Here is a 68,947-nt window from a genome sequence, read left to right as displayed (position 1 = left end):
GGTCTGGTTTACCACTGAGACTGCAGCTTTAGATCTAAAGAGCCTTCAAATTAAAACTCTTGCTGAAAGGGAGCGCACCTCTGCCAACTCCTGTCACCACTCAGAGCACATGTAAGTCATTACAATACAGATTTGTTTGTTACAATTAAAGCTATATATTTTGCTTGTTTCAAATTATGTATGTATGTACAGGAATTATAGACAGCACCAGTGATGCAATATTTCATGCTCTGGATCCATGAGAGGGAGATGTATATCTGCATCACCCAAATTTTGATTTACTGCTTGGGAATGTACAAAACATACTTGTGTAACCACAGAAAACCAGAAGCTATTTTGAAAGTTGATTGAAAATGTAATCTTGTATGTAAGTATTAAAATGCATTGTTTCTTTATTACAGTGATATTCTGCATAATATTTCCTGAACTGGACTACAATGCCCCTTGAGGGACAAGAAGATGGAGCAGTAGATGTGCGCCGTCACTGAAGTTTAAAAGAGGGGCATAATCTCGTGATACAATCAGCCAACTTCTGCCAACCTGCTTCCTCTACAGCCACTCTGTCTCACCTCCCCGCCAGGAAGCAGTACTGCAGTAACGAAAACCAGCAGGTCACAAGTGAGGGGTCAGAAGATCCCTGAGCTGAGGAACGACGCACAGATCTCTATCTTGTATTTCAGTATGTTGTTCACTGATCCCCACTGCATTGTATTATAATGCGCAAATGGATGCTGACATGGAACCTTCAAAATCTGTTCCCGGGACTGTACCTGCATGCAATCTTTCTGTTTGGCAGTGTGTGTGTAGTCTACAGTGACTGCACCCCAGAACAACTTGCCGCCATCATGAACTGCTCCAAACATGAGCGCCACACCAGGAATTATGACTATATGGAGGGAGGAGATGTGCGCATACGACAACTGTTCAGTGGCACGCAGTGGTTCCTAACTATTGATGACTCCGGCAATATCAATGGTACTCAAGACTCTACCAACTGCTACAGTAAGCATCGCTCTTTTTGTGTAGACCAAACGTTTATTATAGGTCCCACTATATATCTATAGGCATTTGCCAAAATGTATGTGAATCTGACTGCTATTACTCTGTTAATAAGTCTTGTGTCTCTGTTAGAGCAGCCAAAGTGACAGGTAAAATGGAGCAGGTGGGAGATTTGATGGGTTAAATTACAGCACAGGCTGTAATGAAGTAAACTGAAGGGTCTTGGAGACTTATGACCTGAGACTCACACAGATTCACATTTGTTCTGCCTGATTTACTCTCAGTACTCAGAGCGCCAGAATGAGTTATCAGGGAAAAGAGTGGGAGAGAATATTAGCAATGGAAAAATCAAATTTTGTAATGGATCTGTGGTTGGCTGCTGAGATCAAACACAGAGACAGCAACCACACTGTGTCCAGCCCAAACTTATTCTTTTCTAAAATTAGAAGCCAAATATTTTAAAATAATGATTACCATCTAACTACTTAATGACACATTTTATTTGCTAACCGTGATAAGTGCTTTTTGACACACCTACTTGTTTGAATTGTTGCTCAGGGGCCAACATTTTCTCAAAGGTTGTGAGATAGTACGAGGAGTCTCTGTGTCATGGTGAGGATGTTTTAAGTAGTTATCATTTCCTCCTATCTGACAGTGCCTCCGTGGCTGGAATGTTGGCTTGAAAGAGAGATGCCTCATGGAAAAGATGCTTGTGCAACAACTGGCAATGAAAGACTGAAAAACTGATACGCCCATATGCGGCTGACAGTCGCACGCTAAAAGCACACAAAGTTCTTTGATGAAAGCAGCATGGTGCAGATGTACATGGAATAAATCTGCGATTTATGTTTTTGATTGCAGCGAACAAGAAATCCTTAAAAGCTGATTGCAAAAAGTCTTTTATTACAAAGACAGAAAAGAAAAATAGGAGACCAAAATGAGAAACGTTTGCTTTGTACCTCTAGCACAAATATCAGGTCACTTTTAGTAAATTCATCTTTGTTTTTATGATTTATTATATTACATTGTAGTGTTTTGTTTTTTGTTTTCAGTAAAAGATAAAAATCATATTTTTTTTTGTGGTTCAAGCAAAATGAGGCCATACTGATAAAAGGTATGTCAACCCTCACAGAAAGTCAGACAAACAACAAGCTGGAAATAAATAATTTCTAAACAGCAGGTGGAAAACAGGGACTTCTAGGAAAATAACCTAATAAAAGTAAAGACATGTTTTGGCACAGTTCTCTGCTGAGTCAGAGCAATCGTAGCATAGTAGACTGGCTGCACCATACTCTACGGCCACCCAACTAAATTCATTGCAATTTAGAATTAGAATTAGAAATGCTTTCTTCCCAAAAGATGGAAAATCACTGTGTTACCGCAGCCAAAACATGACAAATACCTTAGGTCAGTAAACTCACGAGAAGTAAAGGCTCAATTTTGGGGATAAATAAAGCATTTCTAAATCGAATTTGATGAATGTCGAAGTAAAATACATATTACCTGATTAAATCCTGCAGTATTTTGCAGCAAAAATGAAAGCTAAATGGAATCAATTTGCTAAACTTGCACCTCTGTGAAACTACAAGGTGTTTAGTCTGAAGCTAACTCCACATTTAACAATATTCCGTGAAAGTTATGTCTGGAGCACATTTCGCAATGAATGTAAACACTGAGGTCCAACAGTGCTCAGAAAGTAGACTTAGGGATTATCCACAAAGTAGTTTACTTAGCCAGTGGCAGCGAGTGATGGCAAATCTGTTTCAACTGAGGACAGCTTGTGAGGCTTTTGCATCAGAGCCAAAATGTTTACAATATGCGTGTAAAAAATGTGATCCATCTTTCCACAGTACACCAAACGACTGGAGCTGTTGCACGTTACATTACGGGGATGATGCTCTCAGACGACAAGCATGCAGTTACATCGATAAATCCCACCAATATATGTGGATTAAACAAACGTTTGGCTGACTCTGAGTCTGTAAACAGGTTTACAAATGAGGTTGTAGCTTTTATAGTGTTAAACTGAACTTTCGAGATTGCCTCTGAAATAAGTAGAAGCCGGGGGGGACCTAAAAGCGGGGTTAAATAAATATGAGTAAACAGTTAAAGGTCAGTAGTATTAAGTCAGATATCAAGAGCAAGAAAAGCACAAACAACATTCCAAGATTGGGAGATCCCATCTGTTTGTGATCTAGCAAACACTCAAATGTGGCATGCTCAGTGTCAGCCTAAAGAGCTTTAATAGACCTCTTCCCCCTACTTTCCCCTCTGCCTATCAAATGAAAGAATTTCTAGAGTATGTAAAAAATCAACAAGGTTTTGAATTGCCTAAAAACACGAGCTCTGAACCAGATTGCCAGTCTGTAAAAAGCACATTTCTCTATTTATTTTAATTTTGCTGCCACTGCCACATCTCACCATTCGCTATTTTTAAACAGAAACATCATATGTTTACAGCATGCAAAGGATTTTTCATATATATGATGGCAATGTTTTTACCAAAGGTTAATGTTATGGATATTTGATTTATGAACTGATAATTGGTGCAGCCTGTTGACATGACATGATTTTTTTTTTTTTTTTTAAGTTACATTTTCGGCTAAAGTCCTACAAGATAACTAAACATCTACTTCACTTTACCCAATAATGTAATCATTTCAAATATTCACGAAAGATCTCCTGTTTTGGAACTCTGGGCAAAGAAATTTGCTGTTTACATCATTTGATTTTCTGTGTTTAAATACTTTAAAAATTCCATCCTTTCAACATGGCACATTGGGAAGAATAAATGTGTTTACCCTCCCACAGATTTGAAAAGCAGGCTTTAAATGCCAGGTCTAAAGCACACGCAAGAAGGTAGTTTTCTCAGTCCCTGGGGAAGAGAGCCCTAATCTGTTTCCCATATGTGCTATGGCATAGGTTGTGGTTTGTGTAAAAGCCACCCAGGCCACTTAACAAAGCTTGGATAAAGTCAGAGAGACCACAGACTGATTAATCACAGGAACCTCCACCTCGTTTGCTAATGAAGATGTATGTGGAGCTGGAGCCAGAGTAAAAGCTGGATGATGACAGCGCCTTATCTCTCCTGTAACATGCCTCCTTTTTCTGACTGTCCGGCAGGTATCCTAGAAATCAGGACAGTGTCCGAGGGAGGCATACTGGCTATAAAAGGCGTAAAAAGCCAGTATTATATTTCTATGAACAAAGCTGGACAGCTGCAAGGAAAGGTAATATTTTTCCACAGGGAGGAAAGTCATATGCTGTTGTCAGCTAATTTAAATCATGCAGAAATAAAACAAACAGTTCAGAGCGTTTACTTAATCATATTAATGGCTTGATGTGTTTCCATTACAGAGGATCTACAATGACAACTGCAACTTTAAGGAGGTTTTCCTAGAAAACTACTTCAATGCTTACTCCTCGGCCAAGTGGACAAAAAAAGAAATGTTCATAGCCCTGTCACAAAAGGGAAAGCCCATGAGAGGGAAGAAGACCAGGAGGGAGCACACTGCATCTCATTTCATCCCTATGAAATGCAAGGCAGAGGAGAGGAGAGTAGACTGAAAAATCAAAGAACTTATCTGCAAAATATCTGTGGATTCAGTCATGCTATACGTGCTAACAGACACTTGAATACACTCCACTTTCACTCCAGTTGCAGATGAGCCAGGACCTGTTTTACAAAATGTTCTCATTTTTAAAACAGAAAACAGAAAGTTCAATTTGAGCACCAAAACAGTTTTTTTTACAGTTTTACTAAGTTGAAACAGGAATTCTGGAAATATCATGAAAGCTATTCTATATTATTGGTGTTTTGAATTGAATAACAATACTTCTTTATAAAAGTGTTTCTATATAATACAGTAAAACTATACAATACAATACAAATATAAATTATACGATGCAGTACAGTCCTGTGTTGTATCTTGTTCAGCGATGAGCTACATTCAGCCAGGTGAGGACAATCGTATGATCACCAGAATAGTCCACAATAAGCTTGACCATGATGTGCTGAAGCAAGCAGGACTTGTTTTTCTTTCTTTCTTTCTTTCTTTCTTTTCCCCTCATGGTGCTCAGACCACACAGGGCATCCATTTATCAACCATCCTGTGAAGCGAGCTGGAGGCATACATATTCATACTCACACCTAAAGCCAATTTAGAGTCACCTATTAACCTTACACTTGTTCCTGTTTGGTTCGTTTTTTTGTTTTTTTCTTGGGAATGTCAGACGAAAACCAATCCAACACATGCAAAGTCCACACAAAAAGGCTGCTACTGACTGGCAGGTTCCAACCATATGCACTGTAGATGCTCGCCAACTCCCTCTGCCTTAGGGTGTGACTTTGAAATGCTCAAATATTCTGCTGCTGATGCTGCATGTGTTATGTAATCTTTTTCTATCAGAGTGAACAATCCTGTACACTAAAAGATTATGATATTTATTTTTACAGATGTTATCTTTAGGTTACGGATCATTCCCATTTTACTAAGCATGAAAAAGACAGAAATACACCAGGAGATGTATTTATTTTCACCACACTCGTCAAATAGTTGTAACTTTTAACTTCTAGGCCAGCTCTCTCTTCATGATATCACTGCAATATCTCAGTACTAACTATATCACTACAGTACCTTGTTATTTATGGGTGTAAGTTATTTGTTTTATTTACGTAAAATATATGTTGTATGTTAAGGTGTCCCGTTTTCTTTCAATGTAACCCACTTGGATCTTTTACTGTGCAACAGTGGAAATAAAGTATTGCACACTGTATTCAGGTTTTGTTTGTTTTGTTTTGTTTTTGTCCACCAGGGGGTATAAATGGTCAAATAAATTCAGGAAGTAAACTTTGGAGAGAGAAAAAAAGCAATGACCTACTTACATATTCAGAATAGAAACAGAGATACTTTACAGAAAGTTATCTTGCCTAATATTCTGTCTTTTGTCAGCACACCTTCATTACATGTCATATCTATCTATTTATACTCCTGTGCAAAAGTCCCGACCCACCCTCATTTCTTTATATCCTGCTAGGAAAATTGGAAACAGGTTCAGGTATTTTTCGAAGCGCATGCAAACATATATATAAATACAGTATATAAGATGAAAAAGGTTTGTACAATTCTACGGAGCATGAATGTCAATATTTGGTATGACCACCTGTATTCTTCAAACACACCCTGAACTCTCTTGGGCCTACTTTTCTGTCCTTTCTTTAAGTAGTCTTCAGTAATAGTTAGTTAGGAATAGGAAGCTCTTCTTTGATGTTGGCTGCCTTTTGTTCTGTTCTCTGTCAAGATGATCCCACATTGCTTCAATAATGTTGAGGTTCGGGCTCTGGGGAGGTCAATTCATGACTGATAGTGCTCCATTGTGTCTTTTTCTATCCAGGTGCTTTTACTGCAAGGGCAATGTGTTATTGATCACTGTCATGATGAAAAATAATGACAATCAAGCACTGTCCAGGTGGTTTTACATGGTGGGTCAAAATTTGACAGCATTTTTCTGCATTTGTAGTTTCATTAGTTGTGACAAGACCCCCAACACCATGACAGAGCCTCCACTGTGTTTTACAGATGGCTGTAGACATATTAATGATCACTCTATCAGACCTGATGCCACTGATTTTGTGTCCAGTTCTTGTGTAATTTGGCAAAACTCAGCCTTTTCTCCCTGTTTCCCTTGCTTCTATTTTGTCCAACACCTTTTTTCTTAAATTTATTTGAGTTAACCCTAACTTTGCCATTTTATTTTACTGGACTAACCCACACTCTTTTATTCACTTTACTGTGATACATTTTGAAAATTAACCATCTAAGGCACACCATACCAAGATACGGCATGTTCTCAACTAATAGCTCTTTGGGAACCACATTGTTACTACAAAAAATTATGTTTCATGTATGACAGACTGCTCATAACAAAGAACCTAAAGATATAAAAGATAAAGATTAAAACAGGTTCTTTACTAAGTTTTCTAATAAATGTTGACATAATACTGGTTTTACCTTTGGGTTACAAGTATTACATGCATTTTTAAGCTTGAATGATTCTCAGGGAAACATTAAGTGACTTAAAAGAAAGAAATGAGGACTGAGTCAGAAAGCACATATATATGCTTTCAGGCACAACTCTTAAATATGTGTTACTCAGGCCTTGTTTTAATTACTGATAAAACTGTAGAAAATGCATTTTGCTGTGAGTTTGAGCTTAAATGTCTTTGGGGATTGTTCTAGTCTGTTCTTACTGAAAACAGCACAATCCTGAAAGGACACATTGCACAAGAAGCACTCAGTTTCAGACTCTAATATTTCTATAGTACCCTGGGGATATTAAGTAGCATAATAAAATATGTTGATATCTTTAAGTAGATTAAAGACAAACACACTGCAAGGGAACATTTTGAATGTCCTTGGACAATCCTTGATACACAATATAACATCAGTTAACCTGATAAGGGAGGTTAAGATATAACAGAACTATTAATATACAATAGCAGATTTTTTAAAAGTACATTAATGTTGTCAGATTGTTTAGGCAATTGCCTCTGGTTTTCTGCTGTATTATGAAAAGGTGAATTCTTCCCAGTTGAGAAAAATATTGCGGACATGTTGGCAAGGTGCCTACACCACACGTTCATGCATACACTCATATGAGCACATGTGTGCAGGCCCACAGACAGACATCAGCATAGTGAGTTTTAACTTTTTCCTGGGTTCACATCTGGCTTGGAAAACCCTTGTCAGATAAAGACAGTCAAAATGAGAGTGCAACCCTGTAAAAAAACGTTTGACCCAAACAACATCTGAGCAAGGTGAAGGCTTCTGCCAAGTCACGCAAAGTTAGTCTTAGCAGATAATTTGTAACATACTCAAAATGTAAACACATTTCAGACTCAAGGCTGCGTATTCCCAGCAGGATGAGGAGAAGCCAAAGCCAACGAGAAAGAGAGAAGATTGTCACAGACGTGAAGCTGCAGACGTCCAAGAAAAAAGATGCAACACAGGCACATCGGACATAAATTCTTACAGCTTACACAGTGTTCCAAGACTCTTTATTTCTGAAATCAAAAATCACTGAAATCCTTACTTGCAAAACTCTTGCAAGTAAGGAACATAAGGACAAAGTCACTTCCCATTAAAAAAAAACAGTGCCCTGTAATATTATTACCATCACTATTAATACAAATATAAATATCATGTGTGCAAATAAATTGACATTCAGCCGAATATGTTGTCCATCAATATTGTTCAATCATCCCCAGTCGTGATAATTTACAGTCAAATTAAAAACTTAAATCTGAAATCAAAGTTCTATATTACCAGATAATAACAGTAGTTCTGAAACAGAGAACGGGTAACTAACTAGCTGTAATTACTGTTGTTCAAGTCAGCAGCATCATTGTGAAAGTGAATGCACAGAAAGCAACATGTGCACCACATTACAAGCATCATATGCAGACAATTGCAGTGTCTGACACTCGCTTTGAACAGTGCAATAGGGAAAAGAAGAATAGGGGGAAAGTTACTAATTTGAGTGAAGAGTAACAGGGAGAGACATTAGAGAGTCTCGTACAAAGTGAAGCAGTGGACTTGGGGCTGCGGGAGAAAGGGGAGGCCCTGAAGGAGGGGGAGAGGGAACACTCAGTTGAACTTGATACATCTCAGGGCTGTAAAACTTTGTTTCCCTGGAGGAAATCTGTTGTTATGCAACCTGGGGAATTCTGTATTTGCAGCTCTTTGCACGGAATCCCCAGACCACCAGATTATTATGAAACAAGATCAGGACCTCCAGCAACTCGCTGCAGCATCACACTTTTACTGAGAAGTAAATTAAATCGGTGCCAAATGAGACCACACAGTGATTACAATATAAATTAGTATTTGACATACCAAGGAGTAATTCACTGGGTTAGTACCATGTAACTGAAGTAAAAAGCGCCACTGGTTTTCAAACTATTGTGCCCTACAACAACACCACCAAACAAAACAAACTACTAAAATGCAAAAATCATCACTGTGCTGGGAAATATTTCTAATTAATCCCCTAAATAAATGTGCAGTCCTAAGTTTACATCCACTCATCATAAGCATGAAGGTAATTCTGTCTATCAATCTTTCAGTCGATCTATCTAGGAAAGACAGATGATGTGGTATGCTTTGGATCATGAGCTATTTCCCTCCCTCTCCATTCTTTTTTTATCCCATCATCACGATAACTAATAAAAGTTCATCTTGGTTTCATCTGTCCAAAGATTTTTCCCAGAACTGCGCCGGCTCTTTTAGATGTTGCGGTCATGGTAGAGGGAGCGAGACAGAGCGAAAGACAAAGAGAGAGCGAGGGACAGAGATCGAACTTGACATTCATAAACAGACTTCATCGACTACACACTGGGGACACTGGGAAGGACACACAGAGGTGAGACTAAGACAGACACGAAAGAGAATGAAATTAAACAAGAACCAAAAACTAGACATACAAGTAACAAAACTCAGAGACTATCAAAACTGAATATTAAAATCTCAATATTCCCAGAGAAAGAACAGCAAGCCTAAACAAACTCAAAAACCTGGGTCAAAGACTCAGGACCATGACAGTCTTCTTGCAAAATCGAATCTGGCCTTCATGTCCTTGAGGTTAATTAGTGGTTTGCACCTAGTTGTAAATCATCTGTATTTACATTAATGAAAACCTGTCTTATCTGTAGGCCTATACACCTAGAAACACCTAGCTCCCCAAGTAGTCTTCATTCAGTTAGATGTTGTGACAGAGTTTTTCTTAACCAAGGAAAGAATTCTGCATTCTTTGGTGCATTTCTTCTTTTTAAGAATGCACCAGATTGTTGATTTGGCCACTCCTAAACTTTGCTTTTTTAGATATTTATCTAAACATTAATTTGACGTCATATTGAGAGTTCCAGTTAAAAACTACTAAAAGCAACTTCAATCCCAAACTGCCATGAAAGGGCAGTTTGGGCAGTCTGTGTAAACTGCCATGAAAGGAGGAGGGATGCGGCTTCTAAACAGCTTATAATTCTGCTGTCCAAACTTTTGAGACTGTGAAAATGGAGAGTAGGTGGTGTATAAAAAGTCTGTAATTTTTACAGTTAATACAAAGGTTTTAGTCAAACCCCTTGAACTGAAGCTGGCAGCCTGCACAATCACAGCTTGATTATTTGGTTTTAAAGGGTGGTGTACAGGGGCAAAACTTGTGCAATTCCTTATATCATAATTCATCAGTTATTTATTAAGCTTCTGTGTTAACATCAACAACTATAATAAATTATTGTTGTTACTATTTTTGTTACACAGAATATGTACACTATGCAAGGGTCAGGCGGCTGTAGTTGTAGTTCAGGATGTCAGGCAGGTCATCTAATTATCAGAAGGTTGGTGGTTCAATTCCTGCCTTCTCCAGTTTGCATGCCAAATACCCTTGGGTGTGATACTAACTCCAAGTTCATCTCTGATGAAATAATCTCAGTATGAGCATGTGTAAATATTAGATAGAAACCGCATATGTATACAAATAGTACTTGTATGAAAGGGTGAATGAGGCAAGCTGGATAAAGTCCTTTGAGTGCTCAGATAGAGCTGAAAAGTGCTACAAAGATCCAATCCATTTACCAAAATATTACCATATTATTGTGTGTTTACAAATAGAGATATACAGATATATACTAAAAGCCAAATATCTTTTTCTATATCAGGAAAATCTCTACCTTTATTTCTGTTTTTGAATTGCTTCCACACTCAACCTGTTCCAGATTTTGACTCGTAAACACTAAAACATTTTCTGGTAGTACACACATTAATATAGTTTTGAAGTTGCTAAAACCCCTTAAATTACAGCTATGTTCTCTACAGAAAACATACTTTGAACATTTCCTGGTAGCAAATTATTTTTTGCTCCAAGCAAAATGTGTGCTTTCTGGAATTTGTAATTATTGCCACGGACCAGATTCATATGAATAAGCAGAGTCTCTAAGGATTTTTCTTTAAGGTTATTTTTAATATATTATTTTAAATATTTTTGAGAACTATGCACAACTCTTTTTAAATTGCCTAAAATGTTGTATTTTTAAATGCAACAAAAAGCATCACAATACACTGTGTGTCTAATATTAAACTTGTAATTTAACTTGTACATTTAAAATCTAGAGGTTTACATGATCATAAACTGTGTTTTATTTTAAGAAAAAAATTTTTTTTTCTTTCTAACGTTTACCGAAATACATAAGAGCGAGAGTTGACGTTCATTGGCTGCTAGTATGAGTAACTTAAATCTAACTTCGTAATTTTATTTTACTGGATTAAAGCACACTCATTTATTCACTTTACTTTGATACATTTTGAAAATTAACCATCTATAAATATATATTTAGAAATCGCCTGCCATAACACCCCCAAAGGGCACCGAGTAGCACATTCGTTGCTTAGCGACAGGTAACTACCCAGCATTTCCTTCACACGGAGCTGTGCTTCCGGCGTAGAAGAAGACGCTCATGCCGTTGTGCACTTCATTGGTAGGCACTTTTATAATGGGACTTCTTTTTGTAGCTAAGCTAGTGAACCCAGTTGAGCTAACAGTGCACAACAGTGCATCCGTCTTCATTTGATCTTCGCTCCTCTTAACTAGACTTTTTGACTTGTGTCTGTTAACGCTAGCAGCGGGGGCTGAGGAAACGTGACGCTTGCTAACAGAAGCTAGCTCCACTATGTTGAAGCATGGGCAGTGTAAAATACTGACTCTTTTATACTGTCTGTGGTTTCAAAGAAAAGTAACTGCAAGCTGCAGGTGTACGGTTTCTGCTCTATCACATCTCACTGCGCTAGAGAGAGGTTAAAGAGAGCAACGTTTCATGTTGTTTATCCATGTGCTAATTACTAATCTGTATTTAGCAAACGCGCTACACTCGGACACCAGCGTTTCCCCATTAGCTGATGCTTACGATCCCCCATGTTTATCAGAAATTCAACAGTATGTACATACAATCACTGGCCCCTTGATTAGGCACACCCTGCTAGTTTAATCTTCAGAGGTGCGTTAATTCTACGTGTCATCGATTCATCAAGGTGATGTAAACTTTTGATTCACAGTCGCTACAGATTGGCCAGTTTGCCAAGAATATCTTCCCCACACCATTACACCAATACCAGTACTGTTAATACAATGCATGATGGATCCATGCTCTCATGCTGTTTTTGCCAAATTGTGATCCTACCATTTGAAAATTGAGACTCAGACCATGCAACATTTTTCCAGTCTTCAATTTTACCAGTTGTTGCCTCAGTCTCCTGTTCTTAGCAGACAGGAGCAGCACCTGATGTGGTCCTTTGCTACTGTAGTCATCAACATGTTTCTTCAGAGATGCTCTCTGCATTCCTTGGTTGTAACGAGTGGTTAATGAATTACTCTTGCCTTGCGATCAGATTGATGCAATCTGGCCATTCTCCTCTCACCTCTGGCAGCAACAAGACATTTTCACCTACAGAACTGACACTTTTCTTCCTATTGTCTTTAAACCCCAGTAGCTCAGATTAGCCCATCTGGCATCAACAGCCATGGGTTTCTCCTTCTTTCTGATGCTTGCTTTGAACTTCATCTCATCTTCTCTTCATGTCCTCTGGAACCATGTCTACTATCCTAAATGGATTATGTTACTGCTATGTGATTGACTAATTAGATATTTCCATTAACAAGATTTATGGTTTTCTGTTTTCTAAGAACTTCTATCTCAGTGACTGTGCTCACAATGTGACGTTTGGGAATTTGACGTGTTCATATTTGAACCAGAAATGGGTAATGTCATATAATGTGATCTTATTCAGTTACCAGAACTGCAGAACTAACATGATGATCTTGCCACTCGTATTAATTTATACTAGCTTCTAATCTGGCCAATGTAAAATCATAAGACGCTACAATAAAATAGTTAAATGAAACATTATTTTTAAAAGATTTACTCATTCCAAGAGTTACAATGCTCTGTTTTATGAAATTTTTTAGATGAAAAGCATTCAAGCTGCACCGTACTATCACAGCAACAAATTTTCCAATCTAATCATTACCAGTCACGCACAATTTTAATGAACTCTTAGCTCTATAACTAGCTTTTTCCATGTTATTGTGTCCTTTGAGTTTAAGTCTTTGTAAATGTTAGATTATTTATGTCTGCTAATATTGGCATTATTTGCTCTGTTATTCTTCATCAGCTATGAGTGTACTTGTGCTCCAAGACAAGTCTGTCAACAGAGCAAAAATGAGCGGCCTGGATCAGGACCAGCGTCATCATCCCAGTTGCCGGGAAAAAACACTGGCCTCTGATTCATCCGACTCCCGTGAGCTTCCCAGTCAGCAGCTCCAGGGGCTCAAATTGGCATCACATGCAGTGCTAGAGGAAGCACAGCAAAGGGGCAGGTTAAAGTGCTCTAAATGTGGAGGCTCGAGGATGTTCTTCTGCTACACATGCTGCTCCTTAGTGGGCATGAGCCTGCAAGATGTCCCCACAGTGAAGGTTTGTAGGAGGTTAGGACTCACCTGCTTTGTCTTTTAACAGAGGCCTTCACCATTGTCTTAATTGGTTGCAAAATGCCTTTTTTTAAAATTATTTAACGTTAAATATTTTGGCATGATGTTGCTGAAATCCAACTCTCCCCTCGACCTGACTTTACACACTGTGTGTTACACTCAGCTTCCTGTGAAGATAGACATCATCAAGCATCCCAACGAGACAGATGGCAAGAGCACTGCCATCCACGCCAAGATTCTCGCACCCAGTGACATCACAATATATACTTACCCCTGCATACCTGAATACCAAAAAGACAAGGTTAGTTCTTTTTTATCCTTGTAGTTGTGTTTTTTATCCTAAAAGAAAGAATGGAGTTTATTTAACTGTAAAACATGCTGTCTGCCTTGTACCTTATGTGGCTTCAGCTAACAATTACGTTTATGATTGATTCATCTGGAAATTACTTCCCAGAAAACTTTTTTGTATCTTCACTTGTCTTGTTTTCACTACTCAGTCAAATAGCATATTCAGTTTTCTATGACACAACACAGAAAAGCATGTGGCATGTTTTGTTTGGAAACAGAGGTTAAATTGATCATCAAAAGTGATTTTCTCTCATCTACTAATCCATGAGTGTCAAACATATGGCCTACAGGCCAGAACAGCGCTTCAAAAGATCCCATCAGGCCTGCTGGATGGCTTGTTGGAGTGTATAATATAAAGAGCGGGGCGGCATATGTAGTTTTTGGACTTTTCTGTGTATTTAGTACCAAAAAGACTTAAAAGCTTCGAGAACTAAAAGGGATCGTGCGAACTGTTATTTTCATCCGATCCAGTGGTCGGAATCATTGTAAGTTTAAAAACTTTCTCAGTGACAAAAACATTACACAAGCACACCATAGCAAACTGAGGAAAGGTGATTGCGCAAAGGAGCTGCGCCCGTGTGTTTCACTGAGCTCACTATACAACAGTCTTGAGTCACTCACCATTTTTTCTTCCAAGACGAAAGCAATTTTTTTGTTATTGAGCAATAGTTCTTCAGGCTTTCTGAAGGTCTATCAAAGTTTGTCTTTGGATTTTGGCTGCTTTTTCACTCATTGTTTTTAGTCCAGTCTTTATACCTGACCATTTTATTAAGAGGAATGTTTGTTTTGTTTTTTTGGTTTGTTAAGCCACTCCCCTTTTGTAAACTGATGGTTCCCTTTCAGAATTTACTTTACACTAAAACCAATGGAAGTAGTTGAGTATTTATTATGCAGCGGCTTTTGCTAGTTTTGAACCAATGTCTGATATCACTGACTTAGCATTTTCTTTGGCATCTATTAGTCTTTTTCTTTATATTGTTGCTTACAATAATTCTCGATACTATGTTGAATTAACTGTATTCATTTCTATTTTAGTGCAGAAATCTAATTTAAGCGTATGTTCTGAAACTGTTGCTCTCCACTAAAGTCAAATTGTAAATGCTTATCTTTTGCATTTTGTACCGTTGTTTATTTTCAGCATAAAAATCTTAGATTTTTACCCAGTCTGCAAACAACCAGTGAAACATTTCTAAAAGATTTAGATTTATTTGCTGCAGCTCCATTCTTCAGTTCAAAGCTCACAGCACTTATGCAATCAGATTGTTATTTCAGCTGAATGAGTTTAGTCCACAAGCCATACATTTGTATTGTTTTTCTTGTCTTATTTATTTAAATCAATTGATTTAGTGTTTTCACTTCTTCAACTTTATCCCTCACCTGTCAAACAGTTTACATCCTGTTCTCTGCTTCCTAAATTTAGCCTTTTATAAATCACCCCACTGTAAAAACACGTGTTCGAGACACATTTTATGCCCCAGCACAGTTTGCATGATGGCGTTCCTCTCCGTCTTCGCTCGCTCCAGGTGGTGTTGGTATTCCCTGGTCCGAGGGCTGTCTCAGTTCAAGACATGATGAAGTGTTTACATGACAGGTCACACGACTCCGCTGATGAACCGTGCAGAAAGAGGTTAAAAACTGAGCAAGTTCAAGGTTCCACACGCACGTCTGAGAGCTCAGAGTCGGGGACGCCAGATGAAGCAAAAAGCTCAGTGTCAAAGGTGGATCCCCTACACAGGGTGGTCTTCATTGACAGCACATGGAACCAGACCAATAAGATCAGCACAGACGAGAGACTGCAAGGTAATCATGAAAGATTGCATTTGAGTGGGTTTCCAAAGAACTCGAGACTGCTGGTGATTATTCACTCACAATTGAATTTACCATGATCTCACGATGTTGTGACTGACGTGTTTCTCCCCCAGATTTGCTCCAGGTAGAGTTGAAGATGAGAAAAACGTGTTTCTGGCGTCATCAAAAGGGCAAGCCGGACACTTATCTAGCTACTATCGAAGCCATATATTATTTTCTCATGGACTTCCACGAGCATTGCCTCGACGAGGAGTACAGCGGAGAATACGACAACCTTCTCTTCTTCTACTCCTACCTGCACTCAATTGTTAACAAAGCCAAAACCTCTGCTGGAAAATGCTGAAGAGGACAGACTAAAAGACATCAAACACTGTAGCTGAAGCGTTTTATGTTAATAGATTCTGATTATGCAGAAAAATAATTTTTAGTTTTTGAACTCGAATGACATTTTCTTATGCATGAATGGACAGTGTGACCGTAGTAGTACAAAGAAAGGAATTTCTGATACATTTAAACATTTTAATTTACAAATTAGTGCACAATGATGTTTGTGTTCTGCTGTAATCACATTTGTTGCAGACCCAATAAACTTGTTTTTGTAAAATAGGTATCTCACATGCCAAAAATTTTAATAACTTTTAAGTTCTTAACAATTGTACACGGCAGTAATGAGTTGTAATTAGTAGAAGGTCTCTCGGATCTTTGCTTGCAGACTGTCACAAGTTTTCTTGGCATCTCCCAGCAACATAGATGTGTTGGGCTTGTAGAAAATGGGGTTATCTACTGCAGCGTAGCCCACACCCAAAGTACGCTTCATCACTATCACCTGGTGGTAATAGTAAGAAAAGAAGGTGGTATATGATTAGATTTTTCTTATTTTGGTACTATATCCTCAAACACATTTCATCTAATAAAGGCAGACCAACCTGTTTGGACTTCCACACCTCCAGGACCGGCATGCCAGCAATTATAGAGTTGGGATCTTCTTGCGCCGCCGAATTCACCGTGTCATTGGCACCGATGACCAGCGTCAAGTCTGTCTCTGTGGGTCATAAACATTTACACGTTTACGCACAAGGCGGATGAACTCAAACTCCGGCGCTGCACTAATCTCCCTCCACCATAAACAGAACCATGTGTGTCAGCCTGCGTGCCTGGTTGCTAAGAAAACAATGAGTGTTGTCCTAATAACTTGGCACATCCAAGTATCCAGACATAACATGTGGCCACTTCAAGCGCAGATGAAAAGGAACGGATGCGTTTATTACAAATCAATTGAGTAATTTAATCCAACACCTCCCTGCCAAAGTGACGTGTAACGGTAAATATAACAGATCTTTCTAGAATTTATTTTTAAAAACGGAGCTTGCCTGGGAAGTCGTCATTGATCTCATCCATCTCCAGGACCACGTCATAGGGAACGCCAGCCTCGGCCAAGAGTACGTTCAGCTGGCCGGGCATACGACCGGCCACTGGGTGGATGCCAAACCTGTTGGAGATGTTACAGCACATCACTGATTTTTCACTGAAAACTTGTCACTCACTCACACACACACACACACACACACACACACACACACACACACACACACACACACACACACACTGATAAAAGAATGTCCTGCCTTGTGTGTGTATATACACACGTGTGTACAAACTAACCTCACAGTCTTGCCTTGTTCCTTCAGCATCTTCACCATATCTGCAATAGGATACTGGGCTTTGGCCGCACACAGACCCCAACCTAACAACATAAATATAGAAACTTGCAATAGCTGAGCAAATTGGCCTCTTGAACTTAGTAGGAATATAATGGTTATATCTTATCTACATACTCCATAATCCCTTTAGGTTGCTTGAGTCTCCTGTCAAACAGCTTTTCTTTTATTGGATGGGTGCCTGGTCATAGATAAGCATTTCACAGCTATTGTTCATTTCTAAATGACAGGCACAGCAGTCCTGCAGGACAACAGTAAAGCCACATATTCATCACCCTTCATTCCTTCTTTTGTCCTCCACCACCACAAGACTCCTCTCTGTGTTAAATCATAGCAGCCAAAAGTCTGAGAGACATTTTTCTAAGGAAAACTTTTGCATGTGTGGTGTGCATTGGGGTCCCCTGCGTGCAAAGAGCTAGTTACCCTCTGTCTGCATAACCCCTGCTTAACCCTGGTGGTCAGGTACCTTCTAGAGTTCAGCATTACCCCTAATCGAGTTTTTCCAAGCCAGTGACTTGTATCCTGTATCTTCTATAATTCCCCAAACAGCCGGAGCCTTCTGTTTCCTCACTGCCGTGCTTTGTTGTTGACAGCACATGGAGAGTCTGGACCGAATAGCCCTTATGATTTTTCACTGTTTCTCTAATCAAACCAGCATGTTCGACCACACAGCTGTCTCTGCACCAATTCGGAGCCATTGGAAAAAAAACAGCAATCCTGGTATCCAAGCTACACGGAGTGGTTCCTCTCGCACAGGCCGTTCAACAGCTACTCATTTGTCAGACAAGTCTGGCTTTTCTGCTTAATAAATCATGATGTGGGCATTATCTCACACTCTGAAATCCAAACCACCATTATTTAGGCCCCGTGGACAGTTTGTGAACAAACTACTCCCTCTTGTGGTCACTACAGTTCAGCATTCTGAGTTTAATGAAAACGCTACCATCAGATGCCTGACCATTTCCAAGTACTCTGCAAAACATTTGGGCTTTCCCAGAGCTGTTTTTGATCTCACAGAGCAACTTTTTTTGCTTGGTTTTTTTGGTCAGGTGAAAGCAGTTATGTGGGAGATAGATGATGGTACTGATCTAAACTAATGATCTGAAAAATGACATTTGGACTCCACGCCATCTACTGACAGGAGCACCAATATAAATCTCTTATGTTAGTCCAAGTTTCTTTCTACACCTGTCTACACCCGTCTCTAAAGGGCTCCATCTGTTTCCAGCACCGTCTCCACCCACAACTGGGGGAAAAAAGTTTTTCTACTTATGTAGAAGATTTAAAGCTTCCACCAAAATTTGCTTACAGACAAAGTGGCAAATGACAAAAGTAGCTGACCTTTGAAGAAAAATATAAATCATGGTGGAGCATTCTTCCAATGCACTGATTGCAAGCTGGCTTTAGCCCAAATTCTAACAGTTTATATCAGTTTACATAATTTTTTGTGCAGCACTAAAAAAAAAAAAAAAAATTCCCCAGATGAAACAACTTATAGCTAAGGACTTCAAAAATGAGGAAACTTTGGATGAAGCACAGTGTTATCTAACTTGCTACCTGCTCTTCATGTCTGCTTAAGACTTAATTAAGACTTAAGGAAACACTTGACCCCTGTTTCAATTCAGGGGGTCAGTGTTGACATTGTGGAGGACTATAAATACCTTGGAGTACACATTGACAATAAACTGGACTGGGCTAAAAACACCACAGCACTTTACAGGAAGGGCCAGAGTCGTCTCTATTTTTTGAGGCGACTGAGGTCCTTCAACATCTGCCAGAAAATGCTGAGGATTTTCTATGAGTCTGTTGTGGCCAGTGCGATCCTCTATGCTGTTGCATGCTGGGGGAGCAGGCTGAGGGTCGCAGATGCCAACAGACTTAATAAACTAATCCGTAAGGCCAGCAATGTTGTGGGGATGGAGCTGGACTCCCTCAAGGTGGTGTCGGAGAGGCGGATGCTGTCCAAGATAAAGACAATGTTGGATAACACCTCCCACCCACTCCATGACATGTTGGTCAGTCACAGGAGCTCGTTCAGTGAGAGACTGAGATTACCGAAAAGCACCACTGAACGACACAGGAAATCATTCCTGCCTGTGGCCATCTCCCTGTACAACGCATCCACTTAACACACTGTTTGCTGCTACAACTACACATGTTTCTTTTCCAACTATTTATTTATGAGTGACTTATGTATGTATGTATGTATATATATGTATATATTGTACTATTCTTAGTTAGTGTATTGTCTGTCTTGTCTTAATGTTGGTTTAAAATGGAGCACTGTAACAAAAAATAATTTCCCCCAGGGATCAATAAAGTATTCTGATTCTGATTCTGATTGAATTAACAACTGATAACACAACACACCTGAAACCAATGTTGGAGTGCCAAAAACAGTTTCTTAAATGGCCATTTGAAGCTAACACAAAGAAATAGACATACCAAAACACTTTGTCTCCATTTTAACTCATCTGTTTAAATTCAATCTTTGAGCTTAAAGACATGGCTTCATTAACACATAGATGCCATTACAGGTGGCTATATATCTGTCTGCTGGCCTTCACCTCAGCTAATTCATTTTGCTGGAAACCCTTCAAACGTGAGACCCAGGGAGCCAGAACTGGCCAGCCAAAGAATCCAAGCTAGCCCACCGAATCAGCTATGGAAAAGACTTACAGCTTTTCCTACTAATAAAGACCTTCCACATCGATTATACCAAAGTAAATTAATAGATAAGCAGATCACAGAAACTTCCCGTTTTTATGCTTTACAATCTTTTTTTTAAAAGGACATTATCAGTCTCTTAAATAAACAAAGGGGATTTCGACCAGTCCAGCCCACTTAAGGTCAAAGTAGGCTGTACGTGGCACAATGTAAAATGAGTTTGACATCCTTCCTTTAGCCCTGCATTTGTAATGCTTATCTGATAAATAATATGGCACGCTCTGAGACAGCCAATTAAAAAAAATTAAATAAAATCCAAGATCCAGTTCAGTGAGTAAGATTGCATTATTTTACCTGCATGTTACATAGTATACACAGTAGACGTTTATTATGCATTTTCTTAGTGCATTATGCTCAAGTTGTTCTCCATATTGGACATGGCCCAATGACTCGTCATTTTAAAAAAAAATTAAAAGAAATGATGTATCTTCATTCGCTGCAACCTGGAATCCCTCCCCAATCAAACAGGGTGTTACACCAAAAACCTCCTTAGAATAGCTTTGGTCACTAGATTGCTGTGGTCAACCATATTTTGCCACCATTAAATATAAGAGCAGCGCAAGGTTATCACCAGCAGGTTGGGGGGAAACAAACAAAAATAAAACAGCACATTTTCCCTATCAGCCTGTAGATGCCAGAAAGTCTAACCTCTAGGCTTTTATGAATAGGGTCTTCATTCACTTGATCCAACATGACGACACAGGATTCTTCTTCTCTCGCTCTCCCTCTCTCTTCTCCTTTCGGCGTCTCCCTTTAGTGGTCGCCACAGCAATTCATCTGCCTCTATCTCACCCCTCCCCAGCATCCTCGTCTGTCACACCCACCCTCTGCATGTCTTTCACTACATCCATGAATCTTCTCTGTGGTCTTTCTCTTTTCCTCTTGCCCGGTAGCTCCATCTTCAACATCCTTTGTCCAATATATCCACCATTCCTCTTTTGCCCATCTCTGAACTATATCAGCTTTGCGTCTCCAACTTTGTTTCCAAGCTGATCAGCCTGCTCTGTTCCTCTGATGTACCCAAATGAAAATCTTAGCATCTTCAGCTCTGCCAACTCCATTTACGCTTCCTATTTCCTAGTCTCCAAACCATACATTACAGCAGGTCCCTCTACCATCTTGTAAACCTTTCCTTTCACTCCTGCTGCTATCTTTCTGTCAAAAATCATCTCAGTCTTTCCACTATCCTAAATCTCCACCTGCTCCACCCTGCCTGAACCCTTTTCTTCACCTCTCTTGTGCACTGTCCATTGCTTTTGGATGGTCGGATACACTGCTAATCAAACTAGATAGTGCAACCTAATAACTAAATACAGTCACTTACAAGTGGGGTACTATTGTGGTAATATAGGTACCTACATTAAACGAAACAAACTGATAAAAGATCAGTTTCACAGATTGGTTGGTTAGAAAAAGTTACCAATGACAAAGCTGAAAATTACATTCGAGACATCTGTAAAACAGTGTGTACCTGGAGTAATGATGATGTTGTTGGCTTCTTTGATTATGTCAATGGTTTGGTCCACATTGACCTCGGTGTGAGTGCCAACAATCTCCATGGGCTTACCACCCAATGTTGAGGTGGTGCCGTACCCGCCCAGGATCACGTTTGGCAGGGAGCGGTTCATAGCCTTGAGGAAGAAGCAGCCCAGTGACACGTTTGTATCCTTTTACTTCATGCATAATGCTGGAAATGTGCATCTACTCACCACACACATGATGTAGGAGAGGATTGCACCAGAGGAGCCAATCAGCGCTCCAACAATTGTCATGAGATTGTTGTCAAGCAAGAAGCCTTCGGCACATAGTGCCCATCCTGAGTAGCTGTTCAGCACAGTAATGACCACGGGCATGTCAGCACCTCCGATGGCTGCTGTTAGCGTTACACCCTATGACAGGTTGAATCAGAAAAACAAACAAGTATTTTAACATATTCCAAGTTAGCTAAAACAATTCTTACATTAAAAATCAACTGCTGAAATGTAAATTCACTGAAAGAGATGTTGCCAATCCCCCCCACCCCCTGCCTGTTGGCAGCTTTAATAATGGTCACAAACTCACCATGACAGTGGAAAGCCCAGACACTCCCAGCAGGCACCCCATGCCAGTACCATAACTGGAACTAAGCATAAAGGGCACCATGCCTCCAACAGATGCTGCCATCAGACTGGCATTCAGCATGTGCCGTCCAGGTAGCAGCAGGGGGGCAGAGCTCAAAAGACCTACAACCAAAAAACACATTTTTCAGAGAGGGAAGAGAAACTGTTCTCACACTTTTGTAGGGTTTAAAAGGAACAAGACAAAACAAGTGAGCGTGCTTTTCTTTAACCAGTGTCAGGTGTCTTTGAACCCTCAGACTTATCTGCGAAAGCCTCTAATCAGCTGTCTGAGCATCTGTCTCATCCACAAATCAGCCAGCAACCCTCTACCAACCACAGCCATCCAGTCACTGGCCTGCCCTTCCCATGGCAAATTACCAGAGAGCTTCTCATGTGTTCCTCTTGATTGGTCGGCCTAAAGCGCAAATTAGAGAGTGCTGACACTTACACAGAAACTCCTGGATTTAAGAGGGGATCTTTGGCTTTCAGTAGATGAAAGGAACAATCAGCAGCCGGCCAGACAACCTGATGTGTTTTCATAGAGATTTGTGTGTAATAAGAAGAGCTATGGTCAGATCTGACAGGGACTGACCTCGTCAGATATGGACTGACAATGTGCAAATGAGAGATTAGTGTCAGATCGATTACCTTGAAGCTTGCCATAGGCCACCAGTGATCCACTGAATGTGACGCCTCCGATGTAAGTGCCCAGGTAAGCCACAGTCTTGAGCACACCTGCAGCTGGGTGAGTATCCAGGTGAGGGTACTCAATCATATACTCGGCAATGCATGTGAGAACAGCCGCCAGGCCCACAAGGCTGTGGAAAGCTGCCACAAGCTGGGGCAAGTCTGAGATTTCAATACGCTTGGCAATGGTCAGACCTGTAGTTGAGATATGAAGAAAGTTTAAAAAAAAAAAAAAATTTAAAAAAGCAGCCAAAAAAAAGTTAAACACCAGAACTACACTTCGCATGCACATTGGCAGAGTCTGACTGCTAGAAACATTTAGGGCATTGAAAAAAAAAACATGAAATTAAAAAAAGAAGAAAGAAAAAAGGGGAAAAAATGGTTAAAAGGCAGACACCTGCTTCTAGTTATGGGGCCTGTTCTTCAAAAGGTAATCCCAGGAGTTCAAAGTTGAGGATTTAATTGCGTTTTCTTGAAAACTAAGCGGCTCTTAATGCTGTGTGTATGCGCTCATTCTTAGGATGATTACACTGCCATTCATCTTCCTGCTTCTTAAATTACGATTAACATGTACAACAGAGTGATTGATGCATGTTATGAATTAGCTAGGAGGAGCTAATAACGAAACAAACCGCTAGACTTCAGAGGAGTCATGCCGAAACTTGATCAATTTGTTTTTTATTGAAAACTGAAACCTTGAGGTGCTACGTTATTTGCAAGTCTCCTTCACATGACCCAATGAAACAGCAGGGCATACCGCTTGAGTTGTTATAAGATGAAATTAGAAGCGCTGTGAAGCTACAGTGGGCATTTTGCAGCACAAGAGGTTTTTTTGGGGGGCAGTTTAAGTAAAGAAATATCAGTGAACACAATATTATATCCATTTTAGTTGAATGCATGGAGCCACCTACCCAGGGTTCCCCCACCGGCCATAGCCAGAGACATCTGAGACAGCAGCTCCGGTGAGGGTTTGAGGGCACCGAGGGTGGCAGCAAGGCCCCCTGCCACTCCCATCATGCCGAGGGCGTTCCCCAAGCGACTGCTGCTCTGGGCAGACAGGCCGGCCAGCGCCCCGACACAGCACAAACCTGAGCCCAAGTACATCATCTGAGGAGAAAAAGTGAGAATCAGCATTTTATCATAGCTACATGTTGAGAATGGATCAATAAGTCATCAAAGAATCGAGAAGCAGGATGAAAATTAGTTTAAAGATGAGAGGTAATCCCAATTAAATGAAAGCTTCTGATCTAGACCTGACATCAAAGTGGACCCAGTCTGTTAATCTACAGGGTTTGTTTGTTTTTTTTTTGTTTTTTTTTTTTTAAAATAGTCTTACATTCTACTTATCATCTTTGTATGGCTCACACTTAAAGAAAATCCCTATATAGCCTCTACCAGGCCTTGATACAGCCCCACAGTGAACTCCCTCAAAGAAAAGATTTGAATAGCAGGTGGGTTGGTTTCTGTGCTCAAGCCAGAACTGTGTACCTGACATGACCATAATGAGAGTTTCCCCATCTCACTGACTCATGCAGAGCCAAGAGTAGAAAGGGAAAAAAACATGTTTAAAACGCATCCACTACTGCAGTAACAGAATCTATGTGAGAGAAAAAAATATATATAAAAAGCTTAATAGGTTCTCTAGGGCGCATCGTTCCAAAACCAGCTGAGAGATCCTCCCAGTACAGCATGCCCAAACACTTCACCTTGGCGGTCTCTAACCAGATGCATCTCAGAAAATTCAAATATTTAAAAGAAGTTCAGTATTTCCCATCAGTTAGTTACAACAAGTGAAAATTTTATATATTGTAGACTCAAAAAAATATGTCATTAGAAGAACAGTATAAATACCTGTAAATGATTCAGCCTACTTAATACACACAACCACAATCATGGAGAAGACTGCTGACTGGACACTTGTATAGATGATTATCACTGAGTCTCTTCTCAAGCAGGATCATTGACTCTTTTCATAGAAGGTCATTAATATAGCACATCAAAACACGTTAATGGAAAGTTGACTGAAATGGAAAAGTGTGGTAGTAACAAGAAAAGTGTCCACAGGTAATAGGGACGCCTGCAGCCTTGAGAGGTTTGTTAAAAAAGAAGTTGATTCAAGAGCTTTGGAGAACGAGTGGACTGAGGCTGGGGTTTGATCTTCCTAAGATCAAACAAAGATCAGAGACAAAGTCAAAAGCATCTTACCTGGGTCAATCTAAAAAATGACTGGACTATTGTGCAGTGGTCCGAAGCCTTTCTTTGCAGATGAAAGTAAATTTCACTTTTTATTTCTAAATCAAGGTCCAAGAGTCTGGAGGGAGCGCAAAGAGGCACACAAGCCGAGGTGTTTGAAATCCAGAGTGAATTTCCTGCAGTCTGATGGTTTGAGATGCCACATCATCTGCCAGTGTTGCTGATGTTTGGCCCACTGTGTTTTATCAACTCCAGAGTCAGTGCAGCTGTCTGCAAGGAGGCTTTAGAGAGCTTCAAGTTTCCATCTGCTGACAAGCTTTATGAAGATGTTGATTTTCTTTTCCCAGCAGGACACGTCACTTTCACACCGTGCCAAAACTAGTACCAAATGGCCTGCTGACCATGTTATTACTGTGCAAGACGGGCCAGACAACTTGACCTGATGAGAAACACCTGATCCAATACAGACAAGCTATCAAAGTAGCATGGGCTTCAGAAACAACTCAACAGATCCACAAGCGGATTGCCTCCATGGCAACCTGATGCAGTAATTCATGCAACAATCCAGTACTGAGAGCAAGAACAAACACACTCTTCAGAAGTTGGACATTTCTGTATTTGAAATCCTTTTTTGATCGCGCTTAACTTTTCTATTAAACTGACATAACTGCATTTATGTTCATATATGGTAAGCCATATTTAAAGTTAACATAATATTTCAGTTTCAGTCTAATAAATATAAAAATTAAATTATGCATTTATTTCATGGTATCTTCATTTTGTAAGATACAAATTTATACATGAAATTAGATGCACTTTCTAGCAAGCAGAGGTCACCACACTAAAGTACCAGACAGAGTACCATCTACTCTACAACAGCGGTCCCCAATCCCCGGGCCACGGACTGGTACCGGTCTATGAGTCGTTGGGTACAGGTCCGCGAGAGTTATGGCTCGGGTGTGAAATTTATGGTTTTCAGGGTTTTTATCATTAAGTCGGTTTCCCTCAGTCTTTTCCAGTGTCTTATGAATAAAACTTTTTTGCTACCAGTACAGGTTTTATTTTGTTGATTAGTACAACAAATCCAAGACATCTTAAAGGCCGGTCGGTGAAAATATTGTCAGACATAAACTGGTCTGTGGCACAAAAAAGGTTGGGGACCGCTGCTCTACAAACAATTAATTTCACTGTCACGCTACTTAATGCACATTACATTAAGTAGGGGATTGTCAGTGGAAACAAATCTGAGTGAGATGACATGATGTGCATCGTCTCACCTGCTCGATGCTGTACCCAGCAGCCACAGAGGCTCCATATCCTCCAACAAATGTAGCCCCAGGCAGCAAATACAGGTAATTGTACTCAGGAGGGTCGGTGGGCCGTTTAAACATGTCCAGCATCCTCTGGGTGATCAGAAAACCACCTGCACAGGTGCAGAAATAAATGAATGAATTAGCCGTTTTCATTTGTTTGGGTGGGAAATTTTTTATGTTCACTGAAGCCATTTTTGTGTCCAGTGTTGAATGTCACACCAGCAATGTTGATGGAGGAAACGAAGGCAGCAGCCAGAGCAAGACTCTCGGGCAGGGAAGAAGGTGTGAGACCTCCACCCATCAGCACCAGGCCTCCCACCGCAGTCAGACCTGACAGAAAAGAATTTGTTAACAAATAAAAAGGAATCACTCAAATATCACCACATCTATACAGATTTTCATGACTTTAATGAGTTCTGACCTGAGATGGCATTGGTGACGGACATGAGAGGTGAGTGCAGAGCGGGGGTCACACCCCACACAGTGTGGTATCCCACTATCCCACCCAAACCAAAGGTGGTGACCATCTGAGTGAAAGCAGCATTGGGCGAGATGATGCCTAGAGCCAGACAGGTAGACAGGCCTAGAGAGAGACAGAGCAAGGCAGTGTTGCTGTTGCCATGTTTGTGCTTTCCCTGCTGCTGTAGTTTCAAGTTTGGTTTCCAGTCCCTTCTTAACCATTGAAGGAATGGAATAACTGAATAAGACAAATAAACATGTCGTTTTATTACCAGCTATTATGATTCATAGTTTCTCTGAAAGAAGTGAAGCGAAATGTTTGGATTTACTGAAAAATATATTCATCGCCGTGCTCAGTTACAGGGGGGCTTCCAAAGGTCACAGTAAGATCTGTTACAATGACTTGTTTTAAAAATGGAAAAATTACAAAGTCAGACTGGAAAGTAAAGGATTTTTCCCCTCATGAATCTTACAATGAAATCCCAAAGAGACATGCTTAAATTGCAAATTGCTTTTCTTGTCCACATACAAAGGTTTCCAGCACATATCCATTATGTAGAAAAGCAGTCCCACTTTACATTTCTTAGTTTTTGGCATACTTGCCATACCCAAATGTTTCAGATCAAACAGATTTTAATATTGGATAACCTGAGTAAACAGGTTTTTAAGGGGGAAAAAGCCACCCCAACCTACCTGAAACTTCTATGTGAAAAACCACCTCCCCCCTAAATGTAATAACTGGTTGAGCCACCCTTGGCAGCAAGAACTGGAAATGGGTCTCTCGTGACTGTGGAGGAATTTTGGCCCACTCTTCTTTGCAGAATTGTAATTCAGCCACATTGGAGGATTTGAGCACGAATAACCTGTTTAACCTCCTAAGACCCAAACTTCATGGTATGCATTTGTAATTTCGCTTTGCCATTTGGGCTGATTGGGAGCTGATGAATGTAACAACAAAGAGTTACGCAATTTATTTTTTTTAACTGATTTTTGTTTCTGAGAAAAATGAGAGCCACATATGAGGACATTCACATTAAATTTCGATTGAACAGTGGCAGCATGATGTCCTCGTAAGTGGATATCAGGCCCTTGTAGAGCAAAGTTTAGTATTTTGGTCTAGACAACCCAAAATGTGATGTCCACATATGTGGATGCCAGGTCCTAGGAGGTTAAGGTCAAGCATCTAAATCTGATTCAAGTCCACAATTTGATTAGACAACTCCAAAACCTTCATTTTGTTTTTTTAAGACATCAACAGATGGACTTTCTGGTGTGTTTTCAGATCACTGTCCTTCTGCATAACCCAAGTGTGCTTGAGCTTTGGGCTATAAACTCATGGCCAGACATTCTCCTTCAGGATTTTCTGGTAGAGACCAGAATTCATTGTTCCATCAGTTATGGCGAGTTGTACAGGTCTTGAAACAGCAAAGCAACCCCTGACCATTACATTACCACCACCATGTTTGATTGCTGGTATGATGTTCTTTTCATTAAAGGCTGTGTATGCCAGATGTAACTGGACTCAGATCTTCCAAAGATTGTTTTAACTTTTACCTGAAAGGCCAGGTAGGTTTGGGTAGCTTTTTGTATATCTCAGATTTCTGTAAAGTTATTTATTTCATATTCTGTATAGTTTTTCATATTTATATCCTGTTCATAGCCTGTACATAGCTTGTACTCACTACAGCCTTTACATACTTAGTTATAGAATATTCACAACATACTTCATACCGTGTACATTATAACATACCATAATAGACCCATTTCTGTAGTATACTTACATATCTATACTATTGCTAATATATATTGTAATATATCTATATCACTAAAGCACTTCTGGATGGATGCAAACTGCATTTCGTTGCCCTGTACCTGTGCATGTGCAATGACAATAAAGTTGAATTCTATTCTATTCTATTCTATTCTTTTTTCCTTAATAAATGAAATAATCATTTAAAAACTTCTGCATTTACTTAAGTTATCTTTGTCTAATATTAATGTCACACTAACACAAGCCATTTAAACTAGGGGTGTCCAACTTGAGTCCTCAAGAGCTACTGTCCTGCAGCTTTTAGATCAGGGGTAGGCAACTTCAGGCCTCGAGTGCCAGTGTCCTGCAGGTTTTAGATGTGTCCTTGATCCAACGCAGCTGATTCAAATGGCTAAATTTTCTCCTAACAAACGGCGGATGAGGGCTGCCCGAAGAGTAAACTTCAAGTACTGAATATCATGTCACTTATTTATGTGCAAATGTTTAATAACGAAGAACATTAAAACATTACTGCTGGCCACATGTCGGCAAAGTTATGTGACATTAGTGACGTTTGTACTAACTTGGTTTTAAAGCCTTTACTTTAAAATATACGCCGTTCAATAGCTGACCTTAATCTTACAGAGAATGATCAAAGCTCATGTAGAAACAAACAAAGAAATGAACAAAAGATTTTCTCCTTCATTTCTGTCAAACAAAGCTGTATGATTTAGTATCATGGTTGCTAGGCAACCTGGGCAGCGCAACGGAGGCTAGACCGTCCCATTTCACAAGCCTCGCACTTCCGGCCTTAGCGGTCTTTAAGTACGCGGCCCTTGAGGATCGTTGAGGCTGCGTACTTTAAGGCTGCAGACCCTGAATTGGGATACAGCCCATGTTCTCCAGAGGTCTGGGAATGAACTAATCATTTGATTCAGATGTGCTGACCCAGGGTGATATCTAAAACCTGCAGGACACTGGCACTCGAGGCCTGGAGTTGTCTACCCCTGTTTTAGATGCGTCCCTACTCTAACACAGCTGAATCAGATTGTTGGATTACCTCTTTTCAGCATGCCATCCATTTTGGCAAAGGTCTGATAACAAGCCAGTATTTGATTCAGGTGTGTTGGAACAAGGATGCGCTTAAAAGCTGCAGGACGGTAGCTCTCGAGGACTGGAGTTGGACACCCCTGATTTAAACCAAAAGATAGTGAAAATTGATATTTTACTTTAATTGGATTATTTGCATGCTTTAATTTCAGTACAAATTAATGTTTTACACAGAACAAATCCTCTCAGTGAAGCCAAATGTCCCAGAAGTCTGAATACTTCTGTGTTTGTGTTTAACCTGCAGTGTAGACACCAGCAGAGGTCATGGTGCGGTTGAAGGGCGAAACGGACGCCACTTTCTCGGCCTCCAACTCTGCAACCGTTTTCTGTTTCACCGGCGATGGCGGGACTGTTTTTGGAAGGGGTGATGGGAACATGTTCTTGCCTTCCTGAATGCACCAGAAAACACACAAGAAGACCAGAGTGAGGAGAGAGGAGTCCACAAAAGATTTGCGTGAGAAACAGACAGCAAGACTTTCACACAGTGGGTGAGCTCTCGAACACGAACTCGTGGACGGCACAGGGGATTACGCTAAACAAAAAAGCAATCACAAACCAGTTAGCAGTGGTTTTGAAAGAAATTCTCTTTTAAGGGGCTGAATAATGCTTAGTGTAACAAGAGGTAAGCTGATATGTCCTATTGAGGTTGCGTGCTTATTCTGCCATAAACAATGTGTCAAAGCTAAATTCCTGGAAAAGTGTATTTTGAAACGTTCATAACATTCTTGCTGGGATCCAACTTGAGCTATTCCCAGCTGGGACTCTGTTTTGGTACTCAATTGGCGCTCTAGCCAAGCATGACAGGATCTGACAGCGCATGCTGAGAGGGAAGGAGGGATGCCAGTGGGGATGGAAGCTGACAGGAGACAGTCACACGAAAAAAAACAAAACTCCACCTTCATAACAAGAGTCCCACGGATGACGTGGTCAATTGTTCCATAATCAAATTCTTCTTTGGGCTCATAGTGGAAGTATTCCTTGTCTGGACTAATGGCCTTCAGAAGCTTCAGTATGTTGTTTGAATATAGACTGCTGGCTTGGGTGGCCATGCGGCTGGGCAGGTCTGAGTAGCCGATGTGTGTTACTCCCTAGTTAACAAAAAAGTACATTATTCATACATAAATAAATCATATATATCCCAAATCAGAAATACATCTTTTGCATTCCTTAAAATTATCCAGTTTATCCAAATGTGCAAGCTAGGCCAAAACATACCCTGTAAACATGCAGCTGTCCGGGCTTTGTGGTCTCGATGTTGCCCCCTGCCTCTGCAGCTAGATCCACCACTACAGAGCCATCCTTCATAGACTCTACAAACTCCTTTTTGATCAGTATGGGTGCACGCTTCCCTGAGTGAGCATAGGACCACAGGTAGAAAGGAATGAGATGCATCAAACAGCATCATGCTGTCTAACAAAGAGGATAGTCAATCCGTATTAAAGATGTAGTGACCCTCATGAAAGCGACATTATGGGGTTGATGGGGCTTAAGCCATAGACAGTATAGAAAAATTGGACGAGGCCACTGTGCCATCATACGTTGGTTAGTTAGATCTAGTTGCAAAGTCCAAAGCGGAGGCTTTTCGCCATCGCCACCTCTTTTGAAAGTGATGAGTGAGGGGCAGACTAGCAGACAATTTACTCAAGTGTCAACAGATAAAATTATACGTTGCTTATGTTTAGGACCAACTCCCACGAAGCCTACTGAGTCCTTAGCTGCTAGATTAAATAAAATAAGCCAACAGCGAGTGAAATTCTCAGCACACTTGCAGAGCAATATTTCATATGTTTATCTCTAATTGACGTTCAGTGTTGCTGTGGAAAAGATGAAATAAAAGCAAATAGTGATGAAACTTTTGATGCCAAACGATAAAGGCAAAAGTGGCTTAAAGTACCGATGTGACTCACCGGGAATCAGGGCAGTGCTGACAATAATGTCGACCTCTTTACACTGCTTGGCAAAAAGAGCCATCTCAGCCTCGATGAACTCCTTTGACATCTCCTTGGCATAACCGCCAACACCCTCGCCAGACTCTTTGAGGTCTACTTCTAAAGGCTCAGCCCCAAACGACTTGAACTGCTCCAGAGCAGCTGGCCTGAAAGTCAAGAAGCAGCCAGCCTATCAGCAAAATTCTGTCCATCATTAATAAGCCTGCAGTTTGAGGCGTTGCCAACCTTATACCTGGTATCAAACCCTCTGACTATGGCTCCCATTGACTTAGCTGCCCCGGCTGCTGCCAAACCAGCCACTCCACCTCCAATAACCAGGACCTGTTTACAACAGAAACATCCAAATGTACCAAGATTTCACTTCACACTTCATTTTTTATTTTAAGTATACTGAAAGGAAAGAAAACGCTGTACTGACTGTCGAAATAGATCATGCTTGGTTGAGTAAAACATAGACTATTACCTTAGCTGGAGGCACTTTTCCTGCAGCTGTAATCTGACCAGTAAAGAACCTGCCAAAGTGGTTGGCAGCCAGAACCACAGCCTTGTACCTACATAACAAAAACTCAAGTCACATTTACATTAACTAAACAAACAGATGAAATCTGGACTTAAAAATACATTTTTGTTTACCCAGCAATGTTAGCCATGGAACTGAGTGCATCGTAGCCTTGTGCAATGGTAACTCTGGGCACCTGATCCATGGCCAGCACAGTGCTCTGCCTCTGTGACAGCTTATTCATCAGCTCCTGGTTCTGTGCTGGATAGATGAAGCTCACCAGGGTGGATTTGGGTTTCAGGAGATCTACCTCACTCAAACTGGGGGCTCGAACCTAAAAAGAAAAAAAAAAAAATCTATTTTCCACTCACAATTAAATATAACTGACAGATATGTGGATCTAGTTTGCTTATGTAGCAGCAAATCAAAACATCAGTGCTCATTTTCACAAAGTATACAGATTACTCAAACCAGAGGAGAGTGGTTACTTTGACTGGAACATATCAGGAAGCTCAAAGTGATCATTGGTGTCAGATGCTGCACTGAGATGAGTCTATAGTATGAGGCCTTAAGAAGATTGTTGGTGATTACGGTTTCTGAGCTGTGAAGCTGCAAAGAAGAGTCTGATCTGCGGCCCAAAGCATGCCGGGTACGAACCTTAAGGACCAAGTCTGAGCCGAGGGCTCCCTTAACATCAGTAATGGTGGCTCCAGCATCTCTGTACTGCTGATCGGAGAATTTTGATTCGTCCCCGGCGCCGCTTTCCACCTGCACCCTGAAGCCCTGTTTGACCAGCGCCTGCACCCCAGCCGGAGACAGCGCCACGCGACGCTCATTCTGTAACGTCTCCTTAGGAACTCCAACCACCAGGTCCTTGTAGAGCACACCTGAGGTCAAAAAAACAAAACAAAAAGAAAAAGGGGGAAATAAAACAATGCAGCCGAGAGTGAAGAACTTGGAACTTGTCACACACAAAAAAAATATGCACAAGACATAAGTTTATCTTCTTTTACGCAACAACGCAGCAGGCATGCGCGTACAGCTGAGATTTGCGTTGCTGGAAACAGTGTCAGGTTACACATTTCTCTCCCTACATGGTGTAGTGACCTCGCCACCATGGAGACATTATTAGCAGGTGATTGGCACCAGGCCAGCACACACACAGAGGCCCTGCAGTCCTATGCAGACACACTCCAAAGTCAAACTCAAAAGATTTCAGCAACTCAAAACTTTGACGAGCACTCTGTGCCGTGTGCCTCGCACACAGCACAGGCTCCATACACAAAAGGCTGTCATCAGAATCAGCCGCACTGCTGTCAAGTTTTTACAGGTCACCTTTAACTGACCTCTCGTCCGCTCTCACATGTTAGCAGCTCTCACGAGCAAAGCCGCCGTCTGCTTTATAGCAGCTTTCCCTATTTTGAGAACATCTCTAGCAACCTGCTGCAAACAGTTTGTGATCTGCAGTGGAAGTTTTCCACTCCTTTGGCCGGCCGGAGCTTGTCCTTGAGTGAACCGTTACGCTCTCATTCCTCAAGTCAGACACGAGAAAGCACGCAAGCCCAGCCTGTCCTCTGTGAAGCAGAGAGATTTGTAAATTTCCTACCTCTGGAGGCCTTTTGGTCCCATAACACAGGGAAAGTCCTGAAATGCCTCCTTCCAGGGAACTTCAGATGGACCCCTCGCTGGGACAGAATGACAGAGGAGCTACAGATGCAGCGGAGAAGGGTCGACATGGCTGCTGAGCGTCCGCCCTGAGGCTCCTACTAAGCTCTTGATTACGAACACAAACAAGGAGAAGTAGAGGTTGGCGATAAGGCGACACTACATCTACAGTCAAATAAAAAAGAACATAATTTTTTAAAAATACCCTCAAAGCAAGTCCCGGGCCCCCCTTTCCCCAAGTCACACACTCAGACTATGCGTGCTGCGAGGCCTACAAACAGCAGAGTGACATTTCAGCCGCACACACACATGCAGAGCACAGGGTTGATTACACACTCCAGGCTTCTCTTCGCGAGAACTGGAATTATGACGGCACAGGGGGGAAAGTGTGCCAAGTGTGGCCTGGTTGTTGTGAGCCGGAGAAGAGCAACCAGTGTGCAGATAACAAAGGGGGGGCTGGAGGGGGGACAGCTCAGATACAGTCAAGACTGGAAAAAATGTGGTGTTTACAAATGTTGGTCTGTCTTATATAAAGACAAATAATGCCACAACCAGAAAGACAAAACAAAACACATGACTGTGGAAACTTGTCATACTTTGGTTGATGTTTTGATTTCTGAGTCACAACAACGTTTTGCTGTTTACCTTCCCTCCCATTCATTCATTCATTCATTTTACTGAATCACACTCAAATCACTGCTCCTCATTCTCCAGTAATCTAGTCACACACTCAAAGACCGGCTGATGGACTTGCTTGTTCTCACACTTGCCTTTCAGGTTTCCAGAAAGAGCGGGTTTCACAGCAGTGTCACCTGCGAGGTTCCTATACCCCCAAAATCCTTCCCGTCTGCTTGCAAGGAGAGACAGACGACCTTCCACAGTTTCCTTATCACTGCCGGACTATTTGAGTATAAATAGTAAGCCCACGTGACTTCAGTCATCACCACCTCTGAAGCAGCTAAACTCCTTCAGGCCCTGCGCAGGCTGATACACTGCCACACTCCCACAGAATTAAGGGCTGGATTAAAACGCCCGGGAAGGAAGACACTGGCTGGTCATTTTATTTTAGAGCGGATGAACCGACCGGCTATGGTCCTTACTGTGCAATAAAGTAGCTGTTAAAACAGTATCAGTAAGAACAAACACTTTCAGTCTATCTTGGGCACAAGTAATTGGGGACTACCTGGTGTCGGTGTTGTTAATTAGGCCAGTGAGCATTTTCGTTTCTGCACACAAGGTGACGCCAGAGAGTCAAAGAACGCTGTCCCACCTGTAAATGGTTGGACGGCAAAAACTATTACTGCTCCCTCTCTTTGTTAGTCCCTGTCACGTGATAATGCAATCTTATCGGTTTATAAATTAATATTTACATTTATATTTACATAAAATCCCATAATTGCATTATAGATAGATAGATAGATAGATAGATAGATAGATAGATAGATAGATAGATAGATAGGAACAATTAATAATAATGGTAATTACGGGAATAAAATCATTATTATATTATATTATATTATATTATATTATTCTTTTTTAATGTTTACTTGATATTTGAGGAATAACCTCAGTACAAAACATGTAGCCAAACATTTATTCACACAATAATAGGTCATTTTTAGCAGGTAGGGTTTTTAAAGTATCTTATCCATAGTTTTCTAATGATTGTTGTTTATGGCAAATTCTTTTTCACTTATTTTCATTCCAATCCTTAAACCTGACCATTTTCAGAGAAGTGTTTTTTGTTAAGCTAACCTAACTCTGACTTATGAATCATTCAAACATAAAAAGGCAAAAAAAGAAAAGAAAAAGCATAAAAAGGCACCTTACTCAAGAGATGAACCAGCGTTGTGCCTACACATTACAGACAATTTAGCAAAGAACCGATTTCAAATCTTTTCTTTGGAGAGTTTAGACCAGCAGCCTGTCACAAAACACATCATTTGTTCTCATTTGTTCGGTTGAATTTATGAATTAAAGCCAAAGATAACAAGTTTGACAGGCATAAAATTAGATCGACAAGTGGAGAACAACAGAAGAAGTGACAGGCCTAAAAAGAACAAAAAAACAAATGCAGCAGACAAATTATATCTAAAAAATAATGTCCTTAAGAAACGGGGGGAAACAGCAAAGGCCTCACACAGGACGTGAGAGTTTCATGTGACCATTCAGTTGCTTGGACCTCTAAATTATTGAAGCAGTGTGCAGAACAAAAGGCAGCCAACATCCAAAGAAGAGCTTTGAATGTCTGTCTAGAAGCCTGGGGAACTATTCCTGAAGACTACGTAAAGAAATCACAAGAAAACCTGACTAAGATAGTTCAGACTGTGTTGAAGAATAAAGATTCCTAAACATTCCAAATATTGACTTTTATGTTCACGAAAATTTTAAAAACTGTCTTTGTCTTATATACTGTATTTCCTAGAAGAAGACTTTTACATAGTAAAGTATAGACGCGGAAGATTAGCGTCACCTCACGCAGGAGGCTGTTTTGGTTGGCCCTGTTATTTTAATGCCACATGGATTTTGTAAACAGTAAAGTAGGAGTTGATATGTTCTGTGTAGTATATAGTTGGTATTATCACCCATTTTATTTCTGATTGTTTGGCTGCTGTCGGCTGGTTTCAGCCGTTTCCGGTACTTAAACCTCTTTGGCTTAGACCCATCTTAATCAGAGTTTTGTCCATTTAGCGCCGCTAAAAGAAGCTCTAACGGCTAGCATGTAGCATGTAGCCACGGTGAAGTTTTATGCTGCCTCTGAGTTTCTGCTTCGTCTCTCTGCTTCACTAACGTTACGTGCGTGTCTGTCTCTATTTCCCCATCAGGTGGAGTATGGAGCCTCTGAGGCTGCTTTCCGTGGATCCATCAGACCGGGGCTCTCAGAGATGCAGGCTTGGTCCGGGCATGATGTCGGCGCTGGGTGTGCACCTGGGCTCCCCTCTGCTGGTGTCTGTCTCCGGAGGAAGCTGCCTGTGCACTGCCTGGCCCCGGGCTGACTTGGCAGAGGGCTTCCTGCAGATGGACCTGAAATGTTTCTCCCCCAGTCTTCTCTCTGAGCTCCCCTCGCACCTGAGCCTGGACCCCGCTCAGCTCACACCTGTGGTCTGCTCCAAACTGAAAGGCGTCAGGATAACCGTGATAGTCCAGAGTGTCGATTTCAGGAAACGCACACCGCATCGCCTTGTTCATGAGCTCGTAAAAGACACGCTGAAAGGTGTTTGTGTCCATGATGGGTTTTTAATAAACCTGGAGGATTTCGACACAGAGATCAAATATGTTGTTATTGAAAGCATAAGTCCAGAGTCGGATAGTGCTGGATTCATCACCTCGAAGACTGCTGTTGAGATTGCTGGCGTCCAGACACTCCGACATTACAGGAGTCAGCTGCAGGAGCGGCACACGGTGCAGCTGGGGGGGCTGGAGGAGGTGAATCAATTTAAATGACACCTTACAGCATTTTCTTTCCCACTGTACAGCACCTAATGTGTGTGGGCTTTTTGATTGTTTGTTTGGTTTGTTTGTTTGTTTGTTTGCTTTTTTACAACATTTTAGGTGTCTGCATCACTTAGAGAGATGCTGAAGCTGCCACTTCTCTATCCAAGCACACTGAGCTCTCTCGGTGTATCCTGTCCCAGAGGGGTGCTTCTGGTGGGGCCTCCAGGTGTAGGCAAAACCTTGCTGGTCCGCCAAGTGGTGGGTGAGGTGGGAGCCAGCTTGGTGGTGGTCAGAGGGCCAGAGGTAAAAAAGACGATACTAATCACACCTCATCATAATGTTGATGCCGTCTAATGTTCCTCGTAATACACGAAGCATTTTGCATGTAAATGCATTACCAGTAATTCTGAACAATAATTTCAGGTGGTGGGGGCTCGGCCGGGTGAGAGCGAGGAGACGCTGCGGGCCGTGTTCGAGCGTGCTCGATCGGCAGCAGATGAGGGTCCCTGTGTGCTGTTCTTAGACGAGCTGGACTCTCTGTGTCCGAGGAGAACCAGCTCGTCGGCACCGGAGAACCGGCTGGTTGCTCAGCTTCTCACACTCATGGACGGGATGAATCAGTCTGACCGCTTCCTCATCGTCGGAGCCACCAACCGGCCCGACAGCTTAGACCCAGCACTGCGCCGGCCAGGAAGATTTGACAGAGAGGTGCGTGTCCGCTCACTGTCACGGATCCAGTGTTTTTAATTTTTCTTGAGAAAGATGACATTTGATGACGTTTGTAATTCTTCAATTGGTTTCAGCTGGGGTTTTTTTGTTTGTTTTTTCTGATTATAAGGCAAGATGTACCTTTTTTACTTTTATATAAAATAAATGTCCAGGTCGGTGAGTTGGTGCAGATATGTGTACGTGAGTCGTTAGTCTCTGAGTGTTCGCCTTTCCCACAGATTATAATCGGAGCTCCAACCTTGCAGCAGAGAAAGGCCATCTTGTCTGTCCTGTGTGAGAGGATGCCTGTGTGTCCCAGTGTGAACCTGACAGCGCTTGCACAAACAACTACAGGCTACGTGGGAGCAGACCTCAGTGCCCTGTGCCGGGAGGCCGCCATGCACGCTATACGGGAAGACTCCAAAGTAACCACAGCGACCTGTCACAGCGAAACAAAACACTAGTTTTTGCTTTTTTGCTACAGGAACGACTCACTTTATTGCAAATTGTGCAGCTGTGTTGTAATTGTAAAGTCAAAGTTGAAGCCTGAATAAGAATCACATTTAGAAATTCATCTCAAAAGGCTCACAGTGAATGTGTTCTTTAGATGTGTGAAAGATTACATAGGAAATAATAGGGAGACTGAGTGGATGACAGCTGTAAAAACCTGTTGCTGTTTCTGTCACTGTCTGCAGTGTTCAGGGGAGCAGCTGGTGAGAATGAAGCACTTTCATGAGGCTTTGAAGTCGGTGCGTCCCTCTTGCCTTAGGAGCAGCATGGGCAGGACGGAGCTCTCTCCGGTGACCTGGGAGCAAATTGGAGGCCTGGATGACGTCAAACTCAAACTAAGACAGGTAGCTAATTGAGTGGCTTTGCTCAAAAATGCACATTTATGTATTCGGAGAAAAAACCTTATTACTGGAGGTTTGTTTTCCCTCATTGTCTCCACGTCAAAGAGCATCGAGTGGCCGATGGCGCACCCTGAAGCCTTTGTTCGTCTAGGTCTGTGTCAACCTCGAGGTGTGCTGCTGTACGGGCCTCCGGGATGCGCAAAGACGACGCTTGTCAAAGCTGCCGCTACTTCCTCCAACTGTGCCTTCCTGTCTGTCAGTGGCGCTGACCTCTACTCTCCCTACGTCGGAGATTCAGAGAAGGCTTTAGCTCAGGTTCTTCCTTTTTATAATCTCGAACAGATGAGCATTAATGATTGTGTCCTCCCTTGTGTTTCGTCCACTAAGCCCTGCGTCTGTCTGTCCCCATGCAGCTGTTTCATCAGGCCCGGGCCTGCGCTCCAAGCATCCTGTTCCTCGATGAGATTGACTCACTGATTGGCTCACGGTCACACAGTCAAACACCAAACAGCGTACAGACTCGTCTTCTCTCTGTGCTCCTCAACGAGATGGATGGGATCGGCCTGAAGACTCATGAGAGGAGAGGGACGGAGAAGATCCTCCAGGCAGAGGGAGTCGAGGAGAGTCTCACACCTGAGCAGGTCAGCTTCTGGTTCTTCTCTTGAATTTCCAATTTGTTTTGTTTCATTTTGCTTTCGTGGCACACAGGTGAATGTAAAAATAGCACAGATTTTTTCAGGGGTAGACTTCAGATGTTTGGGGTTGACATCTATTGATCTTTGGCTTTACCCTTTTCCTATCGCCCCCAAAATTTCCACATTTGCTTGTAACAGCTGAATTTTTAAAAGTTGTTTTTTTTTTTTTTAACCCTATTTTGAGGCAAACTCGTAAAGCTGATTCTGTATAAATGGTTTTTGCTGTTACAGCTTTCCAAAGTAACTGCCCTGAAGATCAGTCAACACTATCAGTCGGTTTCTTAATGAGTGAGGTAGATGTGTGGCGGTCATAATAAGAGCTTTTTGAATTCAGATACTAAAGGAAGTAACAAAGATGCGCTAAACGCTCCTTTATTACAGCTTTTAGCGGAGGACACACTGGAGCATCCTTTATGAAAGAGGACATAATACCATCCTGCAGTTCATTGTGACACACCATCCATCCATCTGTTCATAATTTAATCAACACTTTATGTGCTTTAACTGTTTGACAGTTGGACTGCCAGGAAGTGTGCAACAAAGATGTAATGGTTGTAGCCGCCACAAACAGACCTGACTGTTTAGACAGCGCCCTCCTCAGGCCCGGCAGACTTGATCACATCATTTATGTCCCACCACCAGACCATGAGGTAAAGGACTTCTCAAAACAGGACAAAATATATTACATATACCAGCAATGTTGTAAGAAAGACTTACAACATGAAGAGGTCATTTAAAATAAAGTAACCGCGCCTCTCCTGTCAGCGTATCTGTGTTTAATGACCCTCACTTTCTAATATTTAGGCTCGACTTGCTGTCCTGAAGGTGTGCACAAAGCGTATGCCTGTGGGTGCCGATGTGCGGCTGGAGGATCTCGCAGCAAAGACCGAGCTTTTCTCTGGAGCTGACCTGGAAAATCTTTGCAAAGAGGTGACATAAACTTATGAAATGAATTCTTAGACTTGTAAAATGTAAAATCCTTTCTTGGCGGATAGATTTGAAATAACTGAAAATATCTGTTTGTTTTGCTTTTGTTTTTTTCCTCAGGCTGCTCTTTTGGCATTGCTGGACGGGAACATGGAAGCCTCAGACATCAAACACACGCATTTCCTGCGATCCCTCAGCAAAATGAGCTCCTCTCTGACTGCACAGCAGATCCACAAATATGAAACTCCTCCCCGATGACACACATAATGTTTGACTGATCTTAAAATTGTATCATTACTCAAATATTGTTTTAAAATAAAATAAAAAATTCTAAAATTTGACACACTCTCTCTCTTTTAGTCATTTCAAATAACATCCTTTTTGAGATCGGCTCGAAACCCAACCACCAGTTACTGACCTTCACTTTTACAACATGGCCATGGGAGGGTGCTGCAGACTTAGAAAATATATTGATCATCATCTATAGATGGGTTAACCTCCAGTGGTGCATTTCAGTACAGGTACGTGCTTATCACCTCGTACAACCTCTTGTCCCGCCTCCATCTCATGAGCTCACACCGTGTCGCACTTAAAAGGAGTTCCCAGCAGCAGGTAAACTGTCACAACATAGCTGCGTGTGAGACTGCTCCTCTTCAGTTTTGCAAGTGGATGCTTGAAGCCTTAGAATAACCACAGTTGAGTGGAAATACACTTAACTCCTCTTTGAGTGCTTAAAACCAATCAGAAAGATGTCTGGATTTTTCCAAATGTTGAGAAAAAGGAAGGAGGTAAGATCATCATTATTATTATTACTCTGTTGCGTTGAGTTATATCCTGTGTGGGGGGCATTGTGTGTTTTAATTTGTTGGATTGTTTTTTGTGCTGTAGCTCATCCCTCTGATAGGGTTTATGGCTTTTGCTGCAACAGGAGCCACCTCTGCATCGATCTACTTTCTGCTCACTAAACCTGACGTTATGTGAGTGTTACAAAGCTCTTTCTCCTTTATTAAAATAATGCATTTGTCTTATGTTTTTTTTAGATTCATTTGCACTTCTATCTTACTTTCACAGCTGCTTAAACTCTGTTGTGTACAAATACTTAAGAATGCATTTAAATTTACTGTTTATAGTTTGAATAAGACCAGCAACCCAGAGCCATGGGAGAGGCTGGACCCGTCAAAGCCCCAGAAGGTAATGTAATAACATTGCAGAGCACTTAATAATGTTTATATTCTGGCTAATAAGCCTTCCGGTTCTTATCAGCACCAAAATATAAGCAGACTCTCCTCCTGCAGCTTCAATCTGCTGAGTCATTGAGGAAAGAATTTTATCATTAACCACAAGTAATGGCACAGCCCCGGTGCGGCCACATCATTAAGTCTGTTCAGTGTAACACTTATAAATAGGTCAGACGAAGCCTCGTCATGTTTTTTTTCTTTTAAATTTCTGGCATTTCATTGCAGCTCATCACCATCAATCAGCAGTGGAAGCCCGTGGAGGAGCTGGAGATCGTGAAGAGCCTCACAAAGTGAAAGAGCCCGGGTTTCTCCCGAGAGTCTGACGACACGCCTCCGCTCCCTCCCCCCCATTAGTCTAACAGAATCGTTTCTGCACAAACTAGGACGCTTTGACACTCAGTGTGCGGAAATGCTTCTGCTCAACTGGTGGGGTTCACCCTGCTCTGTACTGACCTTTCTCAAGGACATCCATCACATCACACCACAATAGGCAAATATGGTAACTGACGACCGTGCAGCCTTTGAGTCCGAGGATGATAATGTTATCTTTCTCTGGGTCTCTGTCAGTATATATTATTACAGAAGTATATATCATTGAATTTATTTTACCAAGGTTGGTGGTCCACGTGTTCTTGCTGTAGATGTGAATGTACGATAGTGTTTTAATGGAAAAGACACAGAATGTTGATTTATTTTGTAATGTACTGTACAGTGATAATAAATTATTTTAAAAATTTTCTGTCCCAGTGCTGCTTTTGTGCTTTATTCAAACTAACGTATTTAAATGTGCTGTCTGCTATAAAACTATAAGCATCATTTAATTCTGAGAGTATGTTTGACCTAGAAATCCATTATGAAGTTAAATGTAGCCAAAAGAGATGCCACACATGGTTAGTTTTAAGCTCTTGTGCATTTTTCTTATAACAGCAGCTTCATGACATCAACGCTGCTGTTTTTCACACCAAACATGCCAACTCATCAAAACAGGAAGGGTGCAGGTGTTACTAATAAGCTTAACTAGCAATACGAGAACCCCGGGGCTAAAAGGCAGCTGAATGGAATTCAGTCTCATTATTCTAATGTGTTTGCACCTGATGTCCACATGCTATCTGTGATACGTCCTGTAAAATATCTCATTAAAAAGGCAGAACACCAAAAACGGTTCAAAACTCACCTTTACACTTTTTCAAGTGAACATAGGAAATTTAGGGCAATCAAAATAAAGGAAGTTCCCTCTTAACTGATGAGGGACATTTTCCAAAATAAACACACTGCTAAAAATAAACCTATTAGCTAATTTATAAAATTAGAGATGCAAGCAAATGGGTCACGGGAGCAGATCTGCACAGGCAGCAAGAAATTAGCCGGACAGCCAGGCTGGACCACAAAATCCACTGTTGAATTTTTAAAAGCTTTACTAAGATACTACGAATCGCTGTTGCACACAGCCTCTTTCACATAAGCTGGTTATCTTTTTCCAGCACACTGGTTATATAAGGAACATTCATTTGGGGGGTTTAAAGCTCCTCTTAGGCCTGTGTGTAATGAATTAAGAACAGAAAAAAAGGATGGCAACAGAGTCCCAATGGTGATGTATGCAATTTTCCATCCTCCCCCCTTCCCATTCCATCCCCACCGTTAACCTTGCAGCTCCATTCCAATGCTTCCCAGGTGTCACATGACCATTATACACAAAATCCAACAATGCTCAAGCAGAAAAGTAAATAGAGATAGAGGCTAATAATCTCAATATCTATGAAAATAATAACAAATAACAAATAAACAATGATATATATATATATATATTACAGTATAATATTATAAAAAATAAATATAATATTATATAATATTATATATTATATCTTGTTGCTTTTAAGATAATTTGAATGTGGGTAATTTCATCTTATTTCAAAAGTTTTGCCAAATTCCAACAAGCACAGAGCCAGGTGCATGCTGATGGAGCATGTAGAGGTGACCAGCATCATGGTACCATTCTTTTAGCAGCTGTTGGTCAAACAAACAAGCCCCTATGGTAGTGCTTTGTGAGCACGGGGCAGGAAGACATGTCTGTATTTATTTTAAGCTAAGCTAAAGATATGATAGCCGAAGCTTCAAAGTGTGCAGGCGTGAAATAATACTCTGTTTAAAAAAAAAAAAAAACATTTACGTGCTGGAATATTTTGACTAAGAATTGTTGATTTGGGGTTTTTTTCTCTGTATGGTGAAAATAATGCTGTGATGCTGACTAAGAGCAATGTACAGGTCTTCTTATTATCACACAGCTACATGAGCCCCTTCCTCTGTTTGGATGAGTGAATCCTTCCTGAAAGGATAGCCTTAAGAATATGTCATAAAAAAAATACTCCCCCACAAATAGTTGGATATGAAAGGAACAGGTGTAACTAGTAACAGTCAGTGGCTCTGTATTCAAGCATAACTGAAAAACATGCCAGCTTGGTACAATAGCAGCTTTTTGGGACATGGCGTGGTGCCATTATGGGCGTTATTAGACCCACCTGTCGTTTTGCAGCAGTGACACGGAAGATTCCCTCAATTTCCTCAAGCAGCCACTGTCTAGGTTTTGATCATATTACATGATTTCATAACTAAACTGTTTGCCAAGCTTTGCCAAAGCTTGCATGCAATTGTATAGGTGTGTGTTTGGGTTTTTAAGCATTTGTCATCTGAGCAATTTTAATCCACAGCAACTGAGTAAACAATCTGCTGCACAAGACGCTCAGACTTAAAGTTCAGCATTAGACGGCTGTTTAGAATTGTTTAGGATGAACTTTTAGGATTCCATTTTGTTTTTTTCACCATCTAATCTCCACTCATCTGCTCCTTTTATGGCCGAGTGGGCATTCAGTGCTCCCATTGTGTTTCAGCATAACAGACAATCCTCTTAACACCCATACTGCATCTCATAAAAGAGCGATAACACCAGAAAGTGTCCGTCCTTTCAAGGCACCACGTGCCCTTCCACAGCCTGCTGAAACAGTGATGGTCCTTAAGGATGAGTCTTATGACTTATTAACCACTAAACAAAGAGAAAGTAAGCAGACGAGTAGTGGGTTTTGTTTCCTGGTCTGTCTGGGCTGCGCTTATTTTTCAGGAAGTTCATTTTCTGCTTGGTTTCAGTTACATGTTGAATTATTAACGCACATGTCGCACATCTTAAAAAACATTTCCTTCCTCTGTTTCTCTGATGCTACATGTGCCGTGAGAGGTGTATATATATATATACTACACATACTGTGGACAAGCGCCAACTTGCACTGAGGCTGCCGGCTACAAGTGCTCTCATGTCAAATATAGGCTACTACAGGGGCAGAGGTCACACACAACAGTCACAACATGCTTCTTTTATCAGGTAAGGGGAGCGCAGCTGAAAGCCTATTTAGGGGAACAATGACAGAAGAGGAAGGATATTTTGTGTCTCTGTGTGTTTGTGTGTGCGCTCGTACGTGGTGTTGGAATTTGTGTACGTGACTATGAAACACATCACGACACCACAAATCATGTGACGTCCAAGCAAAGCAGGTATTGTTTGCAGGGCACGTTAAAAAAAATAAGAGATGGAATTTCCTCCTCAGCTAACAGGGGTACAACTTTAAGACTTAAAAAGTTACCTTCTGCCACTTGTTGTCTCTGAATTAGTATTTTTTTAAAATGCATGTGTGTGAGCTTGAGTGTGATATGCTGCGACTGTAGTAGTTGGTTGTAACAGGAGAGAGACAACAGCAGCGTTTTATGGCCCCCTAAAGTAAGGTAAGGCAGACAGGTACATGCTGTAAACAGTTCTTCCTTTGCCAGACTGCCTTTGGTTCACTGCTTCAGGGGTTTTTGATAAAGAAGCTGTTGCCTGGAAACTGGGGCACTCCTAGATTTTTTTGATATTGTCAGTACTTAACCTCTGATATGTCTACATTTTAAACATTAACTTTGCTCTGTGTATAAAAGCCTCTAACAATGACTCTTTTGATGCTCCATTGCATAATTATGAGTAATCTGGAGTATGTTTGTCTATTTAAAGCTAGATATTCACAAGCACACACTGTGTGTTGACATATTATAGGGTCCATTCAATAATACTTATTTATGTTCTAGTTTTTCAGTTTCATTCTGTGAAGACAATAATGGCTCCGTGTAACAACAAGGCATTCATTCAACACCACTCTGCACTGTCATGCTGGTAAAGGCAGTTTTGCTGTATAAACAATAGATTCACCGTCCACCCATCCACCTATCTGCTCATCCATCCAATTAAGGGTTGTGGGAGGGGGGTGTGGGGGTGGGCTGGAGCCTATCCCAGATGTCACTGTGAAAGAGGTGTGGCACAATGCGGACGGGTTTCTAGTCCATCACAGGGCTGTTCACCACAAGGAAACATATTCTTTCGTTGTTTTTAGAAGTGCACCACCTAGCGTTGAACAGTGAGTGTACACTTACTGGCCACTTTATTAGGTACACCTTGCTACTTGTTGTGTCAAAAAGTAATCGTCTGAAAAATTAATTTTTGAATTCCTGTGTGGGGTTTTTTAAATGTCTAATATCTTTATTTATATTGGTAAATAAATAAAGTATAATATTATACTGTAATAAACAGGATTCATGAAGAATGTATATAAAAAGAAAATTTTGCAAGTATCTTCACAACTCTGCGTTCTTGTAAATTATCAATCACTTAAGTTATCTTTATAAAACTTTTTGTTGTTATATGTGTTATATATTCTGCCCTCTTGGCCAGATCTCTCTTGAAAAAGACATTTTTTATGTCAATGAGACTTTTTACCTGGATAAATAAATAAAATGAAAGAGTCACTTTGTCAGAAACTGATTGCAGCTTCTACCCATGATAGGAATGTTCTTTCTGGTTCAACATGACTTAATATTATCATGAGAGTTATGTTTAGCATATTGTTTTTTTCACAGATTTTAGGCCATTTATTCATAGTCATTTATTACAGTTTCAATTCTCAAATCCCTTTTTTGGAACAACATCCAGGATGAACCTTCAGAGCAGCCTTAATTCTTCATGGCATAGTTTTAACAAGGTGCCCAAATTATTCCTCAACGAGTTTGGTACATAGTAGCATGACAGCACCACACAGTTGCTTCACACTTCCATGATAAGAACCTACCTGTTCCACCACATCTCAAAGGCACTCTATTGGCTTGAGATCTGGTGCTTGTGAAGCCATTGCTATGATCAAGAAACCAACTGGAGATGACTTGAGCATGGTGGAAGCAGCCAACAGAAGATGGGCACACTGTGCTCATAAACGGCTTGATAACAAAAAGATTGAGGTAAGCTGTGGTGCTTAAATGGTCCAAAGTGTACCAAAGAAATATCTCCCACACCACCAGCAGCCTAAACGATTAATCCAAGGCAGGATGAATCCATTGTTATATGTAATTTATCCTAATTCTAACCCTGGCATCCACTTGTATCAGCAGAAATCTCATCAGACCAGACATTTTTTTACGATTTTCTGTTGTCCAGTTTTGGTGAGCCTGTATGGAATTTGTATGTTATCCTCGTGCCAGCAGGTGTTCCCTGTTAACTGGTGACTCTAAAGTGGTCATGGATGTGAGACTGATGAAGTTTTGATGAACTGTGCTGTACAAATGCATTCAAATGTAACATTTTTTACTGTGAAGCACTTTGGTGTACCCCCCTGGTCATAAACGTGCTATATAAATAAAATTGTATTGTATTATATTGTACCTACTCTAAATGGCTAAATCTAAACTAAATCTAAAGATTGAGTTGTGAAAAAAGTCACTTTTTCATATTTTAAATGTTATTCTTTATAAGTTAGTTACTTTCGTGTAGTATGAATGGCAACAGGTTAGATCTTAATGAATAGGAAAACTTTTTAAAAGTTTTTAAAATACAGTTAAAAGTCCAAAATCAATCCTCTCAGTCAAATTTTACAAAGCTGTACAGTGGGCCAATTCTTGCCCCTGGGCCTTATGTTTGACACCCACAGTCTTGACTATGGCTACATGCCCAGAGTTGCTGACATGTGATTGGCCAATTAGCTAGTATTAGCAACCAGCAGTTGAATAGATGTACTTAATGAAGTCAGTGTACACCTAAATGAGGTCTGTATTGAGCTACAATGTTTCTAACAAAGATTTGCAACTTCTATATTCAGGCTTCTTAAATTTCCAGTTCTCTCTCTTTTTTGTATGAGTAATATCATTCAGAATAAAATATTACAATTTCACAATTAGCAACAGAAAAGAGATAAAGAAAAGTTAACATTTGCCTCTGCTCACTGCAGTTCTAACTATTATTATGCTGCCTTGTGAGCTCGGTTTGTCAAGAAAATCATGGCAGAAACACAAAAAAATTAAAACATTTTATTACAAACAAAAACAGTGATACCGTTCCTGAATTTCCTTGGTGATTAATATCAGAGACATGGAAAGGTTTACGCACAACCCCCCCACAGCCTCTTAACAAGTGAAAGAAAGAACATTTTAAAGATCATGACTGGCAAATCGCAACCTCCTCCATCAAAACAACACAACTCTGAAATACTGGGCATACACCTGTCTGTGTTAAAATACTGTCAGTTGATGATATGGAAAAGAAAGTGGAGTATATAGGATGGATGATACCATGCTGAAGCTATCCGTTTTAGCACGTCCCCTTAGTTAAAGTCATGATTTGATTGTCAGTGGCCTTCTCATCACAATTGAGAAAATGTCAGTATCAAAAAAAGCCAATTAACTTTAAGTGATGGTAATTTTAGTAATTTAAGAATTTCTAAGGTTATTTATTCTCTTAAAGTCTGCCTTTTTACAGACATCAGCTAAATAACATGAAAGCTCCAAAGCACATAATGAGCTATACTGTCTCCTGAAGGGATGCAGTGGTGCAGGTTTTGCTCACTTATTCCACTTGTAAAGAGTACAGTGCCTCACTCTGACCAAATATCTTGTTAGACATGAGGTATGTCAGCTGACATGCTTTGTACGGTAATAAAAATCATAATGTGCAGTTCTAACAAACGGTAAGATTTACATCTTATAACAAAGCATCAGTGGTGACAAATCAATCTATAAAACAAAAAATAAAAGGTTACATGGTTTAGAAGAGGCCTTGATGGTGAATTAAGGGCAAGTTTTTGTCATTTGACTCAGGTAAAACATTCAACTCCCACTTCAAAAGCTTTGCAAGCGTGAAGACGTGAGGCCCCCAGAGGCTGTAGATCTCTCTTAATTAGATCTGTTGTTATTCCTCTGCCTGTCCTTTGGCACCCCTCTTTTTCCAGTTACATCAGTGTGCTGTGGATCCTGCTGTGGCATTGAGCTGCAGCAGCGCTGTTACATTCAGGGCTCTCTATATATTGCGTTCTCTGCCATCCGTCACTGTGTGATGAACTGCTGACCTCCCTCTTTAGGCGCTAGCCTCCTGGCAGTTTGTGCAACTGCGTGCCACCCTCTGCCTGTGTGTCTGGATCTGCACTGTGCACCTGGTGAGGCCGTAGGTGTGAAGCAGCATGTGACGCGCCTTTGCCTGGACCTCCTCCCAGTTGTTAGCACTGGAGGGCGCTGTGCACACAAAGAGACCTTTAAATATATTATATATATATACACACACATATACAAACAACAACAACAACAACAACAACTTGCAACTAACAAACAAACAGCTTATGATAATTAGGGCTGGTGACGCCAACAGACTGGCTCTGTGATTGGCTGCACACTGGACACCGTTTAAACTTTGGTGGAGAAATTATGCATCACGGATAATCCTGTCCACCGTCTGTACCACTTACTGGACAGGAGGCGTTTTCTCCTCTCAGATTCATTCAGCTGTGCTGCCGTGAGGACAGATGCAGGAAATCTCGCAGTAAGTCTAGACATTGCAACACATCTGTCTGAGCAGTATACCAACATGACCAGGCTTTCGATCGACAAACTTAAAAACCTCAGTCAGAGGTGAGGGGTGTGACAACAGCAGTTAGCAGCTTTCTTTGTTACTCCAGGCTTTCTGCTTCTGGCTCTGGGCATGCTTACGTCACATTAAATTCATCTGATCACAAACACATGCAGAAGAATAAATGTAATAGTATATTTACACTAATGTGTTCTTTTTAAACTGCATGCACTTAAACATTAATGGTTACTCAGTGCATTCAGCTCTGACACTATCCCATAGCCTAATAAAGAAGAGAACTCGATTTGTTGTGTCACCATATCAAAGTGAAATTAATTTTTGATGATGAATAACCTAAAACTGTAACAGATCAGTTTTCTAATGTGTGCTGCAGTAGCTGCAATTCCAACAGCAGAGGGAAAAAAATAAAAGAGCCATCATCGAAGTTAATGTAAATTAAAGTGACAATGTGATGCTCTGTTTGTGTTGCCACAGCTGGGTCACATTTTGGCTGTGTTGACCTCTACAAGATGCATCTATATGTATTCCTGCAGCAGAGAATCCATTCTGAAGAGGATACCGTGAATAAAAGAATCAGTGAAAATGTGGCACTTCCAGTTTCAGTTTACTTCCAGGTGATTTTAACCTGAAACTCTGAACACAATCTGCTCCTGACCATGTTATGTGCTATGGTAATTTAATTCAGTTTAATTCAGAACCTACAACAATACAGAGAAATCCCCCAAAATCAAACAACTCCCTATGAGCAACCACTTAAAGAAAGTGGGGAGGAAAAACTCCCTTTTAACAGGAAGAAACCTCTAACAGAACCAGGCTCAGGGAGGGGCAGCCATCTAGGAAGTGTTAGCCGACACACTGTGGAGGAGAGTGAGAGGTTAATAATAATGAATGAATGCGGAGTGGTGTATAAACACACAGAGTGAAAAGAGGTGAGTGAAGAAGAAATACCCCCAGAAGCCTACAGCTATTGAAGCACCGTGACTCTTAACACTTTATTAGTTAATGGAGGGTTCATGGTCACCTGATCCAGCCCCAACTATGAACTTTATATTAAATTAAAAAAAGAAAAGAAAAAAGGAAAGAAAGTTTCAAGCCTAGTCTTAAAAGTAGAGAGGGTGTCTGTCTTTCGAATCTGACCTAGTCAAGTAAAAAGATTTCCAACCTGCACCGTTACAACACTACAACACATAACACACACAGACACTAAACTGCTTTACTGCACTGAACTGTATTCTGTTTTTACTTCGTTAAATCGGACAATTTTACACATTGTATTCTATTGAAGTGAAGTGGAACTCTATTGTAATGCTTTACATATTTGCATAAGAAGCCAAAGACCCCAGGAGGGGACACGAATCCCTCTGGGGTTGTGTCAGGATGGTGTAAAACCTCTGCCAAATCAAACATGCAGAGCTACCCACTATTGTGACCCTTTCCTAAAGGTCAAATGGAGCAGATGAAAGTCGCTCTTTATACTATTGTATTGAGTTGCATAACCATTAAAGATAGTTGTTGTATGTTTGTTATAATTACATTTTTGGCTGCTTTAACACAGGCATGTCCAAGCTTCGGAATACATAAAGTTTATATTATCTTAAGGTGGACGTGGCCATTGTGAGTTTGGCATTCTGGTCATTGCTAAAGAAATCAAGAAATCATATTTTTATCATATTTAATTTTAGGCTGATATCTGCAACTATTGTTGAACTGACTTTTCTGTAGGCAGTGAAAATTCACGCTCCAACTCCAACAATGACTGAACAGCTCCCTCTTGTGTACAATCTACAGCTTAGCGCATGAGTGGACTGTTCTGTGTGCCACATTTCAATACAGTTAAGTGGGTCAGAGTTAAACAGTGAAAGCCAGTTTTATACACTACTTTGTTGCATTGGCTTTATAAACACTTATTTCTAATTTTAAAGCAAAAGCTTGAATTAAGAAAAGTCTATAGTTGTCTAACAATGATAAATAAATAAATGAAGAACTGGCACTTTACTTTTAAAATGGTGGAAAAAACATTTGTGTGGCCCAAACTTTTCAAACATACTCTAGCACGCTACATTTCGCAGCAACCAGTATGAGCACTTTTCCTGCAAATCTTCCCTGCTGTCAAGTCCGATGGGGCCAGAATTATGAAAACAAACAAGTCTGAAAACAAAGAAATTCCAGAGAAGGCTGTGATACAGATGGACAAAGACTCTACACAGACCCTTCGCTTCTGACATTTAAAGCACAGACAAATCAGTACAGGAAATGGCACAAATAAGAGAAGCTTGCTAAACCACAGCCCAGATGTGCTTCCTCAGCAGAAAGTTCATGACGTCACTAACTCTATCTTGCCCAAAAGAAGTCACTGCCAACAGATTTTTAAAATATATTTAAACTAGACTTAAAGGAATTCTTAATGTAAATTTTACTTTTTTTGTCAATTCTGACTACATGGTTATCATTGTATAAGCTCACTGAATAATTCTTGTTATTGATAATTGTTCTGCTCGTCCTGAAGGAAAAATTTAATCCAATTTGGTACTGGCAAAGTATACCTAATGAAGTGGCCAGTGAGTGTATTACATCCATTGTAAAGTACACGACTAAAGAAAAAGTGTTCATCATCTGTGTGCAAACAATGACAACTGTTTTTTGTGTGAAAAGAAGTTCTGTTTTTCAGTGTTTCAGTAGTTTCTAGGTAACATTCAAGAAGATGTTTCGTCAATCCCAAATTGAACAGGGTTTTTCCTGCATACAGAAATCCCCCCAAAAGCTTTAGCCAGATGAAAAATCACCTGCTCTGCACTGTCGTGAAATTGTGGTTTTTATTTTCAATCACATTACACATTTCTTATTGCAGCTACTCACTCAGCTGGAGATGCACCAGTGCTGCAGTCTTGTCTGCCGTCAGCGCCCAGACGTTCAGCTCATCGACTGATTGGACATCCTCCAGCTTAAGGAGGTCCTCTCTGATTCGCTGAGTGTCCAGGTGCCTGGGAACACCTGACACAGCAAGAGAAAACGTCAGCAAACAAATTAGTGTGCCCATCCCGCTCTATACTGTTTAAAGTAAACAGAATGCCCTGATGGGATTCTGCAACAGGAGATGGGACTTACCCTCCAAAACGATGACTCCTGTGTCTCGTAAGATGCGTAATGTGGTAAAAAGAACCAGAATGGAGAAGATGTACGTGCAGATGGGGTCTGCCAACTTTAACTCTGGCTGTGAAATCACAAAGCTACATCAAACCTCCTGAATCTTCTCAATTAATCTTCTTTTTATATTTTATTAAATACAATTTATCATACATCAGACCTACACTGTTGTAAAGCTCCATAACTACTACTTCCAAAAGGCAAAATTCCCATGTTTAGCAACTTCAGTGACATTTCCATTTTAGTTAGTTTAATTGGTTCTAAATGCAGGTTTGATAAGGACAAAGGGACATCAACACTTCTTTTTAACTTGTCACTGAGGAAGATAATAAAACAAAACTTTTTCACTTTATGCTGTGGAATAACATTCAAGATCATTTTCAATCAGTTAAGTGTGTCTCAAATGAAATTTATGCAAAGCAAATACACCTGCAGTATTAAAAATAAATATAAGCTGTTAAAAAAAAAAAAAGCAAACAAACACATACCTTGAACCGGACAATGTAAGCAGCTATGAGCACTCCGACACTCTGGAGGAGATCTCCCAAAGCATGGATGAATGCAGCTCTTACGGCGAGGCTGCCATGTGGCCTCTGCTGCTGAGCCGACTGTGAACTTGAAGCACCAGCAGGGGCGGGAGACTGACCGTGGCTGTGGCCGTGGCCATGTGAGTGCAGGTGACCATCTTGGTTTAACAAGAAGCCCATTCTATCATAGCCAGGGAAGCAAACAAGAAGTAATTGAGTCATTTTGTATATTTTTTTCCCTGCTACCACCAGGGGTTTAAAGACTTGCAGTCACAAGCTGTGGTTAAACATTACACACTGAAGATGTGTGTAATATTACTTACATAATGTTAACAGCCACCCCCACAGCTGCAGTGATGAGCATGACATCGCCGTCTATGCTGAAGTCCTGTTTTATTGTCCTTTGAACTGCCTCATAGAGCAGTATGCCAGTCAGTATATAGATGAGCAGCACACTGAGGACTGCTGCTACCACCTCTAGAAAGGAAGAAACAACCAGTTTATCTTTATCTACCAGTCTAGGAAATTAAGGGTTTTTTTGTTTTTTTTTTTAGACCATCCAATCTAATCTCGCATTTCTATTCAATGTTACTAAGTATTATCAGGCAACTTAGAATAAGACACTATCATGATATAACGCTTCTATGACACTACCCCCCAAAAAGCAGAAATGATCTTATTCTTACTCAGTTACTATAACTCAGTTCATTCGCTCTGCCCACTGTGGACCATTTTCTTCCTGTCAGGTTTAATTTTTACTGAAAGTTAAACAGAGTTTACTGCACCTTCACCCCCTGATCTAACATTTGTTTTCCAAGTTATATGCTGTTCCTGATCAAATATAATTTCTATTTATGGCTCAAACACAAGTCTAGTGTGAACCTTAATTTTAATTTAAGTGGACACCACCATGTGGGGTTTTCCCGGCTCAGAGAGACTTTTTCTTCTATGTAGGAAAAACCCTTCTATTTGTCTACTGACAAATTGTTCCTCCCCAATACCCTGTGTTAGTTTTTTCCCTGTTTTAGTTTATTTCTAGTCCACCTTAAGCTCATGTTTTGCTTTGTATTATTTCACCATGTCTTATCTGAGCCAATGAGTATGCTGTTTAAGAAGACATAAATCTTGGGAGAATGAAGAAATTTGTAGTGTTAAAAATCTGCTCTGTCATATTTATAAGTGTTGAACTGATAAAATGTAGCAGACCAAAGCAATCACGTGTCAAAGAGGTGCGTATTAATTAATTAATGTATTAAAGAAAGCAAAAAGAAAAAAACAAAAGAAAAAACAGAACTATCCTGGTTTACATTACATTTAAATACAAAAAGAAAGAAAACTGTAAGTCAGGTTCCCTGCTGGGTCTTTTATTATCCCAGAGATTCCTCAGAGATGTCTTCCAATAACCACAGATTTCCACATTTCACAAATGGAACCAGCTAGGATGAACTTTTGGCGTTTCTGACTTTTGGTCAAACAAAACAGCGCAAATTGAATGTGTTAACTAGGCCTTTCCTAGTAAACTAAACAAACTCTAAGATAAACTGATAATAAAAATTATGACGGACTGCAACTTTACAACACTTCTGCTGGAATAATATTAGCTGAGGTCACAAAGCATTAGCTGAATGTAAACTAAAACACTCTAATATCAAACTATTTTCAGACACATTCCCTCCCATAGCTGATATTCTACTTCAAAGGTCTAACACAGTTTCAGCTAGAGAAGAAGAAAAGGGCAGTCAACACAAACAAATAATCTAGGATTCGGGGGCCTTTAGATCCAAACAGAGTGACCACACTAACTGCTGTATAAGGACTCCAAAACTTAGAAAACAATGCGTCCTGTAGTTCAAGTAGTTGCCATCTACATGAATGATTGCACTTCAACAAGAGTTTTGTAATAAATCCAGAGACACATGAAGACATTTATATATTTACTTTAACCCTACCGCCATAAAATAGAAACAGTGGTTTATAACCAAAGGATAAACATTCATAGCAGATAACATTCATAGAGTCAACATGACATTTATCAGTTTCTGGCAGAACTTTTACAATTATGCATCTCTAATGCTGTAAGGCAGAGATGTCAAACTGATTTTACACCATGGGGCACATACTGCCCAAGTTTATCTTAAGTGGGCCGGACCAGTTAAAGTCCCCTTTCCATCAGTGTAAAGAAGTTTAACTACACATCTAATCCCTGAGATATCTTAATAAAAGAAATAAAAGGTGCAATTTCTCAGCACGTCTCTTTAGGTTTAAACTGTAAGAAATAAACCTTTAAAACAGAAAAAGTTCTGGGAGTTAGTCGGCCAGGCAGACCTGGAATTATAACAAAAATGAGAACATACCTAGACGATGGAGTCCAAAAGTGAATCTCTTGGTTGGTGGTTTAGTCGTAAGAAAGAGGGCCAGCATAGAAAACAGAATACCCACAACATCGGCTAAGATGTGCAACGCATCGGTCATGATGGCTAAACTGTTGGACACACAACCACCTGAAAGCAAAACATAATAATAATCACAAAATATATTCAAACAACTTGTGTGTAACTAATACACTATTAAAAAGTACTGTTTTACTAGAGACAACTGAGACATAAAGAAGACGAGCAGTCCAGTTCATGTGGGTTCAAAACAAGAACGGCAGATAAAACCTTGATTAAACATGACTTGTAGTTTGTGTTTTTCTACCATCTTTTTTTCTTTCTGGAATAATCATTTTTTAACCGGGGCTAAGTAAACTCACTAATCTATGAGATGGCTGGCGTCAAGAAATAAACAGCAGAGGTTTTAACCCATGCCTGAAATTAATGTTTGACGTGTATAATCAGTCATAGGATCTGCAGGCTGCCTGCAATCCTGACATGCAGCTTACGCAGAACACCAATGAAGAAAATGCTGCCACTTTCTGACTCTCAAACTTTGAGACATGTGAATGAAATCTACTGGCTCACACTTACCTAATCTTCATGCTTTATGGTGTTTTTGTTTTAAGAAAGCTGGCCTTACATGGAAGCCTTTTATTGCTACTGACATCTCATTCGCCTCTTATCATTCATAGATCTGTTATTAAGTTTCCTCTTGTGATCAACCACACAGCGACAAAGGTCCATCTCTTACCTATAATTTCACCCGTCATAAAGAGCAAATACAGCAAAGCTGCAATGCCAAGCCTCTTCATCACCCTCCTGTGTTTGATGGCCTCCCGCTTTCTAGTGCAGCTGTCACAAGGATCCATGTTTAGCCCCGGGCTGCCCAGGCTGGAAGACGAGTCCAGCAGGGAGTCATCATCATCTGCCACCAGCGTGTTCACGGCCACACCGTTGGACGAAGCTCCGGCGGAATAGTCCGACATCTCTCCAGACACCACGACCTTCAGCTTGTTGAATCTGGGCGCCTCATCGTCCGCCAGCTCGTCCGAAAAATCGAAAGGTGCCGTGTCGCTCAGGTCCCAGTCGCTTCGCTCCCTCCTGAAGGCGGACCGCACCTTGCCGAACAGGCTCCCACCTGACATCTTTGATACCGATAAGGGTGAGCTCTGTCTGTAGGCTGCTGTTCTCTGGGGTAATCATTCACGCTTTTCTAGCGGGTGCTCGACGGTGGGATTGTACGTCTACTCCATCTCAGCAACTGCAGGACAAAAAAAAAAGTGATATCAAAAACACACAGAAAGCATCCCTTCACGTTCGCACAGCTCACCGATTTCTACAGCGGGGTCTCAAAGAGCCATTTACACGACTGACAAAACGCTGAACTTACGTTTCAAATATAAGACCTCAAGTCGCTCACTTTTCCACGTGAGCCGATGAACTTTGAGTTCAACAGTCCCCCTAAAAACAGTATTGGCTAAACAGTAGCAAGCTAGCTAGTAAACGTTAGCTACCCTGTGGTGTTGGCTTGTGACTCTCACACAGTCACCAAAGCGCGGAAGACTGTGAGGAAACATGAGCGGGACTTACCACTAACTGTTCCCTCAGACTGTTCAAACGTATTTCGTTCCCACGTTAAAAACGGTCATGTCAAATGTGGTTGAACCGTCAGAGTCGAGGAAAAGAACTACCTCTGTACTGCTGTTGACACATTCCCAGCAGCAAGTTTGGTTTCACAGGCACAGTCACGTGATTACACAGATCACATGACGGGTCTTTTTTTTTTCCTTTTAAGACGCAGTGACAAATCCAAAATATTTCCGCTCTGTTTTCTTCTTTTTTTGTTGCTAACATAGCCGTACTAATCACGGCTACAGTTACTGATACATGCCGATTAAACCAGGTAAGGTGCTGACTGCTGTTTACAGACTGCCGAGCCGCTGCTCTGCCTCTCGTGGATCACGCTGTGCTCATTATGGAGCAGCTGAGCAAGCTAGCTAGTTCTTCACAACCTTTACATACCTGATGCTCGATCAGCTGATATTTGCCTCTAGATAAAACAGTAAAAGCCGACTGTCTGCCTTTTCTGTGCCTCTTTGTAGGGTAGAAAAGCACTGGGTCAGTAGAATCGTCACATATGGAGGTAGAAGGAATGGAGGATGAAGGATCTTCGTCCCAAAGTGAACTTCCTCACAGTGAAGGTGTGTGTCAGTGTGTGTGTGTTTAAACCTCTGCTGCCTAAACTTGAATTTGCGGTTGGCTTTAACTGCAAGCCCTGACATGGCAGCTCAGGCATCCTCAAGTAGTTGTAAAAGGTTTTTAATCTACAGCTGAAAGAACGGTTTGTGGAGTTACCAGTATTTCTGCATTTTTTTTACGCATAACGTAGTCAAGGTTTATATAGGTCCCAACTATAGATCCACACAGCATGACAAATACATTCACACGACCTCAGCAGTGTTATAGAAATGTGAGAAGTTTCACAAAGCCACTCCACCAAAACAGAAACTGTCTACAAGTGGGAACTTTGGGAACTTTCATACACATATTGCACCAAGAGCACAATGTGGAATTATGGTTTCAAAGGGTTGACAGACTTTGTGTATGTGTATATATATATATATATATATATATATATATATATATATATATATATATATATATATATATATATATATATATATATATATATATATGAGCGTAATATTTGTATTAAAAATTAATGTGTAATATATTCCCCTTAACTGAAAACACAGAGGTGCCTAAAAGCAGGCTAACGCTTTTTTCTCACATTAGCCAAAGTGTGTTGTTCTTCACAGTAAATTTTCCATTTTAATGTAACCCCTACACAACCAGCTCTGCAACTATACAAACAGTTGTAGTTCAGAAACCTTTCTGATGTTTTCTCTAACCTGATGTTAGGATAATCCCAATGACAACATCTTTATCATACTTTAGAAAGCTCCTCCAGAGAGACACACATTTACACAGCGTAGTGCCATTTTAACATTCACAATGAGAATAAAAACTATTTTATTAAAACAAAAATAGAATAATGGAGGCTTTAACTGGACAGTTGTGAAAAGCTGTTATTCATATTATCCATAAAATCTAAATAAAGTATGGATGATGTGATTTTCAGGTGAATTTCATTTAGCTTTTATTAAGGCCACACCAAAAGGCTGAACTCCATTCTGCTTAATGGTAACTTTATGTCTTTAGAAGCTTGTTGGTACAGCCGTCCACAGCATTCACGGTTTCTCGTGTGGCACCTTGGGGAAATCAACTGGGCACTTCTGGTCTTGAGGTTCAAAGAGTAAAGAACATGCATACAATTTTGATAATTAAATTAAACTGTCATTCTGTGGATGGTCCAACAATTAGCTGAAATGCACATGTTTATAGAATGAGAACAGTAAAGCTTTCAGCTTGTATTTATGACATTGAAACATCAGCTAATCCAGATCACACTCACAACAAAGAAAGCCAACATCTCAGTAATTAGAATAAATGAAGTAAAAGGTAGCCCGTTACATTTAAAGGATATTCTTTTTCTTTCATAAATATTCATAAATATTTCACAGATCTACAGTCGGTCCAGCAAGAATCATTGCATCTGGATGGCTCAGCCCCGGTGGAAAACGTGTATGTGGATAAGAAAGCAGTGGACAAACTCACAGAGGGATTCCTCACTCACTACCTACCAGATCTGCAGAACTCTAAGAGAGCCCTCCAGGAGCTCACGTGAGTATTGACGTGTGTCATTGTTTCAGGACGCACTCTTGGGCTTGACATCATGTTAGGGTTCACACATTTGCCTAAAAAATCATAATCAATTACCAAATCAAGCATTCGGAGGTACTTGCTTTGGCAACCCCTTGTGAATAAGAGAGAAGCAGAAAGTAGCTTCAGTCAGCAGCAGGTTCCCTCCATTTCGCTCCGTTTACTGCAGTTTCTCCAGTTTTCGGCATGTTCTTGTCCAGCCTGCTTCAGTGGGGGAACTGTAAATACACAAGAGCATTCCAGATCAGGATCTGGTAATCAAATAACATGTCAGGGCAAGTCTGTGCCAAAGGCTGCAATCAAGGATGAGATTACTCCTGCTGTTGCAATTGTTCTAAGTCCAGTCAGGTAAATGCACACATTGGTGGATCTGAATAAGGCCCAAGAGTTTTTTGCTTGTCAGTAATCACTGAACTATTTGCATTAATAAGAAGCACCCATGAACCTGGAGTAGAGACTAAAAAGCTGTTTAGAGAATCTGGTTTTTGTAATTTCGAGTTGCCTTTTGCACAGACAACTCCCTAAAACACACAGGCGCTAACTACAGTAAACACACTACAGTTGGTTTGACCAGTTCCTCTGATGCTGCCAGTGAGATCATGTGTCATGAAAAACAAACACAAGCTTGTGGACACTTTTAAAAGGGATGTTTTTCATCTATATAATCACTTTATTTTCTTGTTTTTCAGACAAAATCAGCTTGTGCTGTTGGACACACTGGACCAAGAAGTCACAAAGTTCAGAGAATGTAATGCCTTATTGGACCTCAATTCCCTGGTATGTGTGAACTGAATTCTAATCTAATTTGTTGTTGTTGTTGTTGTTGTTGTTTGTGCACTCTACATCAGCCTACAGGAGTGATTTGTAAGCAAGGCCCTTTTCCTTAGTTTACAGAGGCGAAGGTGTACCACAATAAACTGGTGAACATAAGGAAAGAGATGATTATGCTCCATGAAAAGACAACTAAACTAAAGGTACTATTATCTTAGACGGCACTGGAGGCCGTGCTCTTAAGAGGAGGGCAAAATACTGAATGGAGGCAAATTAATCAAAGTCCTGCATGTTGTGTCCTCTCAGAAAAGAGCTTTGAAGCTGCAGCAACAAAAGCAGAAGGAGGCGCTGGAGAAGGAGCAGCAGCGGGAGAAGGAACTGGAGAGAGAAAGGCAGCTCAACGCCAAACCTGCTAAAAGAATGTAGGATCCCCAAGTGCGTCTGCTGTATTAAAAGACAATATGGGGCAAGGGGGCGGAGGTTTGCATGTTTTAGTCTATTTATTACATTTCTTATTCATTATAAAGCACGTTACTGCTAGCCATTTTCCAAAGTGCACAACTTTAAAATTATAAGATCAAATGAAATGGGGAAATATTATATGAACATCAACTTGAAACGTGCTTGATACATGTAATCCATGACAGTTAATATCAAATTCTACTTTAAATTATTGTTAAATGTTAATGCAGAGCTCACTGATATAAATTTTCTTTGAAATATTAACTGCATTTGAAGCATGATTGTTTTAAACGTACGTTGTTCCTGTTGCAGGCAGGTTTGTGTGGCACAGACAGAGTTTACCACCTGTTATCTTAATGGCTGTTTCTGCAGTCGTTATACGCTGAGAATGGCTTCAAAGACGTTTTTGGTTTCTAGGAGTAACGGGAATGGCTGTAAACTGACTAGAATAACTGGAACTTGCTTGAGTTTTGGAGTTGCGACTCTCTGGGACTTGTTTCTTCATTTCTATGGCAGCACCCACCATCTTTAGATCCATTTCATAAGGAAACAAATTTGGAACAAGATGTAATTTTTCTATGTGACTAATATGAATTGAAAGAAGTGGAAAAAAAACGTAAAGAAAAAAATCTGTTTAACCGTCTTGAAACCGAAAGATGCTTTGGAAAATGTTTCTCTTCTTAAGTAATTCTTAGTACATGGACTAAAACTTGCAAAACCTCTGGTTTGATTGACCCCAGATTACATTGCCAAGAAGACCACAAACCAAAGACATTAACTAAATCATCAAATGCTGGTACTTCCCACTATCAGTGTCTGATGGCACACCAATTTGTGCACTTCTTCAAACAGAATTGTTGAAAATTACTCACGTAGCCATCAGACCACAGCCTGGGATAATCACTGCGCTTGGTGTCATTTGTTGAAGTATTAATATGTTGTTCCTGGACCCTCTTAGTGTTGAATGTTATAAAACAAGACATGCTGTTTAAAGCCACATAGGTCTGCACTAAATTTGCCTGACTGCATTTCTGCCGTTCAGATGATGTATAGCTAATTTATGATGGTGGATGAATAAAAATGTATCAAACTTTGCCATCACAATGATCAGTGTCTGTAAATTTGTTTAGTTGACCTTTTGAGAGGCTTCTATGCACTAGTTGTTCCTGAAACCTCAGTATTTGTACTATTAATAAAAAAACAGACTGGTTTATAGTATACGGTCTTATTGCTGTGTTCTTTTGTATTCTTTACTTCTCAGCTGTCTATGTGTGGAAAAATTTAGGGTGAACAGGTCGAAGCAAACTAAAAGTGCAAAGACAGTGTTTGTGTGGGGCACTGTGGGTCATGCTCCTGATGCTGCGAGATGGTTTGAAACTCTACTGAAGTTTAAAAAGTGCGCTTATGCCGCAAGCTTCTTGGATTTGAGCAAAGTAGGAATCTTCTGCTTATAGATTTTTAATCTTAAGAATGTTTTCTGTCTGGTAAATATCTGGGCAGGTTACATTTTGGGCTGCACAGATACACTCACCGGTCACTTTATTAGATACACCCTTTTGCCGTTTAATTCTTCATGGCACAGATTCAAGAAGGTGCGGGAAACGTTCCTCAGAGGTTTTGGTCAGAATATGATAGCAAAACAAATATTTGTCAGGTACACATCCATGATGTCAATCTCACATTCCACTACATCCCAAAGGTGCTCTATTGGACTGAGATCTGGTGACTGTGGAGGCCATCTGAGTAGAGTGAACTCATCGTCATGTTTGACAAAGCAGTCTGAGATGATCTGAGTTATGTGACATGGTGCGTTATCCTGCTGGAGGCAGTCATGCGAAGACCGGTAGGCAGTTAATACACAGCAGGATGCTCAATCATCCGGGGACAAAGCAGGATAGATCCGTGCTTTCATGTTGTTTACATCGTCTCTGACCTTACCGATGGTTGCAGCAGAAAGGCAATCTCAATGGACCAGGCAATGTTTTCCTGGTGTTTGCCTGGTGTGATCTTCTGCTGCTGCTACCCATCTGCTTTAGTCTGTCCATTCAGACATGCTCTTCTCCATACTTTGTTGTAATGAATTTCTTTTGCCTTCCTATTAGCTCAAAGCAGTCTGGCTATTATCCTCTCCACTCTGCAATCAAGACATTTTTGCCAAGAGAACTGCCGCTCACTGAATACTTTTCGAAGCGTTCCCTGTAAACCCTAGAGATGCTCGTTTGGGAAAATCCCAGAATATCACCAGTTTCTGAAATACAGATCACCCTGTACGGCACCCACAACCACGCCACATTCAAAGTCACTTAAATCACTTTTCTTCCAAATTCTGATGCTCACTTTGAACTTCATCAACTTTGTCATCTTAACGATATCTGCACAGATATCGTTAAGATGAGTTGCTATCTGATTGGCTGATTAAATATTTGCACTAATGAGTGGTTGTTCATGTGTACCTGACAAAGTGTCTGGTAAGTGTGTTGTGCAATTTTCCCAGCTTCTTATATCCATAAATAGAAGACAACATTTATTTTTCTTCTCACACATTTCTATATTTGGGACATTTCACTGACAAAAGAACAATTAGTGACCTTATATGAGTTGTACTAAGCATCTAAGTCCACCAGGTGTCAGCAGAGTGACAGTTAATTTACCCGGATCTGGCTCTGTGACGATGGGGCACATGTGGGACACACCCCTGCAAAGTGACTGATCCATGAATGCTTCTCTCCTTTTTTTGGATGTCTGCATATTCTGTGGTTTAAATGAAAACTCACAACTGAAAATTTTAATCTGTTAATGTATATTTTAAAAACCTCATCCAGTGCTGGGTTTTATCGTGCTGGCAGGTGACAATTTCTTATGGAGGACCACAAGAGCCACGCGCATTGAAATAAAGAATTCTGTGCTTAAATAATGAATTGTAGAATAAATTCTGCATTTGTAAATTCATTTTTGAATTCCAATTTAATAAACTGCATCTCAATGGGACATTCCTGGTTAAATAAAGGTTAAATAAAATAAAAAAAAATCCTTTTCCCAATTGCTCTTTAATAAACTGCATTTCAAAATCCTTTTTCCATTTTCTCTTTAATAAACTGCATTTCAAAATCATTTTTGCATTTGCACTTTAATAAACTGCATTTCAAAATCCATTTCCCTTTCCTGTTCGCTCCGGATTAGCTCTTGGATTAATTTCCTTGCGGCTATTCAAATTAGCCACACAGTGGGATGTAAGGAGCTCTCTGATTGGTTGGACAGACACAGGCTGTCTGCTTGGATTTTTCTAGCTCATAGCTTCGCCCTGCTACGAAGCGTGTGTGCTTGTACAAAGGCCGTTCAGCCTTTGGATTTACACTCGGCTCGACATGGATATGTGAAGAATGAAGGGACCCTGCAGCGAAACGGAGAGCTCAACCTCTGACTGAGTGCCTGTTTTCGCAGTCTGACCACCTGTTGAAGGTAACGTGCTAACATGGCTAACGCTAGCATCACCTCACGTAGCCCCGTTATTTTAAGGTCATCTTAGTTTATGAAAATTTTACGTGGCAGCTGTACGAGCTAGCTACGTGATTTTGTAAGCTGCTGTGCTCTTCACAAATAAAGCTGGAATCAGCTCAGATTATTAGAACCGGCACTGAGGCCTGTTACATTTATACAGTGTTAGAGCAATGGCTGCAACCTACAGCCTTTAAACTAGCGATTAAAATGCTGACAGTAAACTCGTCAGTCCAGATGTTACCACATTACTTTATGATGCTTAGAGTTAAAACAACTGAGACAGGTTGATTAAAATAACAGCTGTCAGTTCTCTCATTCCTTATATCAAGACTGGAGATCACACTACTGATTTCAGTTCATTTAATATGTGAGTGCACAGATTCATTCTCAACTGGACATAAACGATGATCAAAGGTTGTATATATGATGAATTCATCAAATCCCAGCCTCTAACACAGTGCGCTGAATCTTAGCTTTGAATGTCCAGTATATTCTAATCAATGCAATTTAAGCATTCACTGAACCTACAGTATCTACACCTGTGTGGTAAAGACACAGATAATGAAATGTAATTATTAATACAATATACATCATGAAAAACGAAAGCTGAAATTGATTCAGTTCAGTACTTTTCTCTGTATGCTCTGTGATTATAAAGGCCTTAAATTCTGTGATACTGTAAATGATTTTCACAGAGGTCTTAACGTAGTTAAATCACTGCTGATAGTCTGGTTGTTTATATTTTCACGTTTTTGTGTCTGTAGGGCTGTTTGATGATGATTTGGATTCCTCTGGGAGATGAGGACACACCCACATCTGTTCCATACTGCAGCCATTGATGGTGTTATGGCTCTGAGGCAGCTTTGGGCCATCAGACGCACACACTGGAAAACCTTCATGCAGGAGAGACGGCCTCAGTGATTTAGGTTCATAAGCGAGTTCAAACATTTTCTGGCCTCTTATCACTTAGATTTCTTAGTCTTAAAAGTGAATGCATTTAAAGCAGGAACTGCGCACCTAGCCACCAGAAGTTTGGCAGCATGAGTACTGTAAAGTTTTGTAGGGTCCTTGTTAAAAATTCCACAAGCACCACACCACATTTGTCATATAAAGTTCCATTTTTTACAATACATTGTTGAAATTCTCTCCTGCATGAAGTCCAGGTGCTGGTTTTCCATGCGCGTGGCTCTTGTGGTCCTCCATAATTTCTGACTGCAAGTAACTTTCTTATAGAGGCGAACAGCAGGACTGATTTTTGTTTACTGACTCTGGTCCTCGCTGGTTTCTAAGACGGCCTCAACAGTCCCCACATAAACCTTAAATTGTCGCTGAACTGGTAAACAAACACGAGACGGACAAACATTGTCTCTGTTCACGTTAATTTTATATACTGTTGTCACGTACGAGGCACACACACAACAGGAGTTTGTTGACAGCAAAGTAGGTTACATTCCTCTCTCTCCCAACACGACCATGAGTCTCTCCCACCTCCTTCCACTTCGCATAAAACTCTAATTTTATACTCACTACTACAGCAGGAAACTGAGTCAAAAACAACATCACTCTGTTCACACCCGCCCTGTCCTTCTCGGCCGGGGGTGAACCACAGCGTGGCAAGCATCGTGGGGTCCAGACTTAGGAGAGAGGGGCACTCCGGTTCCACACCGATGAACTGAAGTACAGTGGAAACCACAGTTTGAATATCACTTTCAGTACCTTGACTTTGATTTTATTTGACATTTTTTTTTGTAAATACAGTGGCTCAGTATATGGATGCGTTTTTGCAACACTAATTGCTGGTGTTTTTCTGCATTTTTCTGAAAATGGGTCATGCAAAGACCCAAAAAAAGGAGAGAGGTTATGTTTGGGATTGTGATTTATTATAAAGGGAAAAAAAAACCTCCTTTGTGTAAAGAGGTTTTTGTTTGATTTATAATCAAATAATTTTTTATCCACTTAAAAGTGACATTTATCCCAACCTACTGAGTGGTTTTATTTTCCTTTTTTGGACTCATAAAATTTGACAAAGTGAACCTGTATCCGGATCTGCTCTTGAGTAGTTAATACTTTGATTGAATGAGGCTCTGGTCTCCCAAAAGGAGAAGGATCCAGAGGTAGACAGCTATAGAGGAGCAGTGGTTTCTGGGGCTGAGCTCTGTTCCCTGCAGGCATTTGGTTTAAACTTGTCTCTGCTTTTATAAACTTGGCCGTCAGGAAAAACATAACACCCCCCCTCCTTCACAAAGACGCAAGCGAGTCACAGACTGGAGCAACAGCAGATGATGCTGTAGCGTGCAGCCTTCCTGTCTAAGTAAACAGTGATTCAGACGGATGAGGAGTGGGAGGCTGTGGTTTGCTCCAGCCTGGCAGCACCAAGCCTCTCCCAGCTCCACCACAACAGGATATGGTCCGTGGGCCCACACTGGCCATGGTTGCTTCATAATATTGTCTTCTCCAGCTTTTACCATTTGGTTCGCCTGGTAATATTCATGCACGCTGACTACCATGTGAGAAGCTGGACCCATGTTTCTGGAAAATATATCTCACTGTGGTGTTTTTGACCAAAGTGACAGTGAGTGAGGTTACTTTCCCTTCTCATCTGTGTCTTATATAACTCTACATACGCAAGTCTGGACAAGTGGGCACGGAGAAGATTAGTAATTAGGTTTCTGTGACTCAACAGATGGTACAGTGCAGATTTTAAGCACAACAGTTTACTATGTAACCACCGCATCTTTCCAAAACAGTAATTTTCAAACATATTTCAACTTTATGCTTTGATGGGAAGGAAGAAAATGTCATAACTCAGTGATAATTTTATAAAGTGTTTTGTTTCTATGCTATGGCTTACTCAACTCAGCCAGAGCAAGATGTCCTTCATCTTAGTCCACAAACTTTATATGACTGTCTTGGCTGACCGCTGGCTTGCCAGTAACGATTTTATATGCGATGAGCTGATAAAATAAACAGACAACCTACTGGAGCGTTACGTAATGAAAGTGTCGATTGTCGGCTGTTCCTCTTTGTGAAAGTTTCACTGCTGGGATTTTACCAGTGAGAGGCTTGCTGTGTTTAGGGATATGAAACATGAAAAGCTTCACTTACATGTGAAAAAGGAAGCTTTCATGAGATTCTGTGTAATCCTGTGAAAAACTAATATGCCCTTTCTACCTCCACAGGAATAAGGGGGTAAATATCAGCTATGTGCTGCTAATTATATGCACTTGATTAACTGATCACCAGCAAGTGTGAGCACCTCTATAAGTGCAGATGTTTTTGATGTTTACTGGTCTGGAGCTTTAGGTGTGTGTTAACACAATCTCAGAAAATTCACCTCAACTTTGCATTGTGAAAAAGCTCAAGAGCTGCATTTCAGATTCTACGGGCCTCTGTTAGCATGTTAAATGTTAAAGTTCATGACAATAAAATTAGAAAAGAGGAAGCCTCTTCTCTCTAAAAAGAGAATGACAGCACATCTTAGGTTTGCATGTAAACAAACCACAAGACGTCCTTTAGACAGATGAGACCAAAGAAGAGATGTTTAGCCATAATGTACAGCACCACATTTAGCAAAAACCACACACAGCACATCAGCACAAACACCTCATACCGGCTGTCAAACACAGAAATGCAAGGGGTGGTAAAGCTTGTTTTAAATCCAAGGGGCACCTTGCAATCACTGAGTTAATAACAAAGAACTCTAAAGTCAAATGTTAGACCGCCTGTGTGACAACTGACATTTGGATCAAACCGGGTTATGCAGCAGAGCTATGATATCGACAGCAAATCTACAACAGAATGGCTAAAAAAGATAAGTCACTAAGATTAGTGTGCATAACTAATGATAACAGGCCTCAATTAATTGAAGCAACTTTGTAAGAGATGTGAGAGACTGGTGAAGTCATACAGGACACCATTACTTGGTGCTTTGTTTTTCACAGAACTGTGAAAGCTTTTTTGCCACATGTCTGTAGATTTTATTAATATTTACCAAAACAGACATTAACATGCAAAAGCAATATATATGGTAGGACCTACCTTTAAGCATACCTATAATATTATACGTTATTACCTCATGTGCCAAATAAGTAAAATCAGCTGATGGAGCTGTTGGAAAAATCTAACTTTGTTTTTTGTTGGGGTTTTTTTTTTTTTTTTAGTTGTAAAAATCCAAAAATGACAGCCAGTGCAAATGCTTTTAAGCTGGGCATTTTGCCTGTACCTTCATTACAGTAAAAAATCAAAAACAAACTCAGTGGATTCACTGAACCTCTATACTGTAATAAATTTCCCTTTGAAGTTGCAGCACAGTTATGGTAATGCTGCCATAATATTTGACATTCCCACCAACACCCTGAAGCTGGACCCAGGCTGGTCCTGATTAATCACCATGGGAGTTTCAACCATCAAAGTCTAAACACTACAGAGCAGAACTAGCCATTATAATAACTCTAATGATTTGGACTTTCACATTTTCTACTTGCTAAAGGAAAATGACTGTACTGTAGCCTACACATCCAGTTTTTAGTTGTATTTACTAAGACGTGAGCGTCACTGTACAAAATTTCCTGCATTTATACAATGTTTTTACATTTTGTTAGTAGATTATTATTGCTTTTAGTAAATGCTACTTCTAGCACCTATCTGCTGTAGAAACAGCAGTACAGCGTCTACAGTTTGAGTACCTAATGTAACGCTGGGGTTAACGGGTGGCTTGTTGTGTCTGCACTGTGGTATAATTTCTTCCAAGGTTAGT

General features: G+C 40.5%; 7 protein-coding genes and 1 long non-coding RNA gene across 14 annotated transcripts in view; 6 read left to right on the top strand and 2 right to left on the bottom strand.

Moving 5' to 3' along the window:
• fgf7 (fibroblast growth factor 7) overlaps nt 1-5,763 on the top strand; it is a 5,937-nt gene extending 174 nt beyond the window's left edge. The window contains exons 1-4 of the mRNA XM_080884657.1: nt 1-111; nt 402-1,002; nt 4,123-4,229; nt 4,357-5,763. The exon at nt 1-111 is cut by the window's left edge and continues 174 nt beyond it. Coding sequence (XP_080740783.1) covers nt 717-1,002; nt 4,123-4,229; nt 4,357-4,566 — 603 coding nt within the window. The 5' untranslated portion in view covers nt 1-111; nt 402-716 and the 3' untranslated portion in view covers nt 4,567-5,763. The remainder of the gene's footprint in view (nt 112-401; nt 1,003-4,122; nt 4,230-4,356) is intronic.
• Nucleotides 5,764-11,444: 5,681 nt separating this feature from the next.
• Nucleotides 11,445-16,293, top strand: dtwd1 (DTW domain containing 1). Of its 3 annotated transcripts, none has more exons than XM_080884489.1 (5): nt 11,445-11,527; nt 13,218-13,519; nt 13,697-13,834; nt 15,405-15,681; nt 15,804-16,293. In XM_080884489.1, exons 2-5 carry the CDS (start codon nt 13,220-13,222, stop codon nt 16,031-16,033), a joined length of 945 nt encoding a protein of 314 aa, XP_080740615.1. In that variant the 5' UTR covers nt 11,445-11,527; nt 13,218-13,219; the 3' UTR covers nt 16,034-16,293. The 3 variants fall into 3 exon arrangements, with proteins under 3 accessions (XP_080740615.1, XP_080740616.1, XP_080740614.1); XM_080884490.1 differs by lacking the exon at nt 11,445-11,527 and adding an exon at nt 11,559-12,077; XM_080884488.1 differs by lacking the exon at nt 11,445-11,527 and adding an exon at nt 12,784-12,804.
• Nucleotides 16,294-16,366: 73 nt separating this feature from the next.
• On the bottom strand, nt 16,367-36,773 carry nnt2 (nicotinamide nucleotide transhydrogenase 2). Of its 4 annotated transcripts, XM_080884484.1 has the most exons (23): nt 34,630-35,262; nt 34,065-34,130; nt 33,801-33,967; nt 32,852-33,081; nt 32,329-32,528; nt 32,159-32,246; nt 31,928-32,016; nt 31,654-31,841; nt 30,962-31,095; nt 30,643-30,834; nt 29,985-30,135; nt 26,849-27,010; nt 26,647-26,757; nt 26,392-26,537; nt 23,833-24,028; nt 22,883-23,116; nt 22,197-22,357; nt 21,845-22,024; nt 21,607-21,766; nt 17,353-17,434; nt 17,061-17,179; nt 16,617-16,732; nt 16,367-16,516 (listed from the first exon to the last, which is right to left on the bottom strand). In XM_080884484.1, exons 3-23 carry the CDS (start codon nt 33,928-33,930, stop codon nt 16,370-16,372), a joined length of 3,216 nt encoding a protein of 1,071 aa, XP_080740610.1. In that variant the 5' UTR covers nt 33,931-33,967; nt 34,065-34,130; nt 34,630-35,262; the 3' UTR covers nt 16,367-16,369. The 4 variants fall into 4 exon arrangements, with proteins under 4 accessions (XP_080740610.1, XP_080740612.1, XP_080740611.1 ...); XM_080884486.1 differs by lacking the exons at nt 34,065-34,130; nt 34,630-35,262 and adding an exon at nt 36,651-36,773; XM_080884485.1 differs by lacking the exon at nt 34,065-34,130.
• On the top strand, nt 35,462-40,816 carry afg2b (AFG2 AAA ATPase homolog B). Its single transcript, XM_080884487.1, has 11 exons — nt 35,462-36,496; nt 36,685-37,285; nt 37,412-37,597; nt 37,718-38,002; nt 38,242-38,427; nt 38,698-38,856; nt 38,959-39,168; nt 39,267-39,494; nt 40,064-40,198; nt 40,353-40,478; nt 40,596-40,816. The coding sequence occupies exons 2-11, from the start codon at nt 36,692-36,694 to the stop codon at nt 40,731-40,733; spliced, it is 2,247 nt and encodes a 748-aa protein (XP_080740613.1). The 5' UTR covers nt 35,462-36,496; nt 36,685-36,691; the 3' UTR covers nt 40,734-40,816.
• A 137-nt stretch (nt 40,817-40,953) lies between these two features.
• On the top strand, nt 40,954-42,449 carry cUnh15orf48 (chromosome Un C15orf48 homolog). Its single transcript, XM_080884491.1, has 4 exons — nt 40,954-41,263; nt 41,364-41,452; nt 41,606-41,666; nt 41,939-42,449. Exons 1-4 carry the CDS (start codon nt 41,225-41,227, stop codon nt 42,005-42,007), a joined length of 258 nt encoding a protein of 85 aa, XP_080740617.1. The 5' UTR covers nt 40,954-41,224; the 3' UTR covers nt 42,008-42,449.
• Nucleotides 42,450-48,068: 5,619 nt separating this feature from the next.
• Nucleotides 48,069-57,835, bottom strand: slc30a4 (solute carrier family 30 member 4). 2 transcript variants are annotated; one of them, XM_080885316.1, is made up of 8 exons: nt 57,700-57,835; nt 56,429-56,938; nt 55,657-55,803; nt 53,626-53,779; nt 53,264-53,483; nt 52,737-52,842; nt 52,488-52,622; nt 48,069-49,279 (listed from the first exon to the last, which is right to left on the bottom strand). In XM_080885316.1, exons 2-8 carry the CDS (start codon nt 56,820-56,822, stop codon nt 49,125-49,127), a joined length of 1,311 nt encoding a protein of 436 aa, XP_080741442.1. In that variant the 5' UTR covers nt 56,823-56,938; nt 57,700-57,835; the 3' UTR covers nt 48,069-49,124. The 2 variants fall into 2 exon arrangements, with proteins under 2 accessions (XP_080741442.1, XP_080741441.1); XM_080885315.1 differs by lacking the exon at nt 57,700-57,835 and adding an exon at nt 57,268-57,419.
• On the top strand, nt 57,435-61,911 carry bloc1s6 (biogenesis of lysosomal organelles complex-1, subunit 6, pallidin). The gene is made up of 6 exons (XM_080885317.1): nt 57,435-57,580; nt 57,780-57,878; nt 59,262-59,421; nt 60,150-60,237; nt 60,348-60,434; nt 60,538-61,911. The coding sequence occupies exons 2-6, from the start codon at nt 57,815-57,817 to the stop codon at nt 60,655-60,657; spliced, it is 519 nt and encodes a 172-aa protein (XP_080741443.1). The 5' UTR covers nt 57,435-57,580; nt 57,780-57,814; the 3' UTR covers nt 60,658-61,911.
• A 2,003-nt stretch (nt 61,912-63,914) lies between these two features.
• LOC308398646 lies at nt 63,915-67,181 on the top strand. The gene is made up of 2 exons (XR_013971992.1): nt 63,915-64,152; nt 64,956-67,181. It is a non-coding gene; the product is annotated as an uncharacterized lncRNA (long non-coding RNA).
• Nucleotides 67,182-68,947: the final 1,766 nt, after the last annotated feature.

Source organism: Rhamphochromis sp. 'chilingali', assembly GCF_963969265.1.
Source record: "Rhamphochromis sp. 'chilingali' genome assembly, chromosome: 6".
NCBI classification, from domain to species: Eukaryota; Metazoa; Chordata; class Actinopteri; order Cichliformes; family Cichlidae; genus Rhamphochromis; species Rhamphochromis sp. 'chilingali'.
The sequence above is the reverse complement of the archived record's forward strand: the minus strand, read 5'-3'. Positions and strand labels throughout refer to the sequence as shown.

Coding starts and splice junctions, on each gene's coding strand:
- cUnh15orf48 (XM_080884491.1), top strand. CDS start 41,225: ATGTCTGGATTTTTCCAAATGTTGAGAAAAAGGAAGGAG. Junction 41,453..41,605: donor CTCACTAAACCTGACGTTAT/GTGAGTGTTACA, acceptor TACTGTTTATAG/TTTGAATAAGACCAGCAACC. Junction 41,667..41,938: donor ACCCGTCAAAGCCCCAGAAG/GTAATGTAATAA, acceptor ATTTCATTGCAG/CTCATCACCATCAATCAGCA.
- slc30a4 (XM_080885316.1), bottom strand. CDS start 56,822: ATGTCAGGTGGGAGCCTGTTCGGCAAGGTGCGGTCCGCCTTCAGGAGG. Junction 55,804..56,428: donor TATGACGGGTGAAATTATAG/GTAAGAGATGGA, acceptor TTTTGCTTTCAG/GTGGTTGTGTGTCCAACAGT. Junction 52,843..53,263: donor CTTACATTGTCCGGTTCAAG/GTATGTGTTTGT, acceptor GTGATTTCACAG/CCAGAGTTAAAGTTGGCAGA.
- nnt2 (XM_080884486.1), bottom strand. CDS start 33,930: ATGTCGACCCTTCTCCGCTGCATCTGTAGCTCCTCTGTCATTCTGTCC. Junction 31,096..31,653: donor CAGCACTGCCCTGATTCCCG/GTGAGTCACATC, acceptor ATGCTCACTCAG/GGAAGCGTGCACCCATACTG. Junction 23,117..23,832: donor GGCCGGTGGGGGAACCCTGG/GTAGGTGGCTCC, acceptor TCTCAACTACAG/GTCTGACCATTGCCAAGCGT.
- afg2b (XM_080884487.1), top strand. CDS start 36,692: ATGGAGCCTCTGAGGCTGCTTTCCGTGGATCCATCAGACCGGGGCTCT. Junction 37,598..37,717: donor TGGTGGTCAGAGGGCCAGAG/GTAAAAAAGACG, acceptor CAATAATTTCAG/GTGGTGGGGGCTCGGCCGGG. Junction 38,857..38,958: donor TCAAACTCAAACTAAGACAG/GTAGCTAATTGA, acceptor TCCACGTCAAAG/AGCATCGAGTGGCCGATGGC.
- dtwd1 (XM_080884488.1), top strand. Junction 13,835..15,404: donor CTGAATACCAAAAAGACAAG/GTTAGTTCTTTT, acceptor CGCTCGCTCCAG/GTGGTGTTGGTATTCCCTGG. Junction 15,682..15,803: donor CACAGACGAGAGACTGCAAG/GTAATCATGAAA, acceptor TTTCTCCCCCAG/ATTTGCTCCAGGTAGAGTTG.
- bloc1s6 (XM_080885317.1), top strand. CDS start 57,815: ATGGAGGTAGAAGGAATGGAGGATGAAGGATCTTCGTCCCAAAGTGAA. Junction 59,422..60,149: donor AGAGCCCTCCAGGAGCTCAC/GTGAGTATTGAC, acceptor CTTGTTTTTCAG/ACAAAATCAGCTTGTGCTGT. Junction 60,435..60,537: donor AAAAGACAACTAAACTAAAG/GTACTATTATCT, acceptor GTGTCCTCTCAG/AAAAGAGCTTTGAAGCTGCA.